Source organism: Leptodactylus fuscus, chromosome 4, assembly GCF_031893055.1.
Source record: "Leptodactylus fuscus isolate aLepFus1 chromosome 4, aLepFus1.hap2, whole genome shotgun sequence".
NCBI lineage: Eukaryota > Metazoa > Chordata > Amphibia > Anura > Leptodactylidae > Leptodactylus > Leptodactylus fuscus.
This window is the reverse complement of record NC_134268.1, coordinates 150,704,062-150,776,150: the sequence shown is the minus strand read 5'-3', so window position 1 is coordinate 150,776,150 and position 72,089 is coordinate 150,704,062. Positions and strand designations below refer to the sequence as shown.

Sequence of the window (72,089 nt, the reverse complement as noted above, 5' to 3'; positions counted from 1 at the left end):
TTGTAGCAAAAACTGCTATGTTTTACAATACCTGCAAAGTGGATTAGATTTTGGTTAATGTTCATACATTGCAGAAAAATATTCATAGGGGAATGCTGCGATGTTATGTTTTTGCAAATCGCTGTCTGTCAATTATACCTATGGAAATGCTGCCATTTTCTGTATGGGTGTAATAGGGAGAGTAAATCCGCTGAGGAAAACTCTGTGAAGAGTAAACAAACACAATGTGTTTCCGTGGTGGTCTTTTCCACAGCACATTTTGGCTGTGGCTCATTACGTGGGGCCTTACAGTTTGGCCCCCAGTTTAGAGTTTGTACATAGCTCAGATAGCTTTCATGTGATAGACTGAGAATATGTCCTTGCCAGGATCCGCCTCATACAAGAGCTTCAAATCTGTCTTGATTGGTAAATAGAGCAGAAAACTGTATCTGTTGCTTTGGAGAAGTGAAAACACAAGGAAGGAGATGACAAGGAAATAGAGATTGAATATGACAAGCATCTGAGCAGACAACATTTGTATAGGTCTTTGTAGCTGAGAAGGTTAAGTCTGTGAAATGCCGTCTTATTCACTCCAGATATTGCCCTTGTTCTCTTAAATGCAATGACCTTAATTGCATCAAAGCTGTAAGTTACAGAAATCACTTATTTATAGAAAAAATATTCACACTGATCTCTTATGGCATGTCTATCATTCCAGAATAAGCCATTGTGAGTGATAACAGTACTTCTGACCACAATGTCACCTGTACTGTACAATGCAGTTTTCAGCAGTTTATTTTTTTTCGCTACAGGCTGATACTTTTTTCCCGGAGCTCAGCTTCAAGAAGGCAAAGCACTGCCTCGTATGATGTTTCCCCACACTCAATTCTGTTCCAGCTTCTAAAACAACATAGTCTCAGGTATTTGCATGCTCTATATACCTTTTATTTATCTCTTATATATATAAAATTTAATTTCTGTCTGTCTGTTCTTTATGTGCGACCAAATGACTGGACTGATCTTCACCAAATTTGGCACACAGATACATTAGGTGTCGGATGTACTGTTCCTAAGATACAGTATTCCCAAAACAATGACCTGCATTAGATAATACAAACATGCAAGTCATTCACTCATATTCTAACTGCCAAACACACGGTCACTCCACAGTATTACTCCAGGTGTATCAAACACTGATATCCAACCAGCAGACGATTAAATACATGGTCCAGCATATAGTATCACTCGTTGGAGGATTAGATACACAGCTCAGCACACAATATCACACGTCGGAGGATTAGATACACAGCTCAGCGCACAATATCACACGTCGGAGAATTAGATACAGAGCTCAGCGCACAATATAACAAAAATACTGGAAGAGCTGTTTGTCTTGTTTATGGAAGTATGTTTATTATTTTAAAAGGGTTTTTTCCCATCAAAACAAGTTATCCACTTTCCATAGGATACTACTGCTCATACCCCACTGATCAGATGGAACAGTGATCAAACAGCATGCATACCACTCCATTCATTGCAATAGGAGCTGAAGTACAGCAGCTATCCCTGGCACCCTCATTGAAATTATAACTTGCTGTCATGGGAAAACCCCTTTAAAGCTCTGTGCCTCCTTACCTATTCACCTAAAAAATAGGCGCTGTATGGGCTCCCATTGAAATGGAGCAGTGCACTAGCTATCTTACCACTACTCAATTCAGAACGGATGAGGAAATCCCCCATTCACCTGATCGGGGCAACTCAGATGTCCTACCCCCACTGATCTGCAAGTTAATCCCTTTTTTCACACTGTCTCACAGTCAACATAAAAAACTTGCAACATGTTGTAATGTACTTACAATGCTAATTCTGGCTCTAGTGTGTCAATGGTACCCGCCTGCGCCTAGTCCTTTTTCTTTTCCATTTATACATAAGGATGTGATGTTGATGCTCGGCCATTTCCCATGATCACAGCAGCTGTGAGGGGCTGCTATTATGATGTGGCCTTCATTCTGATGTTATAGCATATGGCAGTGATAGGCTGCTGTGATCATGAATAGTGATGTCTCATGGATGTCTTATCATTTAGATGGTAAAATGAAAAGACCGGGGACAAATGGGCACTGTTGGCAGGGGAACAGACCAGAAATACAGAGAAATACATATTATAATTTCGTTATTTTTGAGTTTTAGCCATATTAAAACCTACTTAGTTTGGTGGTTTTAGCTAACAATACTTTACTGTAATATAAATGAAAATTTTTACTTTTTAATATAGTTTATAGTTGTAGATATTATTCTGCTGTGTGTGTGAATGAGGACAGAAGTGGAGAAATAGATCGGGGCAGCACGGTGGCTCAGTGGTTAGCACTGCAGCCTTGCAGAGCTGGAGTCCTGGGTTTGAATCCTGCTAGGAACAATATATGCAAGGAGTTTGTATGTTCTCCCTGAGTTTGCGTGGATTTCCTCCCATTCTGAAAAGATAGGGGAAAAATACATTGTGATCCCTATGCTCACAATCTACAAAAAAAAAAAAAAAAAAAAAGTGGAGAAGTAGATTGCATCAAGTCTAGGCAATGCTCTGCTACCTCAGGCTATGTTCATATCTGCATGAACATAGCATAAATATTTCAGCTGTACAGATCTTTCTGCTAGTTTGCGGATTCGCAATTGTGGATAAACGTATGGACTAGAGATGAGCGAGTAGTGTTCGGATCAGCCGATCCGAACAGCACGCTCGCATAGAAATGAATGGACGTAGCCGGCACGCGGGGGGTTAAGCGGCCGGCGTCAAAGTGGAAGTACCAGGTGCATTCATTCATTTCTATGGAGCGTGCTGTTCGGATCAGCACGGCCGGCCTCCGGCAAAGACTCCGTGCTTGCCGCTTCCATTCATTCCTATGGGTGTGTGCTATTTGAAACGGCCATTTCGAATAGTCCTCACTCATCTCTAATCCTTACCAAAGAACAAGTCTGCAAATTATGAAGCCTGTCCTATTTTTGTCTGCATTTACGGTGCAGATGATTTATTAAACTTCATACATGGGTACATGCATAGTGCGGAGAAGCTGCAGGTGCACATCCATGGCGTCTCTGTAGTTGAGGCTGAAGTTGTTAGACAACACGGGGAAAGTTGGCCGTGTTGGTGGCAATGTCACAGGCTGTCCTGTGTGTGTCAGGACTTTATTACCCTACAGCTAAAGGCCAGAGAAGTTTTTGAGCACCTCATCACATTAATTCAGGTATGTGGCCGACTACAGACCACACCCCCTTGTAGCCCCCATAGTAAAATATACACCTCATATGCTCCCCAGAGTATATGGCTGCCAGCATGAGGGATCAACAATGTGTAAACCCTGCATATAGCCCCCACAGCAAACTGTGCCCTCCTATTGTTGCCCCTGCATTGTTATGAACCCACCAGTATGGCCCTCACAGTATGAAATATACTTCATGTTCTCCACACAGTATATGGCCCTTATATGAAGGATGAACAGTGGGTAACCCCTCCATGTAGCCTCTACAGTATAATGTACTCACCTCATGTGGCCCCCACAATGTTATGTACTCATTAGTGTGGCTTTCACAGAATAAAATATACCTCATGTTCTCCACACAGTATATGGCCCCTATATGAAGGATGAACAGTGGGTAACCCCTGCATTTAGCCTCCACAGTATACTGTACCCTACTCTTGTGGCCAGGGCTGGCTCCAGGTTTGTGTAGGCCCTTTGGTGACAGAGCCCCATTGGGTCCCTTTTGGAGTAACTCATGCACACCACATCAAAAAACACTCAAAATTGGGTGTTTTTTTGCTGAGGTAGACCTACTGCAGTGGACTGCAATACAGGCTATACCATACAAGTAGCTACAACCTGTTCAGACATCAGAAAGTAAAGAGGAATTTGAGGCCAATATTTCCCCCGGAATTCTTCTTTATTTTCTCATGGTGCAGAGTATCAGTATTCTGTTACAGTTTTCCACCATTCATTAGGCCCAAATGAATGAGTCTAACCAGTGGGGAGTCTCAAGTCGCGGCCTCTGAGTCAGCTGCAGAATCTATGGCAAGATCCAGCAATCCTCCAATTAGTTTCAATAGGAGGCAGAATGAGGGAGGAATCTTCTGCTGATTTAGGTGCGAAATCCACAGCAAAATCAGTGCCAGATTCCACCATGTGAACAGGTCCTAATACTGTTAACTGTGCCACTCCACAGTAGCTCCCACACAGTATCATATGCTCTGCAGTGGCTTCCACATCGCATTATATGCTCCACAGTGACCCCCATACAGCATTATATGCTCCATAGTGGCCCCCATACAGCATTATATGCTCCACAGTGACCCCCATACAGCATTATATGCTCCATAGTGGCCCCCATACAGCATTATATGCTCCGCAATGGCACCCACACAGCAGTATATGCTCCATAGCGGCCCCCACAAAGCATTATATGCTCTGCAGTGGCCCCACTTAGCATTATATGCTCTTCAGTAGCCCCCACACCCCATTATAAGCTCCACAGTGGCCCCCACATAACATTATATTCTCTGTATTGGCCCCCATTCAGTATTATATGCTCTGCAGTGACCCCCACACAGTATTATATACTCCACAGTGACCCCCACACAGTATTATATGCTGTACAATTACCCTGCACAGTATTATATGTTGTACAGTGCCCCTCACACAGCATTATAAGCTCATTGGTAGCCCCCACACAGTATTATAGGCTCTGCAGTGGCTTCCACACAGTACTATAGGCTCCATAGTGGCCTCCACTCAGTATTATAAGCTCCGTAGAGACCCCCCATACAGTATTATAGGCTCTTTAGTGGCCCCCATACAGTATTATAGTCCGGAGTGATCCCCACACAGTATTATAGGCTCTGCAGTGGCCACCACACAGTATTATATGTTGCACAGTGACCTCACACAGTATTATATATTTCACATTCACAGTGGCAACCCACACAGTGTTATTTGCTGCACAATGGCCCCTACATAGAATTATATACTCCACAATGGCCCACACACAGTATTATATGCTCTCAAGAGCCCCCTTCCCCCATCCCCGGAGCCAGTGCTATTATGATATTCTGGGGACACCTCAGACCCCAGAAACACTTATACTCACCTTATGTCACCTCTACTGGGTATCCATGCTCCTTCCTCAGTCCTCTTCTCCTTTGTGGATGAAGTTCAGCTCCCCAGATGTCACTGATAGCGTCTGTGATTGAGCCTCAGCATTCCCGTGGGGTGTAATGACATCATGACCACTGGGGCCCAATCACAGGCTCCATTACTGAGGCCTGGGTAGCAAGACCTCAGTCAGCGGCTGGAAGAGTGGAGTCCAGGACAGGTAAGTATAAGTATTTTTTTTAATTTTGTGTCACCTCCCCTGGGCTGAGAACTATTGGAAAGGAGCCAGGTGATCGCTAGGCCCTTTTCCATTAGCAGTATGTATATTGGTTGGGGAACCACGTTTGCCCGACCGCTATCATGGTGGTTCCAGCCATTTCCAGTCGGCCAGTCAAAGAAATCAATACACGCTGGTACGCCTGCCAGGACCAGTTCTGTCAGGAACTGAGAGAGAAGGCTGAGAGTAGAGATGGGTGAGATAGAAAATAGCCATATATGTATACACAGCAGCTAATGTTTTTGACATATATGATGGAATTCAGGTCATAAGTAGATTTGTTAAATTTGGTTGTGCTGACACACAAGAGCACTATAGCGCCATTGAGTTCCAGTGGAGCCGCCTTGATGGTCCTCTTGCACATTCTTTGGGCCCACCACCTCCTAGAGCTTAGCCCTTATTTACACATGGTCAAAGTGTGCAAAACAGCATAACACACAGCACAACTTACAGTTTCAGTATCAAAAAAGCACTGTCTTGCTGAGGTTCCCGATGCAGGGACAAAGGACCTTATTAACAGAAGGTGAAAGGATATCCTTGAATTTTCATAGCGTCCAGTAACCAAATTAATCAGGTATTCAATAAAACGTGACTTTTAATGATGGACATCCTGAAAACTATTTAAAAAACATTGAGAAAAATTCCCATCCCATGCAGGATACTAGACACTGGCTAACCGTTCATTAAAAGTTACGTTTTATTGAATATCTGAGTGATCTGGTTGCTGGACGCTATGAAAATTCAAGGATCTTCTTTACACATGTCTACCCTCAGGAACATTATTCTGCCCATTTTCCCTCTGGCTCCACATCTGGACCTACCTGCATGTCTCTTTCTCTGTACCCTACCCAAAAATGAAAAATGCTGTTTGCTATTGTAAGTATTGTGCCTATGTTCATGATTTACCATTACCATAAAGGTATACATTTACAATATATCTTATGCCAGCTTTAATGTAAATTCCATGCATATTTAATAATCTCACCATTTCAGACTGCTTGATCTTCTCCATTATAATAATTACTTACCAGAAGAGCATTGAGCATGATGTAAGTAAATCATCAATAGTTAACAGTTCACAGTGCTATGGATAAAGAATTACCACTGTACTAGAGATGAGTAAAGTGATTCAGCATGAATTGATATTGTTACAAATTTTCCAAAAGTTTACTATGAACTTATTAGTAATGAATTGGTCTCAACCTGAATTTTCCAAAAGTTTCGGTATTTGGTATTGAAATGAAAACTTTTGCAATTAATCTTTGGCAAACTAAAATGGCCATTGTGACATGTAACACACAGTAAAAATACAGAAGATAAGGATGATCACATAGTCTCAGTGACTAAGATGAATTTCTTGTGTCACTTGATAGCCCATCATGAGTGGTAGGTGGAGAGGTTATAGTGCTGATGTAACAGCAGAATATAGGATGATGAAAAACTTTTTTTTCTCGTTCACACGTCGGAATAGCCTTAAGAAAGGCTATTCTTCTCCTACCTTTAGAAGTCGTCTCCGCCCCACCGTTCGGTTAAAATCCCGTTTTTTGTCGGTATGCAAACGAGTTCTCTCACAGCACTGGGGGCGGGCCTCAGCACTCAAACAGGCGTCGAAGTGTGACCCCACACATAGATACATGATAATACACAGTAATATAATACAGACGTAGGCACACATATGCTGAGAAGAGAAGATATACTAGGAGTCCATAGCAACTAAGGAAGAGAAGAAAGTAAGAAGGAAGACTTCAGGATCATTTAATTCTCTGTGTGGAGTAATCTTTGCTTGGTCTGATGTAGATTGTACAGCATGATCGCGGTTGGAAGGAAGCATTTGTGACAGCGCTCCTTCTCATACTTGAGGTGAAGCAGACGGTCACTTACAGTGCTGCCAAGTGCCTTCAAGGTCTCATACATGGGGTGGGATTTGTTCTCCTGCATGGAACTCACCATGGACAGTATCCTTATGTCACCCACCACCCGTACTTGGTCCAGGGGGCTCCCCAGGACAAAGCTGGCCCTTCTGATCAGCCTGTCAATTTATTTCTGTACCTGGTTGATATACTGCTCCCCCAGCAGGCTACACTGAAAAAAAATGGCAAAAGCAAACACAGAGTTGAAAAAGGCCCTAAGAAGTGATCCCTTGTCTCCAATAGCCCTCAGCCACCTAAGTAGGTAGAGTCTGCTGTGACCCTTTGGGTCCATTCACATGGAGTAAATGCACGCTCATTTTGGCAGAATATGCATGTAAAGAATACACGTGTAAAAATAAGACTCCCATTGACTTCAATGACATTTTTTACAAATGTAAAAAATGCGTCATAAAACGCGTCGTGTTTTCTGGCGCGTTTTTTACACATGTAAAAATGTCATTGAAGTCAATGGGAGTGTTATTTTTACACCTGTATTCTTTACACGTGTATTGTGCCAAAAAGAGCGCGCGTTTACTCCATGTGAGTGGACCCAAAGGGTCACAGCAGACTCTACCTACTTAGGTGGTGAATGGACCCTTAGACTCATATTGTACATGTGCGTAATGTGCGGTCTCCGCACATTTTAAGAACTCTTGCGCTTATCCCATCGGGTCCTCTGGCCTTGTCTGCTTTAAACCTCTTGATTTCCCTACACACTTGAGACTCATTGAGAATTAGCTAGCCAGGTGCAATTGACTGTAAGTCGGTGGGGGTGGGGTCTTGGTGTGTGAGGGGAGGGGGGTTGAATTACATGCTGGTGAAGGGAAAGTTGGGGTGGAGTCGAATCTATTGAAGAATAGATTAAGTTCGTTAAGCAGCTTCCTGCCACCGTCTATCTGGAGACCTGTCCTCTGCTTGTGGCCAGATATTGCCTTAAGGCTATTCCATAATTTGGTGACCCTTCCTTCCTTCATCTGTAGTTCAATCTCCCACCTGTAGTTTCCTTTCCCCTCTCTGATAAGCTATCTTAACTGTTTTTGCACCAACCTCATGCCATTTTTTTCACCAGACCTAAAGACCCTTTTTTCTCCTTGAGAAGAACTTTATTCTCAGAGTTGATCCATGATTTGTTATTGGAGAAACACCTCACCTTTCTAGTTAGTACCGTGCTGTCCACACAGAAATTAATGTAGTCTGTTATGCAGTGTGTAAGTCCCTCAATGTCACCCGGAAATGAGTCTTGAAACGCTTCCCACAATGTTATATTAAAACAGTCCCTCAGAGTCTCGACACCTTCCACTGACCAAATTTTCACTGTACGGGTAACAGCTGGTTCTCTGCGCACCAGCGGAGTGTATGTGGATCGCAGGTGTACAGGTTGTGGTCCGATCTGCCTAGGGGCGATAGGGCAGATGAGTTATATGCATCCCTTTCATTGGCAAAGAGCAAGTCCAGTGTTTTGTTGTCCCTTGTGTGGCAGGTTACATACTGTGTGAAACCTGGTAGAGTGGATGCTGGAGAGACATGGTTGAAGTCTCCAGACACCAGGAGGAGGGCATGGGGGTGAGATGATTGCAGCCTGCTCACCACAGCATGGAGGACTTCACAAGCAGAGTCAGCTTTAGCAGAGGGGGGTGGGGGGGGGGAGACATATGCAGCTAACACAATAACATGTGATAGTTCCCTTGGTAATAAGGTCTCATGCTCACAGCTAGTAGTTCAATATCCTTTTCACACAATTGTTTCTTAACTACAATATGTCCTGGATTACACCATCTCTCATTCACAAATATTGCAAGCCCTCCTCCCTTGCACTAACCGCTCTCCAGCTTCCTGTCCACACTAAGAAGTTTGAAGCCCACCAAGGAGGCAAGTGTGTCCGGCATGATTTCAGTAAGCCAAGTCTCTGTAAACAGCATCATACTGCTCTCATGAAACTCCTGTTGATGCCTGGTTAGTGCTGTCAGTTCATCCATCCATAGGTAACAAAAATATTACCTACAATACCTTATCCCTATGCTAGTTATAATATCACCTCATTATTTAAGCTACAGCATGCCCTCACTATGCTAGTCACAGTGCCCGCTCACTATGCTAGTCATGTGTCCCCTGACATTGTCCACAATAGTGCCTCATCCATACTCAAAGGGGCCCTTTCATATTGTCAGAAATATTTAGGAAAGCCTTGTAATACACCTCCATTGACCCTTCCAGTAGCAATGCAAGAGTTTGGATAATACACTTAGCAATGAAGCACACAACAGTAAACCAGAAGGCTCCACAGGGATTTTGGTTTCCATTTCTCAGATAGAATGCAACTGTATCTTTACTTGTGCAGGGTTTTCTGAATATGAAATGGTTAATGCAGTTGGAAAATAACTTGTTTTGATGTTTCCCCCTTCTGAATGCTTAAGCTTGAAACATTAAGTGAACTAGTTCTTCTCTCGGGAGACTAAGTTCATTAATATTCATTAATAAGCAGCGCAGGGAACACATAAGTGACTTGTTCTATTTTCAAGTCACTGAATGCTTTACTATGTAACCACTGACTGGTCCTGGTAAGAAACTAGCAGTAAAATCAAAGAATAGTGATTGACATAAACAGGAAAGCATGACTGAGCAAGATGAAGTACATTACACTACCCATAATGTATCACTTGAAGTTTCTGGGCTCCTCGGTTTTTAACATGGCCTCCTATTTGTAAGATGGATCTGCTCATATATAAATGAAGGCCTTTTTGGGGCCCCCAGGCTCAAGGTCCTTGATGTTACTCTAGCCGCTGCACCCTTCCATCTTTATCTAAACCCCTAAATATCTTCCCTTTATGTAAAGTATGGTTTCAAATTTACAACATTAAGTCTGTATTTATGTACTTCTTGACAGGACAGAGACAGCGAAACCTCTTCAGAAGAGAATACCACCACATTGGGGGCAACATGATGGCTCATGATGGCACTGCAGTGCTGGAGTCCTGGGTTTAAATCCTGCCAAGAACAACATCTGCGAGGAGTTTGTATGTTCTACCCGTGTTTGCATGCATTTCCTCCCATATTCCAATACGGAAAAAAATGCACATTATGAGCCCCCAGTGGTTTTCTGTGCCCATTTTCCTCCCCATTATGGTGTATGGCAGGACAACCCCATTCAGATCAAAGACCACTTTTTTCACCAGATTTCTCATTTGAAGCCCATTTGAAAAGAACACAGACTGGACTCTTAAGGGTTATGGGTGCTGTATTATGATCAGTAGGAGACCTGTATGGGACAGGAAGGGAAGGGAGAAGTTATCAGCACTGCTTTTCATCACTGGAGCAGAGAGGTCTTACAGAAGGAGCAGGGGTGTAGCCCATGTGGAAAAACCCCTGTGCAATTGATAAAGAAGCAGAAAAGGAAACCTGGAAGGAGAATCAATCTGGGGTACACCGATGAAAGGGGAGCTCTTCTGGACACAAGGGGAGGGGAGCCATGAACATTGGTTGAAAGCCTTCTGTTTGATTCACTCCACTTCTAAGTGCAGCTCCCACACTAAAACAGCAGATAAAACTAGGCTGAGATGGTATCTCTCACCAGATGCTTCCCCAGTCCTTCCCTGTGTGCTGGAGTGGATGTGGTGAAATTTATACACTGCCACCCATTGTATGGTCTTGTCCAGGAATTACTCTTTGTTGAGTTGACTTGTAATAAAGTGGTAGAGGAGTGGAAGAGGATTCCAGTGGTAACTTGCGAACGCCTTGCCCAAAAGGGTTATAGCAGTGTGTGACCACACAAAATATTGACACTTGGGGCACGATTTGTCCATTTTCATTTAGGGGTGTACTCATTTTTGTTGCATGGGGTTTAGACATTATTGGCTGTGTGTTGAGTGATTTTGATGAAACAACAAATTTACATTGTTATACAAGCTGTACACTGACTACTTTATATAGTATTAAAGCGTCATATCTTCAGTGTTGTCCTATGAAAATATGTAATGAAATAGCTACAAAAATGTGATGGGTGTTCTCACTTTTGAGTCGTTTATACATCTTTTAATATACTTTATGAGCAGGGACAGCTCTCAATAGAAGAACAAATGAAAGAGTGAAAAATGCAGGATTTCACAGAAAGGAGCCAAAATTTATTAATGACACAAATGCTGCCAGAAATCAAAAGTTGTCCTTGACCTCAAAAAGGTCTTTGACTATAGATTATTGTCACAGACCTGGTTATGCCATAGAGTTAATGTACAGCCAATGCAATTACAAAAAAATGAGAGAACAAGCAAGTGAAGCATTGCTTCCTGCTGATACGTAACTGGGAATTCTAGCAAGGAAATCTGCCTTTCATCAAGCGGAATAATTAGATCTGGGACTAAAGTACACAATAGGAAGATGAAGCTTTATTGTTGGAGCATTGAACTAACTAATTTCTGTGTACAATGTTACCAAATATTTAAAGGGAGTTTGTCACCTGGAAACCCTATATTATAGGAACATTATACTGAGCACCACTTCATAGATGGATCCTTTTTCTGAAAAATATTCATAGCAATATTAATTGATATTCAGATGAAGTTCAACAGTAATGGGGGGTGTTAAATCCTCAGTTTTTTAACTGAGCCGCGACTGTCAAACTGTCTTCCCGCGTCAAAATCAGGACCAAAATACGCTATTCCATGCCTGTGTGAACTAGGCCTAAGGAGTTGACCAGTTGATAAAATTTATTTGGAAAAGGTTTAGAATAGTGTAAAATAAGAAATCACACTCGGCTCACTTATACTCTGCCATTTCTATTCTGACACTTCCTGATCCCTCTCATCACATGGGAAATGACCCTTTAGCCACTCACTATCCACAGAGGTGACCCGCATCAGTCCGTCATTAGTGGAGTAGACATTTTTTTGGTAAATCCTTTTAAATGAAAATGCATAAATAAACTTACTCTTCTTAGGATCTGGAAAGAAAACAAAAGGTATGAGTTTCAATGTTATATCTTTAGCGAATGATCAAATTTGAATCAATCTGCACATCATAAACATAATAATATTTATTACATTATATAGATTATAGCAAGTGTGTGTTATTTCTGATTTTTTAATTGCTTCACTTTCATTTATGATTTTTTTTAAATTATTTGTTTATCCACAGCTGCCATCTAGTGGTCATTTGTGATAAAATAATTCTTCATGCATTTTTATATAGCATAAACAGTATAATAATTTAATGTACAGTACTTTAGAAACTACACTTACAGCAACACATGAAAATAGCTTTATTGAACAAGTCAGAATTTGCTATATTTCTTGAAGGGTTGATAGTCAACATGGTATAGCCATAATCATACAGGCATTGTACACTGTCTACCAATAAGTACTTGGACACCTGTGGTAGAATAGACAAACAACATTTATTCATATACAATAGTTGGTAGAACCCAGCAGATGTTTCCTTACAGATAGTAGTGATGGACACAATACTCCCGGATGCCTGTTGTAACTCCTGGTGTATGTGAGCCATCGGTTGGGTGCGGTTTCTCTGGCCAGCACTCGTCGGTCTCTATCTCCCAGTTTCAGGGGTCTGCCAACCCAGGGCACATTCAATCACCGTTCACCTTCCACTTTGCAATCACATAGGCCACTGTCGATTTTGGGTAATTCAGTTCGTTTGCTATGTCCCTTAAGGATTGATCATTTCTCTGGTACCCCACAGTTACCCCCTTCTCGAAATTAGACAACTCTGCACTTTGTGGCATCTTGCATGCGACTACTGCCAATGCTGTTTTCTGTTTAATGGCGGAAGATGTGGCGTACATCAAAACCACAGATATCTTCATTTGCATGGGTGTCCAAATACTTATTGGTTAGACAGTGTATAGTCATATAAAACACCGTAATTGGGGAAACGTGCATTAATAAACACAACTGGATACTTGAATAGTATAATTGGCATCCGGATTGGCGTAACTAGATTGCAAAGGGCTGCAGAGCAAATTTAAGGCTGAGTCCCCCCCTCCCTCCCGCCAAAAAATAAAAATAATAATCTGCCTCCCTTTTCTTATTCCTGATCCCCTTGCAGGCAGACTATGTGGGACAGCAAATTAAACAGCCTGATCAAGATGTCAACAGCTATATTACTATACTTTAGCTCAGTCATATATGCTTCTTTCTGGCCAGCTAGCATACTTTTATATAATAACCCTCCTAGCACTATGTGAGAACACATATAGAGGGGTCCTACCTTACATCACATACACACATTTACAGTACGTTTGGAAACTCATGTTTTATACCTTTGTATCACTGTACTGTACATCTGAAGACCTAGGGTTAGGGACCAAGTGCAGTATCCAGCAACAGGCTCATGCACTAGGCATCAGCAGCTGATGTTTAATGTAGGAGCCTGCCAATAGGCTTATTTGTGGAGTCCTTTGGAGAAAAGCACAGTATGAGATGTAAGGTGCTCTGTCAGCGATTGATAGCTTTACAGAGCAAAGTAACTGTGTACAGTAGTTACTGCTGGCTACAATGGCATATGCCATGCTGTAGTAATGTGAGCACCCTTTCACATCTGGGTTCGGTCCCAGTCAAACAGTCTCCGATCCCGATCATTACACCCCCTAGATATCCTGCCACAACAATCACTGCACATTATATTGAGTCAATACTTCAAAACATTCTGTAAACTTCTTCAGATTATTAAACGTAGCTAACAAAAAAAATACTTTTCCATATTTACTAATAGGCAGTCTGACAGATATGACGGATTTATCACAATGGCTGATGCAGATTAATAAATATGCTGCATTTGTATTGGTTTACTTTGTGCTAGAATTTTTCACCCAAATTTTGTTGCACATTGTTGCATTTCAAGCCACTCCTCCTCGTACAGCCAATAAAATATGAATAAATGGCCTAGATGTACCTATTTTAGGTCAGAACTCACTTACCACTGACCATTGAGAATTCCCCCTATTGTACACTAAGGCCAAGTTCAAACTTACATCATTCAATACATCAAAAGGAAAAGGGAATTTATACTCAGCCCATTCACAGTCCAACGCTTGACACTTCCACTCCTGCATATAAATATCTTCTGTCAGCCTTGCTTGGATACAAACTCCCACGTCCTGGACATATATCTTTGTGACACGTTGTGATGATGGAATACTTTTTATCTGGAACCATGTACTAAAATAAAGAGGAAGATTTTATTACGAACACGGCTGTGCTGGATACTCCTTTTATCTTTGGATATATTACATCATTCAAGTCCGTTGTTCAAATCCATCAGGGGATCAGAACAAGAGACTGAAAAGCCTATAGAATAATTGATGCAGACAGAAGATCCTCCATTTGCATCCAATGTTAGAAAATACAAAACATTTTCTTGCAGAGGTGATCTAGTTGTATAGTGATTATGATTCTTCCACTGTTTTTGGTCTTAAAGGGAAAAAGTCGCCATTTCTTTTTCAATTGATAGTGATAGATAGTGAAATCTATCATTTTTTTTATAATGTGTTTTTTATTTTCAGATTGTAGATTCTATTTCTATTATGTCAGTATTGGGGCAGCCACCTTGCTTGAGGTTCTCTGAGGTTGATCTGAATTATCTGTGGACAAAGCAAATGAGTTTTGTAAATAGACTTCCAGTGGTCGGCTATCTGGCCCAGAGGTCTTTCCCCTGGCAATGGAGGACAAACTATCCATGAGTTCATCAAGAGCAAAAGAGTTGTCTAGCATTTTCATTTGCTAGTCAAACATGATGGGAAATTGAATAGTATTTAAATACTCCATCAGGACTCCCTGATCATAATCGCCATGGGATGTATAGAAAACCTGACAGAAGCCGAGTCAAGATATCTTGTGGAGATGACACCAACCCACCCCAAATAGTGGCAATACACAAGAGAAGAGGAAAGGATGAGTCCTGCATAACAACATGGGCTAGCAGTTTACTGAATTGGTTGCCCAGTTCAAAGTAAGATTGGCTTGTGAAGAACAATCTGCACACTTGCTTTTCTTTCAGTTCTAGGGACATTCAGAACGATGGTTCCTGGAGAGCCATTCACATGACTCCAAAGCTTTCAATTTCTCAGCAGCCATTCAGATTCTGGAAGACAACCAGCAGCCCCCGCATAGCTTTCAAGAAAAGTTGGTGAGTGATCAGAGACCAGTAGGGCAAGCTCAGGTAAAGAGAAAACTAGCTAGTTATAAAATGGACTTGGGCACCCTCTACTGCCAAAAATAGATAATGCGGTTAATCCTCAAGGAAGCTGTAACTGCCAGTGCCATATAGGAGAGGAAGAAGTTCACAGGAGTGATACAGAATATACAAGCAGTCAAATCCACAGGTGGTATTACAATGCCGAGAGGACTCAGAGGCTCACTGGGGGAGATACAGGGGCAGCTCCCACACAAACTGCCAGGTTAGGTAGGGTTCACACTACCATTGGTGTCCTCTCAGAAGATGTCCGTTTAAAAACAAAACAAAAAAAAAAACGGACGGCTATCATAACGGACACAAACGGACAGTAACTGATGGCTGTCACTGTCCGTTATATGTCTGTTGCCTATAGAGTTCAATGTTAGAAGAAAATAACGGACACTTTATGTTTTTTCAAATGGACAGAAAAGTCCTGGATATAGGATTTTTTGTCTGCTTGAAAAAACAGACATGGTGGTAAACGGACACAAGATAAAATTGCATTAAATGAATGGAAATTGCAAACAGACCAGCTAGTGTCCGTTGCTAAAATCTTGTACGGACAATAGCCACCGACACTACTGAGCGGACACCAATGGTAGTGTGAACACCCCCTTAGAGAGCAGTCAGAGAGAGGATCCAGGATGCGGGGTGTGCAATCTGGCACAAATATGAAGAACTGCACTTTAGGATCTCTTGCAGCAGGGCAGTGCTGAATTGGAAAAGGACTTCACTGTATCTAGCCAGAGGACAACAGTCACTGTCACAATGTGGCAGCAGATGCCTGAGAGGCAAAGTAGACCCCAAGTGGAACAGAACTGTAACCAGGAAGAAATTCAAGATGCCCGTAGTCAGAACCAGAGGCTAAGGAAATACAAGTCAGCATACAGACAGTTAGTTATGAGGTCTCCACTGCATTAACCCCACTGATGCTGAAAGTAAATGCTGATCAAGGTGCCATTTTGGAGTAGATCGTAAGCCTCCTGAAACAAGATCGAGGGCTGGCAATCCATTGCCATAACAGCCCATTGAAGGCTTCCAGGCTTGTCTGGCATGGACTTTTATTAAAGGCTGCTCTATTGCGATGCATTGTATTAGTGATCAGACCCCCTGCGGTTCAAGACCCCTAAGAGGTCTAAAAATTACAATACAGTAAAAAGCAATAACAATTAAAATTATCCCTCTTTCCCTAGAACACATAAAAATAAAATGAAACACATTCGCACTAGGTATTCCTGTATACAAAAATACCTGGTCTACAAAATCATAAAAATATATCTCTTCACTGGTGAACGCCATAGTGGGATAAAAAAAAACAAAAACAAAAAAAAAGAGCTGTTCCACCATTTTTTCACCGCCCACAAAAATTGGGATAAAAAGCAATCGATACTCCACAAATTGGTTTAAATAAAAAGTACTTCAGGCCCTGCAAAAGAAAAACCCAGATATCTTATGCATACTCATAAACATACTTTTGTGTCGCAGATTTTGCTGCATTTTGTTGAACCAAGGTCAGGAGTGGCTTGAAAAGGAATGAAAAATTTAAAGAGAGCACTTAGAGGTTTCCCTTCTTTTATATCCACTTCTGACCTTTGCTAAAAAAAAAAAAAAAAAAAAAAAAAAAACGCAGCAAAATCTACAACACAAATACGCAGTGTTTCCACAACGTGGGGCTTTAGCATATGGTCTTTTTTTTTTTTTTTTTTTTTAAATGTAGATTGTGAGCTCCATATAGGGATCACAATGTACATTTTTTTTTGTGTGTGTCCTATCAGTATGTCTTTGTAGAATGGAAGGAAATCCACGCAAACACGGGGAGAACATACAAACTCCTTGAAGATATTGTTCCTGGTAGGATTCGAACCCAGGACTCCAGCGCTGAAAGACTGCAGTGCTAACCACTGAGCCACCGTGTTGCCCCAGCATATGGTCTTTTTGTGGTGTCGTCTGCTGTAGTTATGGCCTATGGTATGTAAGAGATTTATACTGATGGCTTTTTACTAATAGTTCATCCTGCTAATATTATAGACAAAATATATGCAAAAAGAGAAAAAATGGGGGCACTCACCAAGGCACTTTTTCATAAGAGTTTCTTTATTCCACATTCTTTTAAAAACATAGGGAGAGAATGACGTTACACCAAGGTGAAGAAAAAAGGCAAACAACCGTTTTGCGCAAGCAGCGCTTTTTCAAGCCATGTAGATGTCATGATGAACATCTACATGGCTTGAAAAAGCGCTGCTTGCGCAAAAGGACTGTTGCCTTTTTTTCTTCGCCTTGGTGTAACGTCATTCTCTCCCTATGTTTTTAAAAGAATGTGGAATAAAGAAACTCTTTTATGAAAAAGCGCCTTGGTGAGTGCCCCCATTTTTTCTCTTTTTGCATATATTTTGTCTTAGAAGTGTATTTTGGGTGCGAGCACCTCCTAGAGACGGCACAGACAGGTATATCCTGTGTTTTCTTTCACAACACACACCTAGTTCTGAATAAGTGAGGTTATATTGAGTCATTCTTGAAACATTTTTATTTTAAGGCTTTACTGCAGTGCCACCGCTATTTCTTCTTCACTGTAACGATGGACTACTATAAATGTGAAAGTTTGTATGTTTGTTCCTCAATCATGCCAAAACAGCTGAACGGATTTGTCTGAAATTTCATACATACCTAGATGGTCACCTGGAAGGAAACATAGGCTACTCACTATGCCCAGTATTCCCGACTGCTTGCGCCGAACGTATGCACAGTTACGCTTGAGGACCCAAGATGACGTCATCCAAGGTCCTTCAGCCGGTGTCCGATAGGTTCCCGGCATTGTGTGGGCCTCCCTAGGGACAGTGTGCAAGCTTGAGAAAATTACGGCTACTTGCAGCTCCAGCAAGGCACTGACATGTGGCCTGGCTGTGCGGGCCACGACATGTCTATCTGGTGTACGTGGTGTCAGGTCAGTGAGTATCCTGCGCGAACTGTAGGGTTTGGGTGTGGGTGCTCGCCTGGGGGTGTGCTGCGGGAGAGAGTTTTCAGTGGGCTGTAGAGTCACCTGGGTACGCGCAGCAGGGGGACGCAGGAGAGGAGGAATTTGTGGGGGGGGGGGGGGGGGAAGAGGTCCATCCTGGCGGTGGGTCCGCGCACATGTACAGCTATGTACCACAGCCGAGACGTGGCCACTGGCGCACCATCGTCAACAACGACACGTGGACAAAGTCCCGGGCAAATGCTAGTACATCATAAATTGAAAAGTCACCACCACTTAATTATTCGAGTCGCAATATAATGGAGGATGGGTATGCAGCAGTTTCTATTACTGTGGTACTCTGCTCAAAAGCATCCTTAGAAATCCATGTATTGATATTAGAAAAACAAGAAGTCGGAAGAAGCATGTAGGCGAAAATAGTGATTCCCCACTGGCTGTAACTGCATGAAAAGTCCTTTCTATGAGCAAATAAAGGAAAGAAGGTTTTTGTACAAAACATGAGTGCCACATTCCTGTCGATTGTTCTAATATCAATACATGGCTTCTTACGAATAGTGATGTATACATGGTTATATCTTATGTAGACTATTAGTGTAATTTGTATAGATTACTGTATGGATGCATGAGCCGCTATCATATGTTTATCTGTTATTTATATTATATAGTTAGATTAACCCATTAACTGCCATGATTTGCAATTGGGGATCGGGCACTTTAACCCACCTACGAACGCCATATGTCATTGAGCAATAGAAACAGGACATTCACGTGCTCCAGCAGCATGTCTCCCATGATAGGAAACCTAAACTCATCACATACATGCATTGCCTTGTGCACGCGAGGTCATTTTCTTTGTGCAGTTCCCATATTATTGAAAAAAAAAAACCTGGCAGTTAATGAGTTAATATTCTTAATTTATTTGACTACAGCCATAGGATTTTGGATGATGCAGATGAAATGATCTGTTTATCATATTATATTACTACACGGGGGCTTCCCTATATATCCATAATAGAGGGAGTCCGGTACCCAGGGTGGGTTTTTTTTCACATGTAACTGATTTTGTATACATAATACTACTATATTGAAAAGTCACTAACACAATAATATTATATTTATGATGAGAGTGTCTCCATAGATTTTGTTGGATTGTACTTATGTTCATTTTTGGGGTTCCGCTAGTAAGATCTGTTTGAGGAAGTTTTTTTGGTTGGATATTTACTACATTATAAATGGTTGCTATAAAATGAAACCTAAAATGCGATTGGTTGTGCTCTACAAGGGTAAATTTCATTTTTTTCCTCTTTGATGACTTAGAATGTGCTAAGGGGGAAGGCTACAAGGTTGCTGCAAAAATGCAGCAGAAGAAAAAAAATGCTGAATTTTATAGTCCCAGCCGAGTGAATGAGATTGTGTTTACCCCCTTCTCACACATTGCTGGAAAAAAATTCAGCTGCATTTCCATTGCTGTTTTTTCAGGCAGCTTTTTAAAGATGCGTTACTCTGCTTGTGGCCTAAGCCGAAAGGTACTATTACACATCTGCATTTTAATTGTCCTTTCTGAAACTACACAAGGGTTTTGCATTTTGAATCAGTTATTTTCATTGATGTTACTGCACATATATTAACACTAATAAAATACAGATGTGCAATAGCATCCCAAAGTCATTTCCTGATGACAAATCGCTTTTAAAACGGTTTTCCCAAAAGGGACAATTATGGATGATAAAGATCTGATTGTTGGGACACCAACAATAACTACAGTAGAGGTTTCGGGCGCTATACAAACAATATCAGGAGGAGTATATTGGTCTCAATTTTTTGCCACAAGACCTTATGCACACATCAGTGTTACGGTCGGCAGGCTTACTTAAAAAAATTAAATAAAAGCCTGCAGAGTCCAACTGGACTCTGAACCGCAGGGCATCCTGGTGTGAACAAGCCCCGACCGTTAGTGTCACTGCTGGGCTACCCCACCAACTGAGTGCTCCCTGTTACTTTACAGGGAAGCTGCCTCTTGCAGCACAGAGCAGCCGCAAATGAAGTCTAAGTCTTGCAGTTATTCCACTGCAAGACAAACACAAACAAACTTAGACCGTATGCTCCCAATAACCTCCTGGGCCGCACCCACTACAGCCACCTGCTGTAAAAGCACTACAGATAGGAGTTCCCTGGGCAATTACTAAGGAACAATTCTAAGCAGGGAACAATTTTAACCAAAGGCAACTCACTGCCAAACTAATGTCTGCACTGACGTGCACAATTCAGGATTTAGGCTAAGGCACCGGGCGAACAGCCCTGCCTCCTTAAATAGAGGGAAGGCGGGTCTAAACAGCAAGCCCCAGGTGCCCACACCAGGTGCTCATAGGTTAGCACCTCTGTCAGTCAGAAGACCGACCACGCCTATCAGCTGCAAGGGAATTAACCCCATGCATACTGGACTGAGCAGTAACAGCGGAACAGGCTGCAACCCTGATCCCCTGGATGCACCTGCCGCACAGTCCTAACAATCAGTGTTTGTAAACCAAAACTAGAAGAAAAAATACAACAAAAAAAATCTAAATTAGAAACTTTTTTTTTTTTTTTTATCACTCCTGATTTTGGCTTACAATCAATTACGCATAACAATGACCTAAGAATAAACAATATCGAAACACTATATTGAATGCCTTTGCTTCAAGACATCAATTTTTGGTAATTGTCTTCTGTTGGCACTTTGGATACTTCTTATAAAATCAAAACCTGAAGTGCTTTGTACCTTAGTATTAAATAATGTCACCAGACTACAGATCTACAAAACAGTCACTGAGTTTAATACAGGTATCATTAAAGATCGAATATTCCCACAATAGGTAAATTGAATGCATGACATAGCCAGATTTGAGGAATGGGCAACCAAAGTCTAACGGCACACTGTCCAGTTAATTTTGAAAGCGTTTATGACATTGCAAAGTGAAAAGACATATTTTAATAGGAGAACCAAGATGGGCGTTTTCGTTTTCGCTCTATAATCCGCTTTCCCTCGTCTTCAGGATGTGGCTTTTCACCTTCATAGAGAACTACTGTTTCGACAGTGGGGGCCTTGAAAGGCCCCCCTTCCATGATTTGTATTTCCTTCCTGATGAGATGCGTTTCATTGCGAACTTTCTCATAGCAGTATCCGCACAGCACATGTTTCAGTTTCAGATGCCCACATTCCGGACATGTATCAATGTTATTCTGAAAAAAAGGACAAAGTTACTGCTATCCAGAGGAAGAGGAAGAGGGGTAAAAACAAACAGGATACTAAACTGATATATTGACAAGATCTAGCAAAAACTCAAGGCCGTGAATATGCTATAAATTGTACCTAAGAGGTATCTGGATAGAAAGCTCCTGTGTATTTTGAAAAGTTATACACATAGAAACAGATGCAAGTGTATGACTTTTAGGGCTAGTTCACACGTGGGCAAAGGGGAGGTTTTTGACAGCGGAATTCGCTTCAAAAACCTCTCCTTTAACATGGTGGTCTATGTAGACCACTAGCTTTTTTTTTCCTCCTAGCGTTTTCCGCCTGAAGAAGCGACATGACCTTTCTTCAGGCGGAAAACGCCTGAAGAATTGCATAGAAGTGAATGGGAGGCGAAAACCGCGCGGTAAAAAACCGCGCGGTTTTTTGCACACAAAACCGCGCGGTTTTTTGCAAAAAAACGCGCGGTTTTCGCCTGCAGTTTCTATAGCACATATAGGAAAAAAAACCCTAGCGAAAACCGCTAGCGAAAACCGCGTCAAAAACCTCGTCAAAAACCGCGCGGAATGCAAAAAACAGCGTCAAAAAAACTCCTCGAGGTTTTTTACCTCGCACAAATAAGCTAGGCGGTTTTCACGTGTGAACTGACCCTTAGGCTGAGTCCCCACATGGCTTATATCAAACCGTAGCATTTTACAGTCCCTGCAAAGTGGATGGGATTCTTGCGAATCTCATCCACTGGTTGCAGAAAAATATGCGCAACAGAATTGCTGCGATTTCCAAAACAGTTATGATTTTGACAGTCGCAGCATGTCAATTATAACTATAGAAACGCCAGCAGCTTCCCTATAGGTATAATTGAAGCAGAAATTCTGCAGAGAAAAACTCTGCGGACCTTCTATTAAAGAGCACTGCGGGAAAAAACGTGATGTGTTTTTTTCTGAGGCTCTCTACATGGGGGCCTTAACCTTATACTCATGACTAGCATTCAACGCATTCAGAGTGTGAGAAAATGGGAGATACCATGGATGTGAATGATAATATGTAAAGTTGTCATAAACATTAGATTTAGGATTAGCTATCTGATTGATGATCCAATCATCAACAGTGACAACTAAACTGTCCAATCAGATTGTTTTGGTATTAATAAAAAAAAAAAAAAAAAAAAAGAAACACAAAATGAGTCTGTACAAATTGGGGAATGATCAGCCAAAACCAGCCGATTGTGCCAAGCACTGATATTTTCGGTTAACAGCATTTACATACCCAGCCATTCCAGCTCATGAAATACTAATGTATATGGCTAGCTTTACTACATGTTTTTCTCATTTATTTATTTATTTATTTTTTTAACTAAAGCAGTGGTTCTTTGATTGAACCCTAGGCCCTATGTACGGTTCATTTTGTGTACCAGTAAAAAAACATATACCTATGTCTTGAATTTGGAAAAAAAAATCATATTTGATTTATCACTAAAGAAGGGTTCGGTGTATATGCATATGAACCACTGAACTAAAGGAAGAGGAATTTTAAAAAAAAGGAGCACGACAACCTACAACCCCAAAGCGCCAAAAAAGCATCCATAGCTACTAGGCATTTCCCAGTTTATAACCCTCTTTACATTCTACTGTCACAGTCTGCATAGCAACACCATAAGAACATATTTGTAGACATATATACTGTTGAAAAAAACTTTTACTTTAATACCTTCTCTTTTAAAAGCTTATTAGGATTTCTTCTTCGGCAACGATTGACTTCAATAGTTCTTCTAGATTTAGGTGCAGCCATCCAAAAGATGCTATCCAGAAAACTAGGGACATTATCAGAAGTATCTTCACTGGGCTCCTCAGATGGACAGGCCAATGGAGCCTGGAGAGCAAAAGCTGAAAAAGTAATCAAAAATAAGATACAACACACATATGGATGTGATCTTTTATACAGTGAAAAAGTGACTGTTTTGTTACAATAATTAAATAAAAGCGTCTCACATATTATATACTGACAACATGATATGTATACTGTGTTGTAAAAAATGCTGACTCCCAACAAAATAAATTAAATATATATAAAAAAAATACAAAAGAAAAAAGAAATCGAGCTCACGCCAAAATAAGTTTATTATCCAAGAGAGATAGTCACAGTAGAAGGACACATAGGTAAGCATAAATCAAACAGCACTGGAGGCGTCCCCAGTGCTGCGAGAGAACTCATTTGCATACCAAAGAAAACCAGGTTTTCTACCGAACGGCGGGGCAGAGAAGACATCTAAAGGTAGGAGACGAATAGCCTTTCTTAGGGTGCATTCACACTGAGTAAACGCTAGCTTATTCTGAACGTAAAACACGTTCAGAATAAGCGGCGTCTAAAGCAGCTCCATTCATTTCTATGGGAGCGGGGATACGAGCGCTCCCCATAGAAATGAATGGGCTGCTTCTTTCACTCCGTGCAGTCCCATTGAAGTGAATGGGGAGTGCCGGCGTGTACGCTCCGGCATGAGCAGAGCTTGCCGTATACGCCGGCACTCCCCATTCACTTCAATGGGACTGCACGGAGTGAAAGAAGCAGCTCATTCATTTCTATGGGGAGCGCTCGTATCCCCGCTCCCATAGAAATGAATGGAGCTGCTTTAGACGCCGCTTATTCTGAACGTGTTTTACGTTCAGAATAAGCTAGCGTTTACTCAGTGTGAATGCACCCTTAAGGCTATTCCGACGTATTATCGAGGGAAAAAAAAGGGTATCCAATGATAGGATCCCTTTAAAGGGAGTTTATCATTGATGTCAGTGGTTTTGAGATAAAGACATTCCTGGATAGCCTTTAAAAAGACTATTCTACTACTACCCTGTTTCCCCGAAAATAAGACACCCCCCCCCCCTTCACCTTCTGGATCACATACAACCGGAGCCGCTAATTGTTCCCCGGCTTCGTTTGCCGATTGATCCCCGCTCCAGCAGCTGCATAAAACATCCCCCGAAAATAAGAAAGGTCATATATTTCGTTAGCTAATTAATTATAAGAACATGTTTTATTTTCGGGGAAACAGGGTACCTTCTTTTTTTCAATTCTCTCTGTCGTTCCGTTGTAATCCTGGTTAATTACTTTATGCAAATGAGCCCACAGAGCACCCTGGGCATTCCCCAGGGCCTCCGAGCACCCCCACGTCATACCTTTATTCACACCCCTCCATTGCTCGTGCTCTGTCTGACTCTCCACATCCCTGGATGTTTTTCCAGTATGCTGTTCTATAGCGAGCTACACCAAAATGGCACTCGGACATGCACAGTACTGCGCGTCAGAACGCCAGCATACTGAGCAATATGCTGAGTTCTATAGCGAACTACAATAAATGGCGCTTGGACATGCGCAGTACCGCTCTGAATGGAACGAAACTGCGCATGCAAAAGGATTCAAATGCAGCAGCGTGATCTGGCCGGAAGAACATCCAGGTAGAAGAAGGGTCAGACGGAGCACAAGCAATGGAGGAGCGGGGCCACACGGTGGCTCAGTGGTTAGCACTGCAGCCTTGCAGCGCTGGAGTCCTGGTGTTCAAATCCCGCCAAGGGCAGAAAACCATCTGCAAGGAGTTTGTATGTTCTCCCCGTGTTTGCATGGATTTCCATCCCATATTCCAAAAAGACATACTGATAGGGAAAAAATGTACATTGTGAGCTCTATGTAGGGCTCACAATCTACATTTAATAAAAAAAAAAAAAAAGCAATGGAGGGGCATGAATAAAGGTATGACGTGGGGGGTGCTCGGAGGCCCTGGGGAACGCCCAGGGTGCTCGGTGGGCTTATTTACATAAAGTAATTAACCAGGATTACAATGGAATGGTGGGAAGAATCGAAAAAAAGAATGTAGTAGTAGAATAGGCTTTTTAAAGACTGTCCAGGAATGTCTTTATATCAAAACCAGTGACACCAATGATAGAATCCCTTTAAAGATTACCAGTCACCAGGTCTGAAAATTCCAACTTCATTGAATAAACAGTGTCATCTTGAGTATTTTGGTGTTTTCTTTATCCAAAGCCATTGATCCATTCCAAAGGTATAAGTAGTTTTAGTGTTAATACAAATTAGGGTATATTAGCCAAGTGGTTTCTCTGGGATGTGGGGTCTCCATGTGCTGTATGTCATGCAGTGTTACCGCCCACTTGGCTTGTATACCCTAATTTACATCATCACTAACAGGGATTAAATCTTTAAAATGGCTGGACAGATTTGGGTAAGAAAAACACAAACATTCCCAGGGGTACAGCACCTATCACTGACAGCACCTATCATTGGGCTTTTCAGACTTGGTGACAATCTCTGTTTACAAGGAGTCTGTCAGCAAGAACATCAGTAATAAGCTAAATACACAGAAGGGTAGGACAGCTCAGAGATTCCAATGCCGAGAAATTCTGCTTTTTATAAATATGCAAATAAGTCTCCTACTAGAGCCCTACAAATTGACAACTAGGCATTTCTACTTCGACCAATGTCAGTGCAGTGACAGTCCCATTAGTGCTGTCAGACTGTGTAGGGACACACCCTTTCACCATAAAATGTCAATTTATTCATATATTTCTAAGAGGAATAACAGGAATGGCACAATACAGTGAGGCTTCCTGCAGTGGCAGGAGTAGGACGATGTGCGGGTCCTGTGCTTGGAGGAGAGGGTGTCTCAGCGAACCCATTAAGACATCCGCCGTGCTATTACAGAGGATTCTAGTTCTTGTAAAGATGATGGCGGCTGCTCTGCTGCCAATTGGGAGCCATAGCTACTGGGGCTCCGCTGTACCACTGACTGCAGCATTACTACCTGTAAACCCCTCTGGAAAGTATTAACTATCTTGTACTAATGTACAGGATCTCCCATAGACTGCAATACAGTTGTATAGCAGTCTATGGCACTTGCAATCAAATGATTGCAGGTTTAAGCCCCCTAAGGGTTCATGCACACGGAGTAAAGTGGCGCTGATACTGGCACGATAACTCGTGCAAGAATCAGTGCTAAAAACAGACTCCCATTGACTTCAATGAGTTCCGTTTTCCGCAAGGTACACAATGAAATCAATGGGACACTTTTTTTCACCCATTGATATCAATGTGTTCTGCGCAGAAGACGGAACCCACTCAACGGAAGTCTTTTTATCAGCGCTGATTCTGCCATGAGCTATCGTGCCAGAATCAGCGCCACTTTACTCCGTGTTAATGGATCCTAAAGGGGATAATAAAATAGTAAAAAAAAAGTTTAAAAATTATATATATAAAATTTTTTTCAAAAATCACCCCCTTTCCCTAGAATACATATAAAAATAGAAAATTACTGTGACATACACATTAGGTATTCCTGTATCTGAAAATGCTTGATCTACAAACTTATAAAAATGTTTTTCCTATAGGGTGAATGTCATAGCGGGGGAAAAAAAAAAAAAAAATCAAAAGTGCCAAACCACCGTATTTTTTGGCTGTTTCGTCTCTGACTTGAATAAAAAGTGATCTAAGCAATAAACATTCCCCAAAATAGTATAACAAAAACGTACCCTATGCAACCCCGTACAACTGCAGGGACACCTATTAATGCGGCCCTGCAGCCGTTGCCAGACTAAAACTCCTGTATGTTATTAAATATTTTACCATTTTTTGCTTCAATATTTTTTCCACTATTTTCCTCCTCTAAAACCTGGGTGCGTCTTATGGTTCAGTGCTTCTTAGGGTAAGTTCACACAGGCTTTTTTGGTCAGGATTTTGAGGCCGCATCCGCCTCAAAATCCTGACCAAAAAGACAGCTCCCATTCAAATCAATGGGAGCTGGTCAGTTCTTTTTTCCAGGAGCAGCAAAGAAAGAAGCGAGTTGCTCATTCTTCAGACTGAGTCGCCTCGCAATTCGGCCTGAAGACACTCCCTCCTCCGGACTAGGCCCATTCATTGGGCCTAATCCAGAGCGGAGTGCGCGGCTAGATGCTGGTGCAGTGCACTGGCATTCAGTTGCGGCTACCTATTTTTTGGTCCTGAACCTGAAGCAGCCTCCGCCTCAGGTTCTGGACCAAAAAACCCTGTGTGAACTTATCCTTATAGTTCAAAAAATACGGTAGGTGTATTATCTGCGGGCACTTGGCTGTTTTTGTGTCCATCCTTGAATTCAATGAAGAGAGCCACCAGATACTTTAGAGAAAAGACAAACAAAAATGATTGAATAGATCGGTAATGCACCCAGGGGTATACAAAACAAATAAAGAAAAAAAGTGCACTAAAATTTAACTTGTATTAATGTTCATTAAAAGCTAGCTATCCATATGATAAAAATGGTAGAAAAAGGGCTAAACTGCATGTGTGCCAAACAAGCTGCTATACTAAATTAGTGGTTTAGGAAATATCTTTTTTCTTTATTTACATTAGAGAAAAGAGTCTAACATTGCTGTGTGATATTGGCCATGTGATTACTAATTCATTCACATCTAAGGGAGTGATGGAGGGCTGTACTGATCTATTTCCATTTGAGCCATTTAATGGAGTGGTGGTTACTTATTCACATTACTTACATACAGGGCTTGGGGACCACTTTTCTGCAGTCCTGCTCTCATTCACCTAATAACATGGCTTCTAGTGGCCACATCAGCTGATTGGTTTGGATATCGGACTCTGAGCAATCCGGTACTGATAACCTATCCTGTGTATAGGTCATCTGTATCAAATGTCCAGCTCCTAAACAGCCACTTTAAACTGCAGATAAGTGATGGTGTGTTTCATTAGATTACCCTTTTTAATGAGCATAAGCCTTGGTGGTTATAGCAAAATAAACACTCTTGTTAAAAAGGACCTTCCACCTCCACAAACTCCAATTCTAGGTGCTGCACTTCTGAATATATTCATTCTGGTTTGGTGCTGAAGCTTTTTTCCTTTTTCAATGGTTTGTCGAATTGTGCTTCCGAATTTATGGCAGTTATTTTTTGCTCTTGCAATAAGGGTAGTTACTTTCAGCAACAATATGCTAATTTGTTTATGTATTAAGTGGGAGGCCCTGCACTGGATCAGACAGTCTGGAACCGCCCACTTGACACTAGATAGCATAATTGTGCTGAAACAAATAGCAATGATTGCTCAAGAACAGCAGGGTCGAGAGGAAATATTCTAATGGCAATGTAGGGCGCAAAGAGTTGGAGTTAGCGAAAGGTCCTATTTGTTGGAAAGAAAAGCCTTGGCACAAATAATACAACACAGTGGCCGAGTGTTTGGGTGCTTTTCATGCCATGCTCCAAGGATGTAGTGATAAGGAATTTAGATTGTGAGCAATCCTTAGGACAGTGAGCAATGATGTCTGGAAAGCCACGCAGAATATATTGGCGCTATATAAGCAAGCTAAACAAATGCCATAACCTCAGAATCCCACACTATGGCTGCAGCAATGTGTTATCTAAAGCAAAGTTACATATATGCATTAGTCAAAGCCTCTAGGTCTTGATCTACTTGTATACCGATAGTACATGCCCTACACATGCCCCTCACACGCTACATGCCACCTTTCAGTCATACAGCACACGTGAGCAGTCAGTAACCCCTCTGCTAATATGGCCGTCGGTACCTGGATGGACAGGCTGCACTCCTAGAGCCCGCAGGAGACTCTGTTCTGCTCGCAGGCAATATCTTAGCAGCAAACTGAACACTCCTCCAGCCGGTCCACCGGACAGCGCCATCTTTTCAGTGACCTCCTATCTGTCACCCTGAACTATGTTTCGCGCATGGGCAAAAGAAAAGGCACGTGACATTGCTAACCATAATATGGCGACTGTTGACAATGCCTCTACGTTACGCGGACGTAGACTACGTTGGTGTGCTTTGTAGCACGCTCCTATGAGTTCTGCTAGTAAATAATGACTACTTTGTGTACCGCGTCTATTAAATGTATATAAGTAAATCTCTCCGAGGCTAATGTATTTCATTTGACGCGGGACATGAAGTGTGACTTCAGCAAAAGATATATGAAACTATATGAAATCCATTCTGAATGTGCAGCGCGAGCATGAGGTGCGGGCCGCGCACTCTTATTATACTATTCTCTTGATAAAACTACACTTCCCATGAGGCACTGCGCGCTGGGGTGGGACGGGCAGAATGTGACGGAGGTGACGTATGACGCGTGCGCCGTGCTGCTCTCATAGAGGAGGAGCGGAGTGAAGATGGCGGAGCGCGGCTACAGTTTTTCTCTGACCACTTTCAGGTGAGTGGGATGCTGTAGCATGGCCGGCCTGCTGTGTGACAGAGCCCGCCTTCTCGGTGCTGTCAGCCGGCAATGTCACCCTCGTTAGCAGTGTCTCTGGGCCCAGCATCCCTTTGTGTGATCGCTCGGCCGGTACTTTGCAGAGTCACCCTGCCAGATACCGGCCTCTGGCTGTGAGATGCGCCGGCTGAGAGGGCCTCTGTGTGTGGCGGCGCCAAATGGAGGCCAAACCACTGCCCTGACGGCTGATGTCTGCCTGCGGGGGCGGTTGTAAGGAAGCGGGCAATCAGCGGTGCCCTGCCGGCGGCACGTCCCACTCCATTCTCCATCACATGGCTATGGATTACTGCTGCTCACAATGCTAAGCTATAATGGGCCCTGATCTCGGTGTATAGGGAGAAACCAGAGGCGATCAGCAATGACCGAGTCCTCCTGAACAATGAGGCTGATAACTGTGAGGAATAGATTAGCCAATCGTATAGGAAAGGATTACTGTGAGGGAAAGATAATGTGGCTGTCTACCTGCCCTTATGTCTGACCATCACATTTAGTTTTCTTTTTTTTTTTTTCTGAATTCAGATGTGTTTTATTACACTCTGGTATAATCATGGCATGCTGGTACTTGTAGTTTCCTTAGAGGTTGGAAATTGCTGCTGTAATCTGCACTATTCTGACCTTAAACAGAAATTGGTCTCCGATGTAAACAATTTAAGTATAAATTCACACTAATGTCATTTATAACAGAAGCTTGCTCCGCCAGATCCATTGTGTGACTGATGCCACTGGCTTAACAGGGCCTAGAAACTTGTAATGGATTCCATGGGATATGGCTGTGCTCACTGTCATTCTCATGGGAAAAAGGCCATGCCTGCAGAGCGTTGTGTCCCCTACATATGTGGATCCTGGTGTCAGAGACTGCCTAGACCAGCAGTGCTGGACACCTATTATGATACTGGTGACCTGTACTTAGGTTAAACTCCCAGCCCTGAAAACCAGGTCATCAGACAATTGGCACAGTCAGAATCTGCAATAAGCAAATCTGATGTGGATGTTAAAGATATGTTTCATAAACTTGGATTTCTGTCCCGTCTGCACGGCTTCTGTCTATTGTAATGCTGCTGAAGTACAATGTAATATTTCAGTGTTGAAAAACCAACATGCTGACTATCTTCTGAAGCCTGTGAATGGGGTATACAGAACTCCACTCAGACTTTGGTGCCCAAGCTCTGGTCTTTGGCGTCAATCTCCAAGGATCTCTCATTTTGGAATACAACCAAACTCCCTTCATCTCTGGAATTACCCGAGGAGGAATGACACAGCTCTTTAGCTTTCACTTTCAGTCTGTCCAGCAGGGCGGAGGCTGGGTACACTGTAGTCTGTGCTGGAAAGGAAAAGCAGGCCTTTATAGACATTAAGAACATTCTGACACTTGTCACAACCTTGTTTTTAGAGATGTACAAACTGATACAAGTTTTTAACGTTTTCTGAACATAAATTAGTTTTATAAGGTTAGGTTCATGTTTCCTCTATTTAGTTCCTTGTTACTCATGTCCCTTGTGCTTGGGCACTGGTCTTCTTCAGGACTCCTGAATGACATCAGGGGACCTCTGAGGCCAAATCACAAGTCCCTGACCTCATTCAGGAGGCCTCAAGAGGACAAATACTTGCATCAGAGCCCAGGTGAGATGAATATTTATTTTTTTTATTTGCTCACCTTTCATGGCCCTCCACTGATTATACTTTAGGGTCTGAAGAAACCCCAGAGTATAATCGTTTTGATTCAGACTTAGTCCGATTGATGGACGTTTTTGGTCATTTTTCAACTAATTGGCCAGCCCTATCAATCCCACATTGTAATTAGGGCCTCACAGGTCATGTGACCAGATCTATGGCTATGTATAGTACATGCTGATTTACACCAGTACTGGATCCCATTCATTCTCAGGTTCAGTGGCGGCAAACTCCACCGATAATAAGATGTGGTTTAATGTTACACATTGTTACTGACCATGAGCGGAGTGCCACTAAAGTTTAAGCCTTAAGTAAAATGTCCTAGGTAAATCCGGTATTAGATACTATGCGGTTTAGACACCTTTTGTGCCTTTACTGTTTCCAAAATTTTGTTTAAAAGGGATTGGTTAAAGGGGTGCGCCCATCTCAGTCGGTCCTCATGCCCTTGTGTCAGATTATGATAAAATTGATGCAATTTGTTCAGTTTTTTACGGTCTTGCAAACTGAGAAATCCTAGACGACTATTGATAAATCTGAGGTAAAATTCAGTGAATACATTGTACTTCTTTTGTTTGCAGTTTATACTGCACTGTTTCTGTAATGCCCATAAAAGTTAAAGGAGCTTTCTAGGTAATAAAAATATAGTGAGTAGGGCTAATCACAGGGGTCCTAACATCACAAAATAATCCTCACCTGTCTCTAGGTTGCCCAGGTTCTTGCTTTTCTCCACTTCCTGGGGTCCAACGCTCAGGACACTTAGAAGTTCCTGGTCAGCCAATCACTTATCTGGATAAGTCAGTATTCTGGTCAGTGATTGGCTGAGAACACATCTCTAGTGGTTTCCTGTGCGTTGGAGGATAGCAGGAAGTGTAGGGATGGTTGGAGCGAGGCAGCATTAGCACCCAAATATTAGGGAACAGGGGAAGAATGAGTAGCATTTTGTTATGTTGGGGCCCACACATTTTAACCTTTAAGTATATTTCTATGTAAATGGTAAGACCCCTTAAAGGGAGTCTGTCACCAGGGTGAAGCATATTAAACTAGCAACACTGATAGGTCAGATATAGAAAAGAGTTAAACCAACTCAAGCTCATTGTTTTAGGAGACCTGAAGGGGTGCACGACCTTATTCCTTCTGGACCAGGAAGGCAAGTTTCTTCAATGGAAAAAGACAGCTCTATTCAGCAAAAGTCTTTTTCCATTGATAGGTCAGGCTCATGTGCACTTCTGACAGTGGGCTGAGATCGGTTCCAAAATTAACGGCACCATTATCTCCAGCATTGGGGCAAATAACAGGAAAGCGGACAGTGTGCTGAATTCAGCACATGGTTGGCTTTCTAACGGTATATAAAACCGTATGTCTCTGAGGACATAAGTCCTCTTTATATGTGAGCTAGGGCTCGGTGATTATGACTTAAATCAAAATGTGGATTAATTGGGCATTTTTCCTCTATTACAATAAATGGCAATTTAGGTAACACCTCTTTTAAAATACTTATTAGGCAAACTTCACATGGCACTTTAGTTCGGACTGATCATGTCCAAAACGGAAGTGCTATTGTACTCTAGGGCACGGGTCAGCAACCATGGGCATTTGTTATATCTACCTAGTATATGGCTCTCTTTAGGGGAAGGTACTAGAGGGCATGAGCTGGCCTTGATAAAGGGCAATTATTGTTTTTAAACCTTGAGGTGCAAAACTGAAATATGAGCCAGCTAGTTGGTTGGTCATATGGATTGTATTGTATGATGATCATGTAGGACAAGTTGTCAAAATGCCCTCAAGCCTTTGGGCAACATTTTCTGTGTACTTAGGACTTTTTTTAAAAAAACTTTTTGTAAAAACAACCATTTCTTTCCTTAGTCCTTCAGGTAAACTTGTACAGATTGAATATGCGTTGGCTGCGGTAGCTGCAGGAGCACCCTCTGTTGGAATTAAAGGTATGTCATGTAATACTAGTCATCTAGTGTGCAGTTTAGGATACACAAATCTACTCGCTGTAGTTGTAGAAGAATCCCAAATATTCTTCAATATACAGACTGCCCACATCACAGGTTCCAGCCCTAACCACACACAACTTCACCATACGTTAAAAAAAAAAATAAAAAAATAAAATGTTCCTGATAGGGGAAACGTATAAAAAAAAATTTAGAAATCGTATTGTGTGCTATTAAAATTTGAAAAATGACGCCCCCCCCCCTCCTTATTTTCTACATTTATGTGGATATTTAAAAATAAAACCCTAAAAAATGAAAATAAATTGCAAATAAGACCCTATATGCATCACCCAAAATTACTTTCTTACAATATTGTGGCTAGGTTATCTGTATGAAAATTTTATTCAGGGACTGAAAATCCCTCTTAGGGTGCATTCACACTACGGATACGCTGACTGATTCTGAACGTTAAAACACGTTGAGAATCAGCGCGTATAAAGCAGATCCCATTAATTTCAATGGGAGCTGGCATACGAGCGCTCCCCATTGAAATGAATGGGCTGCTTTTTTCTCTACGAGCGCTCCCATTGAAGTGAATGGGAAGCGTTCGCGTGTACAGCTTGTGTATGGGCCCCTTCACATAGCGTAAGCGCTCGGCCCTTTTCCGAGCCGTACACGCGAGCGCTTCCCATTCATTTCAATGGGGAGCGCTCGTATGCCGGCTCCCATTGAAATGAATGGGATCTGCTTTATACGCGCTGATTCTGAACGTGTTTTTAACGTTCAGAATCAGTCAGCGTATCTGTAGTGTGAATGCACCCTTAGGCTAAGGCCCAATATAGATGGCCACAGCAAAAAAGTGCTGCTGGAGAAACCACAGCAGCAACACATCACTGTTTTTCCCACAGTGCTTTTCATAGTCTGCAGAAGTTTCCTCTGTGGACTTAGTGTTTCTATTATACCTATAGTGAAACTGCCGACTTTTCTGTAGATATAATTGACATGCTGCAATTTCTAAAACCGTAATGCAGATTTTTCCGCAATGTGTGGAACTTTGTACTATGTTGTTTTGGCAACCTTTCAATTCCCTGCTTTTTTTTGTTTGTTTGTTTGTTTAAAGCTACAAATGGCGTCGTTTTGGCAACTGAGAAAAAACAGAAATCCATATTGTATGATGAGCAAAGTGTACATAAAGTGGAACCAATCACCAAACACATAGGCATGGTGTACAGTGGCATGGGCCCGGATTACAGGTAACATTGTTTGGTTCACAACTATCACTGATTTTCTAAGAAAAAAAAAAAAAAAAATACATGTGCATGGCATGATCCATTTACTTATGTCTTGTTCTACTTTTTTTTTTTTTTTTTTTTTTTTTTTTACTTTTTTTAAATTCACCTTCTTAGAGTTCTTATTCAGAGGGCCCGGAAACTTGCCCAGCAATATTACCTTGTGTATCACGAACCTATTCCAACGGCACAGCTAGTACAGCGAGTGGCTTCTGTAATGCAGGAATATACACAGTCTGGGTAAGCTCCATCTTTTACTTTTTACATTTCTCAAACATCGTCATGTGACAGTGTTTGAACAGTGTTTGAAACTGGGCACTTGTTTGTAACGTTGGGTTCACACCAGCACTGAAACTCCATTTGAAGATTTCGTTCCCCTTTTCACTTGCAAAATTCAGAGAGAAAAGTGCTGCAAGCATTTGGACGAAAACCCGGCAGACCCCATTATAATCTATGAGGTCTGTGGGTTTCCACAGGAACCATTTTTTTAAGTGAAATAGGTTTCTGTTCGGGGATCCCCAATTGCAGGTGTGAACCTAGTGTAAGTTTGTGTTGTCCACAGTGGGCCAGACATCGCAGACCTCGTGGTTTTCCAGATACAAAAGACTTAAGAAAATCTTAAGATAGGTTAGCCATTGATATGCTAGAATTAAGGATGCAAAAGACTTTCTGTGAGAAGACCACCCATGATGTTTTTTTTTTTTTCCCTACTGATGTTCAGTTTCTTTTATCTTTATAATTCCTTTTGCTTGAGTGCCACTTATCTAGAAGATCATTGTCACTGCAATTTGGGATCTAGCAATGTCTTTTCCATCATAGGTTTCGCTATACTACATTTTCTAAACCTAAAAACGAAAATACACACACATAATTTATATATACAGTGTGTATATATGTGTGTGTATATATATATATATATATATATATATATATATATATATTCACAAACATCAAGTACAACAAGAGCTTGTACTCTCAAACACATGGATACAGAAGACAAGATTTTTATTCACCAATATGTTTAAAAATCTATTCTGCACATAGCAAACTGTGACTAAACTGCATGCTGAAACAGTCCATCTGCAAACAAAATGTTAAGACTGATTAGCCATTGATATGCCAAAATAAAGACAGTAGAGCTTGTCAATCTACTCAGTGAAGAGGCCACAGCTCTTACCCAAATACTGCGGGCTCCTCAAACAGCTGAGCTGTCTGTCCTGATATTGATGGCCTATCTGAAAAATAGGAAATCAATACTACAATCCCAGAAAATCCCTTTGACCCCTGACAGACACCTGCCGTAATAGTAGCAGCAGTATTAAAGAATAAAAATAGAAGCTGGAAAGCCCCTTTAAAGGTGAGACTGCTAGAGCGTTAGTAATGTCCAGAATTGTGTTTGTAGGCACACAGTGGTATTATATGTGACATCCTAACTTCAGCACACACCATGTACCAAGAGTACAGTTGGTTGTAAAGTAACTTGCTCTTCCTTTTAACCCTTAGTGGTGTACGCCCATTTGGAGTCTCATTATTAATTGCTGGTTGGGATGAAGAACGACCATATTTATTCCAGTCTGATCCTTCTGTAAGTAATATCAATGGATATTGGCTTGTGTTTTATACTCCTTTCATCCATGTCCTAAATTGCTAAAGGGGGAAATGTGTACTTTGCTGTATCCCATTGAAAACAATGGGAGGGGGCTCCCAGTAGTGTTTCCACTGCAGGCAAATTGCGGCGTTTTACAGTCAGTGTAAAGCGAATCCCATGCCCACTTTGCAGTAAAAACACTGGTGCGGACATGCAGCGATTTCCTAAACCGGCACAGTTTTGGAAATGACAGCATGCCAGTTGTACCTGCGGAAACACTGAATGTTTCCCTATAGGTATAATTGAAACAAAGGTCTGCAGAGGAAACCTCTGCAAACTTTGTTTAAAGCGCTGCAGGAAGAACTGTGATTCGTTGCTGCTGCTGTTTTTCCCACAGCACTTTTTTTTTTTTTTCTGCGGGATGCCATGTAGGGCCTTAGCCTCAAAATCAACTGCAGTTTCAGTTGTGTGAAGCTAGCCTATGGGAATGGCTCCTTTTCAAGCAGACTTAAGCTGTCCTTGAGTTACATGCACAACTATACTTTTTCTTCAGTATGTCCATGCGTGATCTATAAGTACACCGTAGGACTATGATGGCAAACCGATGGCACGCATGCCAGAGGGGGCACTCAGAACCCTTTCTTTTGGCATGCACGCCATCTCCCCATCCAAGCTCTCTGATCGCTCACTAATGGGGAATCTGGTACAGGATTCCTCTTTTGAGTGAATGCTTCATTCAGCTGTATGTGCAAATGCATTTACAGCTGAAAACTCAGCGTAGGCCGCAGGACCTGAAAGGTTCATCACTGGCTATTTCTGAGTGTCTACTCTTTTCTGTAACTATTGCATGTAGTTATGATGAGTATGCAACTAACTTTTCCATTAAATTAATAATTTCTTCTTTTTCAGGGGGCATATTTTGCATGGAAGGCTACAGCAATGGGAAAAAATTATGTAAATGGAAAAACTTTCCTTGAAAAAAGGTACAAATGTTTCTTCATCATGATGCTTTTTTTTTTTTTTCATAGCAAGTTGAACTTTGCATACTTAAAGGAAATGATAGGACAGAGGAAGGGCTATTGTTTTTTTTTTCACAGAGCTCTATTAGGGTTCATTTATTTTGCTAGATAAACTACTTCATAATAGTACTAACATTTTTTAAATACCTTTACAAAAATTAAAAACTTTGAGAACATTTCTTGGATTACTATATTGTGGCCCAAGGAGCTTTAATATATGATCACTAGCAGGAGGACCTGGCTTCGCACGGGTATATTTCATTTTTTGTTTGTGTAGTGGCCCTCTAAAAATTGCCCAGTTTTGCACTCGTGTATTTTGTATGTCGTTTGTGTCTCTGCCTGCAACTTCGTCTGTGTGTTGTTGGCGTAGATGATTCGCCTGCTCCGACGTTTCGGCAGCTGTTAAGCTGGCCTGCCGCTGAACTCATTCCTCGTGCTTTGCCCGTGGTTGTTCCTGCAGCTCGCTGGGACGCCATATAATGAGCGTGTTTTTGGCGCCGATGATCCCCATCAGCTCCATAGCTGTTGTTGTTTTAGAATTTTGCAACAAATTAGATTTTCTTTCTCCCCCATGTCATTGTGTCAGCATGTTGCCTAGAGCAGATCAGATAACAAGCAAATGCATGTACAGAATTAACTGAGGATTAGCTGAGTGTTTACATAGCTTCTGATAAAGCCAGGTCTGTTATCTCTCTGAGATAAGCTGCTGGCAAGAGCAGTGTAACATAGTATGTGAACATAAATTCATAACAGTCGTGAAGCCATGTCAAAACCCGCCTGCCGCGACCATCGCGGCCGCGGCTTTCCCCTCCGCTGTTGGCTCAAGTGAATGAGCCGACATAGGAGGGAGCTGCCGGGGGCGGAAGCCTGAAGATAGGGCAGGTCGTTTCTTTTCTCCGCTAGCGGCAGCCCGCCGCTAGCGGAAAAAAAAAGCCTGGCGGTCTACATAGACCACCATTGTAAAGGGGCGGATTTTGAAGCAAAATCCGCTGTCAAAATCCGCCCCTTTGCCCACGTGTGAACTAGCCCTTATGGTAGGCCTAGCATACCATGCATTGGGACGAAATGTTTGTGATCTCATTGTGTAAGGACCGTGACGCTCCATTGACAAGGAGGAGACAAGAGGGAACCTTTGGTCCTCTTAACCTCCAATACTCAAGTCTTCACCCCCCTCCCTCACACACATCGCTGGAACGCCCAGCAGTTAGACCCCAGGCGATGTAATACTTTTTTCCTTATCTTGTGCATAGAGCAGAAGTCTCCTTAAGTTTCTGCAGTCACTGCAAAACAGCAGACTATGCATATATGGCCCAACCCAGCTTCTTAATGGGTGCCATGTTTAAATACCTGTCATTCACCATTCATGTACAGTGGATGTCAGGAAGGGGTTTAAGGGGATTGTCACGCTCTTAAATATCCATGGCATCTCATGTTCAGTCACTCTACCCCATTTGTCTGCATAGTGATCCTGTATTTAATGCAGAACAGCCAATAGAAATATAATGATGTTCTGAACTCTCTCGGAGGCTCTGAGAAAGACAGTGAAGTAAAAATGAAGAGATGATTTTATATATTAGAACCGCTGCACAATACTTTTACAAAAATATTATTTACAGCATTTCTGGTTTGGAGTTTTCATGGGGGAAAAACCCTTTAAAAAGGTCTCCTGGGATATCGATCTATAGAAGTAATAGTTGGTATTTCTTACGGCTAGCATTTTATTACTTGGTTGAGGAATATCTGGCAGACTCCATACAAACATAACCATATATTTACAAGCATACCTCTAAACTGGAAATGCACTTTGCTACTGCGATAAATATTTTAGTCTCTAAATATGGAATGCAATTGTTTTTCTTGTAGATATAATGAAGATCTTGAACTGGAAGATGCCATTCACACAGCAATTTTAACACTGAAGGTATTGTACTACAAAAGTAAGAGATGTGTTTATGCCATGAATGCAGTAGCGTATTATAATACTACTTCTATGTAATCCAACAGGAAAGCTTTGAGGGCCAGATGACAGAAGACAATATTGAAGTTGGTATCTGCAATGAAAGTGGATTTAAGCGACTTACTCCTGCTGAAGTCAAGGATTACCTGGCAGCTATAGCATAAATGGCTTCCAGTTAGGGTGGTCGGTTGATGTAGTTTTTTTTCTGCCACTAAAGGATTCAAAATGGTTTTCTTTGCAGATTTTTTTGCATACTTTCTTATTTCTACCTGTCCAACAGATCTTTTTAAAAATGATTATGGATCTAACCACAATAAACAACATGAAACAGAAGCTTTCATATGCTGCCTTTTCTTGCTGACTGGTAAACACTTGTATGTGACACTAAGTTAAAGGCATTGTTCCATGAAAACGGCATACAAGGACCTTTCATGTGTTCCAAGTTCAGCTTAATGTGGGTGGGATTAGTGACTGTCAGCACTCCCGTTCACCTCAATGGGGATGTCGGGGATAGCGGCGTGCCATATTTCAGCTATCTTGAGTGCTCCCATTTGAGTGAATGGGAGCGATGAGCTTCTCCACTACTTGCCCATATTCTGCCTGGCTGTGGTCAGGTTGAATGTTGAGCGTGCAAAAGGTCCTTCTCCGTTTTAAGGACTCAGGATAAATAATCCTTACCAAAAAGGGGTCAGCTTTCTTTTTATCCCACAGCGATACGGCTGTCCAGTTGTTGCTGTTCCACTTTTAATTTAGGCTAAGTCCGCACATTGCAGAAACGCAGCTATTTTATTTTTATTTTTTTTTAAAGCCAATAATGGCTGCAAAAGAAATGGAAAATATCCAGGAAGTTCTCGTATGTCTGCCCTCTGCTCAATCCACTCCTGGCTTTGTCTCAAAAAGGCAACAAAAAAAGCTGCTTTTCCGTAAAATGCTAAAGCCCCAGGTTGAGTAAGCTTTTCTTTTTTTTTTTTTTTTTTTATTGCAGATTTTGTGCGATCTTTTGAGCCAAAACCAAGAGTGGATTGAGCAAAAGGTAGAAGTGTAAGAAGGTTTCTATATATTTTCCATTCCTTTTGCAGTCATTATTGACTTGGCTCAAAAATCCCACAACAAAAATTGGAACAAAAAATGCTGCATTTCCGCAATGTGGGGCCTCAGCCTTAAAGTGGCTTTCCCATCTAAGGATCTCCTGTCTCCCTTCCCTCTCCACTTCCTGGTTTTCAGCTTAGCCCAGCGATGTACTCAATAGGCACTGCTCAGGGCACCATTCTATCGCTTATTAGGGCTCAGCAGATGAGCATATTGTACAAAGAGAAAATGTATGTGGCTGGGAACAGGGACTGAATCATCAGCCCGACCAGAGAGGTGGTCTGTAACCTAGGCAACAAGCTGTAAACTCTGCGGTGGCACAGTGAACAGTATCTGGCAAACAGAATACAACATATAAAGTATTGCCTTCACTTGTCTTAATCTATACAAGTTTGAATATGATCAAGGAGATGGGAATACCCCTTAAAAGTGTTTCTGTGAGAGAGAGATTGGGAGCTGAGTTTTCATCTGTTCTGTTAGTTGTGCTACTGGGACACATTGGTGGGGGTGTTTACTTGTGAACATCTGCATATATACTTTATGGGGTCAGCAACCTTTGGTAACTGCTGTGGAACTACAGCTGAAGGTGTACATTCACATTTGGAGTTCTTAAGGTGTTGCTGATTTTGTGTGTTTTATTATTTGAAGTATATTCCAAATATAAGCAGTACTCTGGATTAGTATTTGGAGCCATATTAGACAGTCATGTTTTTGCTGGGGAAAAGTCTGTATATTTACTCACAGAACTGCTTGGGCTTAACTGAACTAGGCAGATCAGTTCAGCTGTCTGAAATAAAGGCCTCATGTACCTCTATGGCAGTCCCATCATGGCTCCATACAGGGGCTATAATATGGTTCTTGTACAAAGCTCTTAACTCAAGTGTGTGTGTTTATTTCAGTGGGGAGAAAGAAATAAGTCTATAAACAAATGTCTCCAGTCAAACTGTACATAAGGCCATGGCCACACAGTATAGAAAAAGCTGAGAAATAACTACTGCAAAAGATAAGGACACACAAGACCGAATAGACTTGCTGTTTTTAGTCTGAGGTTTTAACATGAGTCAAAACTAAAACAGAAAAGCAACTTTTCCAGAGACTTAATTTAAGAAAAAAAAGTACCATTGGATATTTTCTGCAGTGTTTTCTGCAATCTCAATCACTTTGTGATCAATTTTCACACTTGCATTTCTCAAATGGGCCACATGCACTATTGCAAAAAGGCCCCACTAGGCAGAAACACAGAGTTTTTGGGCACTGGGGAAACGCAGTGGAAAAAAAACGCTGCGTTTTACAGTACCAGCATAGTGAATGCACTTTTGTCTAATCCTAGCAGCTGCGTTTTTGAAAAACGCAGCGTGTCACTTATAGTTGCGGAAATGCTGAGTTTCTCCTCCATAGATTTCTATGGAGAGTGTGAAAACCGCAGCATGATAAATGTGTTGTGGAAACTCTGTGGAAAAGCATCAAAATCCGCAGACAAAAACTCACTGTTTTGCTTGGTTGAGGCTAAAGCTAACTCGAGCAAAAACGCGATGAAAAATTTCAACAGAAAACTTATGAATTTCTACAGCACAAAACTGAGATCCGCAGATGCATGCACGTTTTTTCCTGCAGCTTAAAACGCAGCGTTTTCTCTGCGTTTTTTTTTCCGCTGTGGTTTTTTGCTGCGTTTCCGCCCAGTGGGGCCTTAGTCTTAAGACCCGTTCACACGGAGATTACGGGTGCGCAATCTGGCACGTATACACGTGTCATAGTTTGCGCGCTGAAATCAGATTCCAATCATTTCAATGTCTGGTTACGGGCGTATAATGCGCGTAATTTTGTGTGCGTAGTTTTGCGGCCGCAAAATTATGCGCGTTACAGGTCCGTAACCCGACATTGAAATGAATGGAATCTGATTTCAGCGTGCTAACTCTGACACATGTATACGTGCTAGATTGCGCCCCTGTAATCTCTGTGTGAACGGGCCCTTATACTGTGACCCATTTGGAGGCTGTATCAGCTCTGTAGGGGGTGTAGTCTTTATGTAAGTGTAAGCAGCCACAAGAAAATGTCCACAGACCAGCACCAGAAGAAGATGCAGGGAAAGGTGTTCTTGAAGAACAGGCCGGCGCTGGAGATTTTTCAAGCAGCATTGGGGACGCCCCAGTGCTGCAAGAAAAATCATTTGCATACAGAAGAAAACTGGGAATATCTACTGAACAGCGGTGCGGGGAAGACTTAAAGGTCGGAGAAGAATAGCCTTTCTTAAGGGTATTCCTATGTGTTAATATTTAAAAAATGGGATTCAAATGATCGAATCCCTTTAAGTGAGCTGGGGCTTCCAGGCAATAGCCCACTCCCCTTGTTCGCTTCAAAGAGCCATCACAGAGCTGGCTTGTTCATGAACGACCCATGGTTCTTACTTGTGCAGAGATCCTATAGACACACCATGTGTAAGTATATAGTGCCCCAATAATATGCCACATGAAGTCTACCTGCATGAGTACAGAATTTGTGAGGGGGCCTACAAGTATAAAATTGGGATATCAAATGTGTAGCAAACCTGAAAGGTTAGCAACTCTGCTTCCTATTAGCAGCCTCTATGGTAGCAGGTCCTATCATTGATCTACATATTTCTATGACAAGAACACAATAATGAAAATCTCCCGCTCTTTCCATGTTTCTCATACCTGTGTACCACATGAGGCCGCCAGGGGGCGCACTGCTACACATCACAGAATTCCTATACGAGCACCTCGGGAATGAACTCCGCCCAACTGATAACACTCCCGTCAGGCAGAGCGTCAGTGACAGCGCATGCGCAGTTCTCAGGACGCCTGTCGTGTGGACCCGGTTACTCCTGTGCTGCTGTCTATATGTGTGGTGGCAGCAAAGGTGAGGAAACCCATAATACCGGGGCCGGTAATTCTACAGACAGCGGTGACATGACGGTGTGGGAGTAGTTATTTCCTGCCTTCACTGGGGCAGTGTCCGGGGCCTGACCGCGCAGCCGCCCAGTATATGATATGGACTGTGCTGTATCATCCACTAAACAGTATACATGTGTATTGTACGTCACTGTACATGGGGCTTACCGGGGTGTGGGGTGAAGGTAAACCCCATTAGGTCACTGCTAGAATGACAGGACTCTGCTATTCTGGTGTAGAGACTGTCAGCTCTGCTACATCGCTGTGGTATTAATTTATAGGCAACCATTAATTGTGCTGGTCATGATTCTATCAATTCCATGGTGCTGTACATTATATTAATAATAATAACGATTACTGCAATATATTTATATTGGTTTAATTATGTTTTACCACGTTTATAAATAAAGTCTGGGTTTTTGTTTTTTTTTTAAAATAGAGATGAGCGAACAGTGAAATATTCGAGATTCGATATTCGTTTCGAATAGCCCCTCAATATTCGACTACTCAAACGAATATCGAACCCCGTTATAGTCTATGGGAGAAAATGCTCGTTTCAGGGGAAAGCACTATTCGACTAAAGGAGAGTCACCAAGTCCACGAGTAGCAGGAGGAGAGTGTTTAGGAGGAGCGCTGTGTAGTTAAAGCGCACGGACCCCGTTATAGTCAATGGAGTCCGTGCGCTTTAACTGCACAGCGCTTGCAGTTGCGCTGATAAAGAGTCAGCTCCCTCGTAACCGCAAGCTGCCAGCTCTCCCAACTAGCAAGACGAGCCTGTGGCAAATCAACGCTGGTTCTGCCGCGGGCTCGTCCTTGCTAGTCGGAAGGGAGAGCTGGCAGCTTGCTGTTACGAGGGAGCTGACTCTCTTTCTCATAGGAATGCATTGACCAGCGTTGATTGGCCAGTGTACAGCATTCGGCCAATCAACGCTGGTTCTGAATCGAATATTTACTGCAAATAGCTATTAGTATTCGATCGATTACGAATATTTCGAATACTACTCGCTCATCTCTAAAAATTAACAATTTTCCCGTAGTCACTGTATTGTGATGCCTATATCTTTTAACGCTACGTTCACACTAGTGTTCAGCTCTCTGTCACCATGAGGACCTGAAAGACAGAGAGCCTGTCCGCTTAAAGGGGTTGTCCAGGCAAAAATGGTCAACCCTTTTAAAGAGGACCTTTCACAATTTGGGATACATGCGGTTTAATACACCGCTAGAAAGCTGACAGTGCGCTGAATTCAGCTTTCTGTGCCCCCGGTGTAGAGCTATCGGTGCCGGTATCGTAGCTCTTCACTGTCAGAAGGGCATTTCTAACAGTCAGTCATGAGTGCCCTTCCTCACAGCAGCGTCTATAGCCCTGTACTGTGAGAGAGGGCGTTCGTTACCACCCAGCGATGACGCTGAGCAGTGAGGAATGCCACCTCCCCCAGTACTTGTCTATGGACGAGCACTGTGAGGAGAGGGAGGGAGACGTTCCTCACTGCTCTCACAGTACAGCGCTATAGACGCTAATTTAAGGAAGGGAATTCCTGACTAACTGTCAGAAACCCCCTTCTGACAGTGAAGAGCTACAGTACCGGCACCAACTTCACCAAGTACTCTTCACTTGGGGCACAGAAAGGGAAAGCCTTCTAGCAGTGTATTAAACCACATGTGCCCCAAATGGTGAAAGGTCCTCTTTAACTTTCAAATCAGCAGAGGGCATCGATAAATTAAAAAAAACAAAACTTGGCTGTCCCCTCCCGGGTTTCTTCTGGAGTTCGAACCATTGATTGGCCTCAGCAGGCCTCAAAACTCTTTGCAGATCTATTTGGAAAACACTAAAAGAAGTCTACCCACATCCATGTATTCATAGAATTAATCCTTACATATCATGAATATTGTAATCTAATATTTAACAAAGACCCGGATGTCACCAGAACCCATTGGCATCCACAGGATTGCATTGGAGGGCTGCAGTACAATTGTCAAACCCCTTAGTTGCTGTGGTCACTACAGACTGACTGTAGCATCTGATGGGTTAACAATGGTTATTTCTTGTTTCATCCTGGTCACCTGCCTGTTGCTATACCTAAGAGAGGACCAGCACTGCCATTACAATCCTGGAGGCACTTGCACTGCGTTTTTTTTTTTTGTCAGGGTGTAAAAACACGGAGCAGTGACAGGAAGTAGTGACTAACCTAGCCTAGCCTTAGCCGAGGATCACTGACACAGAGGCTGTGCAGAAAAGCTACATCACTCAGCTCTCAAAACAGCTTGGGCACTGGTTGGGACTTCAGGATAAGGTTCAAAGGCATTTTACAGAGGAGGTGGCTTCTCTAGGTTATCATGGGGTACAATGGTAAAATAGTTTTTTTTTTTTCTCCACTTGCTGAATACTATGCTGATATTGTACTGATGTTCAATATGATGTACCCATGAATTTATTATTTGCAGTCTTTATTTATCTGTTTCTTTACTTTTTAGGAATGATGCTGCCATCATGTCTGTGGATTCTATGCTCTGTGATCGGATAGGAATTGCCAAAGAACTAATAAAGAGAGCAGAGGTCCTCTCAAAGTCTCGAGCTGGAGGTGTTGAAGGTGGAGCAAAACTATGCAGCAAACTAAGGGCAGAACTCAAATTCTTACAAAAAGTGGAGGCTGGGAAAGTAGCCATTAAAGAGTCTCACTTAAAAAGCACTAATCTCACTCACCTACAAGCCATTATCGAGTCAGCCGAGAGTCTTGAAGATGTGGTCAGTGTTCTCCATGTCTTCAGTTACAGTGATCAGTTTAGCGAGAAGCAGACACTTGTGGTTGATGTAGTTGCCAATGGTGGCCACACATGGGTGAAAGCCATAGGTAGGAAGGCTGAAGCTCTCCATAATATATGGATTGGACGTGGCCAATATGGTGACAAAAGCATAATTGAGCAAGCGGAAGATTACCTGCAAGCAAGCCGCCAGCAACCCGTGCAGTATAGCAGCCCTCATATCATATTTGCCTTTTATAACAGTGTCTCTAAGCCTATGGCAGAGAAGCTGAAAGAGATGGGAATATCTGTGCGGGGAGATATTGTTGCTGTCAATTCATCTGCAGAGATTGCTCAAGAAGAAAATGATCTGAGCTGTAGTGACTCAGATGAGGATGATGATGATGACTTAGAGCTTCTGCATATCGGCAAAGTAGACAGGGATAATATAGTTGCCAGCGTGGCTTTTCCTAGAGAGATTAAGGTGGAAGTCTGCAACCGGGTAAACTTGGACATCACAACATTAATTACTTATGTATCTGCCCTCAGTCATGGGGGCTGCCATTTTATCTTTAAGGAGAAGGTTTTGACAGAGCAGGCAGCGCAAGAAAGGCAAGAGAAGGTATTACCTTTGCTGGACTCCTTTATGGATGGCAAGGAGCTCTTTGCCTCTGAATGTGCTGTGCGGGATTTCCAGTCCATATTGGAGACATTAGGAGGAAGAAATGAGAGAGAACGCGCGGCATCACTTATTCAGAGAATTAATGTAGTACCCGATCAACCTTCTGAGCGTGCCTTAAAACTTACTGCCAGCTCCAAAATTAACAGTCGTTCAGTCTCCATATTTGGCACTGGGGATTCTTTAAGGGCAATCACAATGACTGCTAATAGTGGCTTTGTAAGAGCAGCCAACAATCAGGGGGTTAAATTCAGTGTGTTTATTCACCAACCTCGAGCGCTTACCGAGAGCAAAGAGTCTTCCGCAACTCCTATACCAAAGAATCCTATGGCTTCTGACCTGCTCTGACCTCAGGCATGTTTCTATGACAGGATCTCTTCAGCCTGATTGTCTTATATGTTCTGTTATCTAATCCCATTATGTGGCTTCATAAACGTATCATGTGCAGAAACATGTTCAATAAAAAGTTGAAGCTATGCACTTTAGCTTATTTGGTTTTGTAGTGCTTTATGTATCTAGAAAGTAATTCTGTGAAAAACGCTGCCGAAAAAAACGTGATGCATTTCTGCCGTTTTTTTTTTTTTGGGGGGGGGGGAGTTGCCATGTTTCGATACTTAGGGCCTCAGTCTTAATGTTTTTTTCCCACTGTGTTTTTTTTTCAAATTCTTTTAAAGCATAATATTTCAGGCATTAGAGTATGAAAATGCCAAAGTGTGTTATTATTGTTATATGTGAATGGGGCGATTGACTTTTTTTTTTTTTAAATTTTATAATACATTAAAAAAAGTCAATGCTTTTGTCCCACTCCAAGGGGTCTTGTAGCAGCAATCATTAGCTTGCTTGTTCTATATACCACAATACTACTGTAGTAGTCTTTAGCAGTATACAGGTAGATTATTGTGGCAGGTCTAAGAACATTCAGAAGGCTCCTGGCTGTGTTGGTAACCTAATGGCTTCCTTGATCTCCCTGAGCATTAAAAGGAAAATGAAAGTAACCAAACCATTGTCTGACCATGGCACCTGATAAATGTGTGTGTGGTCAGAATCAGCCCTGATCATGGGCACTGCTGCCAGGTTCCTACTGGATAAAACAGCAGAGACTCAGTGGCCATATTCAAAACTTTCAACATAATACGGTGGATGTTGTGATGGGATTAAAGTGAGCCTGTCACTGACTACTTGTGCACTAAACCATCCACAAGTTCTTTTGTGCCTTAGGATTAGTGTCCCACTTAGCCCTATCTAAATGCTTTCTGGGAATGCACCTGAAGAGGACCCGTCCCCAGGTCTGAAATGCCCAATTCCCTAAGCATTTTGGTGTTTTGTTTATCCATATATGTTCCAAAGATATAATCCCTTTAGTTGTTGATGCAGTTTAGGGCATACTAGCCAGGTGGACAGTATATCATTGACATAAAGTTAGCACTTGGCTTCTTTTTTCCGGTAGTGGATTTTTTCCGCAAGCGGTAAATAAATTTTTTTTTAAAAAAAGCAGGTTACATAGGCCTTTATGGTGAGGTGTTTTTTGGAGGAGGATTTTGAGGTGGATTCCTGACCAAAAAACTCCTTGTGAACTCAGCCTTAGGGCTAGTTCACCCGGGTTTCCACGTGTGCACATTCCGTTGCGGCTTTCCGCTCTGGATTAGGCCAAAACGAATGGGGCTAGTCCAGAGGGTGGTATTGCGAGGCGGACGTCCGTGGCTGAATCAGCCGCGGAATCCACCTGAGAAATGACCGGCTCCCATTGATTTCAATTGGAGTCGCTTTTTTTTTAGCAAGATTTTGACACGGATTCCCCTAGCAAAATCCTGACCATTTTGCCCTGTGTTAACTAGCCCATAGAGATCAGAGTGTGGAGAGGGAGGAACATTCCAGATATAGGATACACACAGCAGTCATGGGGTCGGTGGGGGAAGAATGCTAGTACGGTTTTTATCTGTGTTAGCACAAGTCCTGCTTTTTCTACACCAATGAACATGACTAACACTGATCAAAAATGCGAGATGTGTGGGTTCCAAATACACGTGTTAACATGAGTAAAAATGCAGATATCATAACAGTTCCCTTACATATAAAAATCTTTCTTCGTGCTAGGTGTGTTCAAAGTCTTGGAAGGGATTGTCTACTTTCTGATAAAATTTGGTGGTAAACTGCAGTGTACTTCTGTGTGATGCTCTAAAATGGCTCATTCCATACCCCAGCACACATGTATAAAGCCCCTCTGTTGCCCATGGGGTTTTTAGTTCTGCTTTCATAGCACCCAAGCTGGCCATGGCCATGTAATTTAACGCTGTGACTGTCTTCCTTGTGCCCTCGTCCTCTGTGCTGGTGCTGAAAATGTTTAGCACTTGCACATATATAGACATGTATGTTGCCTACATTGTACAGTTGCTGAATGGTTTCAGTGCAGGTAGCGAGGGGATTGTAGCTGAAAAGGGAGTCACGTGAGTGAATAAGAAGAGCAAAATGTACTGAAAAGCAGATCCATCACAATGATCAACATCATTTATGCCCTACTGGAAGGTCTGTTATTACACCGCATGCTATGATGAAATCTGTAAGAGAAGCTTCAATTCACGTGTATATTTAACCCCAATGGTCATTATGAAAACTACAGAATCCCATTCCGTGACTTTTAATGAACTTAGTGGAAGTTTTTCCATTATATTTTGTGTTGAGCCATACCAGTTTTTTTTTTTTATAACCACAACCTTGTCAGACTCGGCACCCATGGAAAAAAATCCTAATGGCATACCTACAAAATATTTTTTGCCAAAACACCACATGTCCTAAGGATGCAGATAACATTGCATGAAGGTATGTGGTCATCTTCCCAACCAGGGTGTCATGGCCCCATGTAGGGTTTCCAAGGCACCCTGGGCTATACAAGTTGAAGAGGCTCTTTATGGTAAAAGGAGTCAAGAAGTTTATTAACTCACCCCCTTCCCCATACCTTGGTGTAACTGTATGATAAGGTGGTGAGGTAGGTCAGACACCAAAACAGTAAAAAGGGTTCTGTTGGAAAATAAAAAATAACAGCATTAGTAATAGCGTTAAATGCAATGGATAAGCAGTCCCTCGGAGGCCCAACTACAGAGTACAGGGGGGGATTTCTGCAAGTCTGTCTACTCAGTTTTCTGTGTTGATGACGTACTTATCATCGCTGTACTCTATATTCAGAGAACAAAAGTTGAGCAGAGTTGAAAACCATTCACATTGCGATTTTTACATGTTTAGCTGATCGATTTAATACATGCAAAACAGAAGTAAAAGGCCATCTGTTTTGGATGTTTCTGTGTTTTGGGTTTTTTTTGGACACTAAATTCCATATATACATACAAAAACAATTGTACAGAGCAGCAGAAAAAGACCTGACCCGGTCAGTGGGTGCAAGTTCCAAGTGATCAGGCATATGATCGAATGTAGATAATAAAAACGGAACAGCACTCCAAAAATAGATAAAATAAACAGGATTTATTCCATAGCATGGAATATGGAATAAATCCTCTCCTTTTTTTTTTTTTTTTTTTTTTTATACATTTTTGGATTGCTATTCGTTTGTTGTATTATCAAAATATATACCGTATTTTTCGGACTATAAGACACACTTTTTTTCCTCAAAATTTTTGGGGAAAAGAAGGGTGCGTCTTATAGTCTGAAGGTGGCGCCTGGCATCTGCTGTAATAGAGAGGCGGAAGCCGGCAAGTGATAGACGCCATTACAGGTGCCGGGGCCTGCAACATCGCTGCGCTCCTCTGCCATGCATGAAGCCAGCAGCGGCAGGGGCTCCTCCGTCCCCCCGCTGCTGGCTTCATGAAGGGCAGAGGATCGTAGCGATGTCTCAGGCCCCGGCGTCTATCCCTCCCCGGCATCCGCCTCTCTAGTACAGCGGATGCCGGGTCAGTATCCGTGGCCCCTTCTCCCCCGGGGCCGGTCCCCACCGGCCCCATACCTGTAAAGTTGCAGGCCGGCTCCTGCGCGGCGATATCACAGGAGCCGACCTGTCCGGGTGACAGCCGGGAGCCTAATGAGGCTCCCTGGCCTGTCACGGCTATATTAGTATTGCGGCTGGTCTCTATGACCAGCCGTAATACTAATAGACAGAATGTCCCATAGACGGCAATACAGTTGTATTGCCGTCTATGGGACTTGCGATCAAGTGACCGCAGGTTCAAGCCCCCGGTGGGGAATAAAATAGTAAAAAAAAAGCTTTAAAAATATGAAATAAATAAAAGTTCTAAATCACCTCCTGTTTTTTTTTCAATACATAGCAATAGATATCCCCCAAAATGGTATAACTAAAAAGTACAGCTGGCCCCTCAAAAAAACCCGCTCTATGCATCCCCGTACAGCTGCAGGGTCACCTGTCAATGTGGCCTTGCAGCTGTTGCAAAACTACAACTCCCATATATTAAATATTTTACCAGTTTTTGCTTCAAATTTTTTTTCCCTATTTTCCTCCTCTAAAACCTGCGTCTTAGGGTGAATTCACACTGAGTAAACGCTAGCTTATTCTGAACGTAAAACACGTTCAGAATAAGCGGCGTCTAAAGCAGCTCCATTCATTTCTATGGGAGCGGGGATACGAGCACTCCCCATAGAAATGAATGGGCTGCTTCTTTCACTCCGTGCAGTCCCATTGAAGTGAATGGGGAGTGCCGGCGTATACGGCAAGCTCTGCTCATGCCGGAGCGTACACGCCGGCACTCCCCATTCACTTCAATGGGACTGCACGGAGTGAAAGAAGCAGCCCATTCATTTCTATGGGGAGCGCTCGTATCCCCGCTCCCATAGAAATGAATGGAGCTGCTTTAGACGCCGCTTATTCTGAACGTGTTTTACGTTCAGAATAAGCTAGCGTTTACTCAGTGTGAATGCACCCTTATAGTCCGAAAAATACGGTAAATACTAGCATGTGCCGTGACTTTGTCTGCGGCTTTGTGTTTTACGCTGAACCGCGTATAGTTAGCTAAGTGCTGGTGTGTATGATCCGTGGCATGCACCCCCTTGCCGTCCCCCTGCGCATTCCCGCCCCCCCTTACCCCTCCGCTTGCTACCTTTGCACCCCTACCTACCACTTGCACCCGGCCTCCCCTGCCCCTAGGCCCCCATGCCACAGCCCTCCCTTGCCTCTGCACCTTACTGCGCCCCTGGCCCCCTGTGCCCATTCCCCCATGCCGCTTCCGCCCCGGTCCCCCAAACCCCCCTCTTGTTTGCATGCCCCTGGGCTCCTCCCCTGTGCCCTGCACCCCCTCATCGCGACCCCCCCCTCCTTGGCCCCCCCGTGCGCATCGTGTACATGTGGGCCATGGTAGACATACTGTGACGTGCTACAGCGGTGTGCCTGCTCGGCTACATCACGGAATGTGCCTATCTACCGCTACTGGTTGTGGCTGAAATGTGGAAAGGTATGCAGCCGAACTTTGCCCCAGTTTCCCCCAGCTCCGGCATAGTCACTGAAACTGTTCATCCAACCGACGCGTCGTACCTGCAATAGCAAGGCTGCATGTGTGCTTCTCTCCGGCTTGCACATGAGAAACATGTTATTCAGTTCGCTTGGTGCCCGGCTTCTCCCTCTATATCTACGCCCACATTATACCGCGACCCTATCGGACAACGGTTCAAGGACCTGAGATGACGTAATCTCAGGTCCTTCAGCCTACACTGAACCTAATTTCGGTGCAGGCGGTCGGGATGCCCAGTCCTTTACGGGGATTTTAACCAGCCTATGTTCTAATCCAGGTGCCATTGCAGGTATGTGTGAAATTTCAGCCAAATCGGTTTGGTCGTTTTGGCGTGACACAAACTTTCACATTTATAATATTAGTAGGATAGGATTAGTAGGATATATTTATTACAGACAATGTATGAAAAGCAGGCATTCTATAGAATGCCCAGCGTTTTTAGACAATGTATGAAATGGGAGAATTGTTACGTACTTTGCCTAGGCATTCTATAGAATTCCGAATGCTATTTAGGCAAAGTATGAAAGCCCCAAACGAGCTCTGAAGTGCATGAAATGAAATAACTCGGAGTCCGTGACGTAATACTGGATAGTAATGACGCCTTCTTTAACAGGATAAATGAGTTTACTATTGTTTCCTACAATCATCACATCGTAGAGATTCAGCAACCAATAGTCCCTGGGTTCCTTCTTAGTAGTCATTTTGGCTTTTTGGACGTCATTGATTAAAGGGGTTGTCCCATCACAAGGATCTTATCTATACTGCTTGTTAATGTGGATGTAAGACTTTTCCTAAATACACTGCTTCAGCAAAACTGTTTTGTTTGTCCACTAACTTACTTTATTCATTTCTTTGTTCATACAACCCTTGACTTATCTGGTCAAAAGTCTAGTGATGTATCTGCCTGCTCTCAGGGGGGAGGGAGGAGGGGCTAAGTGCACGGGAGCGAGACTGGAGGGGGGGGGGGGTAGTTTATACTTTGGGGGAAGGGGCCGCCAATGCAGACCCGGCATCCACCTCTCTATTGCTTTGTTGCGTCATTGGTGGGCAGGATTACATATGCAAAGCCAGTGGCAAGATGCCGCTGGCCCTGCGTGCGCGCTAATAGATGGTGAGACCAGTCAGTTCTCCAGCCTTCACAATGCAATACACACCCGGCATCCGCTGTAATAGAGAGGCGGATGCCGGGTAGTGTTAGACGCCGACACGGGTGCCTGCGACATCGCTATGCTTCTGCCCTGCATGAATGCTGGCTTCATGCAGGGCAGGAGCGTAGCAATGTCGCAGGCACCCGTGTCGGCGTCTAACACTACCCGGCAACCGCCTCTCTATTACAGCGGATGCCGGGTCTGTATTGCATTGTGAAGGCTGGAGAACTGACTGGTCTCACCATCTATTAGTGCGCACGCAGGGCCAGCGGCATCTTGCCACTGGCTTTGCATATGTAATCCTGCCCACCAATGACGCAACAAAGCAGGAAGAAAGAAGAATTTACAGCATCGAAGACTGGTGAGTATGCGACGTGGGAATATCCCTTTAACTTCTGGTAAGTAGTTTGGCTTAAACAAATACTGTTTTTGGCAGCGTTCCCTCAAATTGTGGACAGTTCCTCGTTGAATCGTTGTTTCATGTCCTTCTCCAATACTCCAGCTTGCTCCTCCTCCCCTTCCCACATTTTTTATGGACATTCATTCACGAACAAAACCAAACTAAGTCGAATTTCAAACGCCTAAGGCAACGGCAGAGAAGACTGTCGGGTTCATGCTAGAAGCGAAGCGAGCGCGATCATCAGAGATGCTGCTGAGCTAAGTGTAAGCCTGAGGCAACGGCAGAGAGAGACCGTTGTATCGTGCATGCGCGGCGGCTTCATGCTAGAAGCGAAGCGCGCAATAATCGGAGATGATGATCATGCTGCTGCTGCTAGTAGTGCCTTGCCGAGAAGCCGAAGAAGCGAAGCGAGAACGAAGGTCACCTATTATTTCATACTTTGCCGCTTTCTTGTTCTGCATTGTATAGAATACCTAGGCAATGTGTGAAATTACGAATCGTATCATACATTGACGGCTAGTTTTAGGCATTTTATAGAATGCCGGATTTCATACATTGCCGGTAATATATTATGACTCCTTCATGAGAGTAACTAAATGACCCTATCTACTATACTGTAATCCCCATATAATGTAGCCAGAGAACATATAAAAGATATACAGACCACAGGAAGAAAGGTGGTGCCTAAGGGCCCCTTCGCACGGAGTAAACGTGCGTGTATTTTGGCAAAATACACGTGTAAAAATACACGTGTAAAAATCAGACTCCCATTGACTTCAATGGCATTTTTTTTTTACATGTAAAAAGCACGTCAAAATACACGTGTAAAATGTCATTGAAGTCAATGGGAGTCTCATTATTACACGTGTATTTTTACACGTGTATTTTGCCAAAATACACGCGCGTTTACTCCATGTGAAGGGGCCCTTAATGTGCATTTAACCCAACCTGAACAATAAAGTTAATGTGTTATTCGAGCTGTGTGGTAAACACGTTGTAAATTTTTGCCAAAAGACTTCAATCTGATTTTTTTTTTCTCCAAACAATCCTAAAAAATTAAATTAAAAATGGTACCACTCAAGACTACATCTCATACTGCAAAAATGCAAGCAGCCATGTGGGTGAATTGATTGAAAAATAAAGTTGTGGCTCTTAGAAGTGAGAGAAAAAGATTGTATTTATTGAAGGCTGAGTTCAGACAGGGTTTTTTGGTCCGGAATTTGACACAGAGGCCGCCTCAGATTCCGGAACAAAAAACGGGTAGCCACAATTGGATTCCGGTGCAGTGCACCAGCATTCAGTCACGGCACTCCGCTCCGGATTAGGCCCAAATGAATGGGAGTGTCTTCAGGTCTGGCCCCGGAATCCACTGAAGAAAAAGTATATCGCTTCTTTTTTTCTGGGAGCAGCAACAAACCGCTCGCCAAAAAAGGAACCCACTGATTTCAATGGGAGGCGGTTTTATGAGCCGGAATCTGATGCGGATTCCACATCAAAATCCGGCCCAAAAATCCCTGTGTGAACTCAGCCTTAAGGTCTAGTTCACACGGGGACATGGAGGCTGATTTTGACAGCTGATTTCGCTTCAAAATCAGCCTCCATAAAATGTAGCCCTATGTGAATCACTCGCTTTTTTTTTCTGCTAGCTTGCTAGCAGAAAAAGAAGCGACATGACCTTTCTTCAGGCGTTTAATGCCTGAAAAAATGAATTGGAGTCTATGGGGCGCTGAAAAAACCGCTAGCGGTTTTTGGTCGCTTATTTTTGCAGCTGTTTTGGCAAAAACAGCGACCGAAACCGCTAGCGGTTTTTTATCATGTACTTTTTTGTAGTGCAAAAAAAAGCTTCAAAAAAACAGCGACCGAAACAGCGTAAAAAACAGTGTCAAAAACATCGTCCAATGCAAAAAACAGTGTCCAAAAAAGCGACGCTGAAAAATCAGTGCCAAAATCAGCTAGGCTTTTTTTACGTGTGAACTCAGCCGTGTTAGGGTAAGTCCACACGCTGTAGGTTTGCAGTAGGTTAGCCACAACGTAATTGCTGGTGGTCAACCCACTGCAAAGTACAGTACAAATGCAGTGGATCAAATTTAAATAAACCCTATAAACACAGTGCCGAAAAAAACTTCACAAAGTAAAGTAAAGCTCCTCTAATTCACAAAAAAACATAGATTTTCTATGAAAGTAAATATGCAATAATACATGCAGCTAATTAAAGAGGACTTTTAATGTTCCCAGGCATATGCGGTTTTATACACCACTAGAAAGCTGACAGTGCTCTGAATTCAGTACTGTCCGAGGGGACATTCCTTACCGCCAGCCATGATGCTAAGCCAAACCTGGGCAATGTACGGCCCGTGGCCACATCCGGCCCTCTGACTGCTTCTATCTGGCCCGCATAGCTAGTTGACGTTTTTTCAAGGACCTGTGATGATGTCATCACAGCCTATCACCAAGATAGGCTATGACTCGTTAGTGGGTGGAGCCACATGGGACTGTGTGCTTCTGCAAGCTGCCGGCAATGGAGGCTGCTGTACAGAGAAGAGACAGCATGTGAGAGCAAGAGTGGGGGAACTAGGGGCAGATGTAGGGGGGCAGTTAAACTGAATGCACATGGAGAGGGGACATTAAACTAGGGGGCAAATGGAGGGTGACATTAAACTGGGGCAGCTGGAGGAGGATATTAAACCATGGGGGGTAGCTGGAGGGGGACATGTCTGCCTCTAGTTGCCCCCAGTTTAATGTCCCCCTCCAGCTGCCCCAGTTTAATGTCCCCTCTAGTTTCTGCTAGTTTATACTGGGGCACCAGGAGAGGGACTTAATACTGTGGGACATTTGGAGGGAAACATTATAATGTGGGGGTGTATAATGTTAGGGTGACTGTAGGAGGATTTTACTTTGTGGGGCACATGGAAAAATAATTGAGAATGGGTGGAGTCAGCTGAGAAGTGGGTGGAGCTAAATTTGCCACTGTGCGCATGGCCCTCTAGAACCGTTACAATTTCTCATGTGGCCCCATGGGAAAATTAATTGCCCACCCCTGTGCTAAGCTGTGAAGAACTCCCCCCAGTACAAGTCTAAGGACGAGCACAGTTGGGGGGGAGGCATTGCTCACAGCTTAGCATCATCGCTGGGCGGTGAGGAACGCCTCCTCTAAGTACAGGGCTATCGATGAGTACTTCCAGGAGGGGCACTGCTTACAGCCCAGCTAGACTGTACGGAGCGCCCTTCTGACAGTGGGCAGAGATCGGTGCCATTATAACAGCAAGGATATCTTCAGCCCTGGGGCATATAACAGGAAAACCAACAGTGCGCTGTATTCAGCCAACTGTCGTCTTTCTGGCGCTATATAAAATCACATGGGACATGTGACTCCTCTTTAATTACACAATATCAATAATTTTAGAATACGATTTAAAATAATAATTTTGCTTTGCAGCTGGAGTCAGTAACTTTTTTCTGTCTCCAACTTTTGTTGCAGTTTGCTAAGCAGGGCCTTAACCTTAATGCCACGTCAATTCCTACCATTGTATGTACTATAGTTCTGGCCTTATATATCGCACAGTTATAGAGAAACTACTGAGATTTTATTTCAAGTAAGAACATGGTCATACTATTTACAGAAATGTCATATTGGTAAAAATTAGGATTTCTGAAACTGATTCATATCTTTAATACAGGTTTTTAAATAGACTAAATTGTTAACAAATCATTTATAATATTTAATTGTAAATGTATAAATTTGATATGATTTGGGTTTTTGTGTATTTTAGTACACAGCCAGCAGGTGGCGCATATACGACATTCTCTATATTTATGTGAAAGATATTCATGCATACAAGCTGCAATGTCTTATATAAAGCATAGCTGAAGCTAAGAGCAAAAAATCTAATTAATCTAGTTTTCAAAATAGTTTTTTTTAAGTTGTTTTATATCAAAAGTGAGAGAAAAAAAAGATTGCTCTATAATAAAGCAAATCTGAATAGATTATACTGTGATCACAATAGTGGTGGAAGCCTCAGATGCTAAACAACTCCTGCATTTGAGATATATATATATATATATATATATATATATATATATATATATTTTGTAAGCCGATGGCTGGTCAGGTAATGGAGGGGGCGTACATCTCACCCAGACTACTAAAGTGGGCAAGATGAGAAAGCTCAGAAAGAATGGTTCTCAGCAGATAACTATTGTCTGCCGAGGGTTATTCCAAAGTTCCGGTTACTGGGCTGGATTTTTAGGAATGATAGGTAGGTTGGTAGTGGGACCTGTCATTCCACCCCCCTCCAGTCCACACTTTGGGGATGTTCCGGCAGCGACTCAGCTGCAGAGAGTTTCCTCGTCAAGGAGGCTTAAGAAGCCCGCTCCAGCAGCAACACTTTGGCAGAGCTTGGCTGGAGAGCCACAGAGAGAAGTCATATTTTTGGAGCTGTGTCCTGAGTGATTCAACTGGCTTTTGATTTCTGTTATTCTAAGTGAGGTAACCTATTCTATGTTTAGTTAAAGCAGGGGTCGGCAACCCCTGGCACGCGTGCCAAGATTGGCACACGAGGCATATTTTGCTGGCACGGCAGGCAGCCTGCAACTTTCATGCATTAAATTAAGAGAAAGAGAGAGCGTCCCTTCAGTGCTCTGCTAGAGCTGAGGTGTAGGACACGCCCCCTTCTCTCACTGCCCACCAATCAGAGGTGAGCCTCTCACTGTACAGGATAAGGGCTCCCTGGACCTGCTGTTACACGTGAGGAGGAGCTCCTGCCGTCTGCAGCTCTGAGGAGGAGAGGAAGCTCCGGGGAGCAAAGTGAAAGCAAATACAACACCAGGTACATGTGTGTTACTGACTATTCTTATTAATGTCAGGAATTTGGGGTTATTACTTTAGTTTTAGTAACGCCATGTGTCTCACATTAATAGCAGTTAACCCCATCATGCCCCTCACATTAACCCCTGTGTACCTCATATAAGTGTTAATAACATGTGAGACATATGGGTACTATATAATGAAGATATTTACTTAATTATTATCTCCATATGTCTCACATATTAGTATCCCTTATGTAAAGCACACAGGGGGTTAATGTGAGGGACATGATAGGGCTAACTGCTATTAATATGAGGTACATGGAGTTGCTAAACTGTGACACACATGACCAGACTTTTTATCTACAACTATGGATATAAGTACAGACCTATACATTTCTATGGACCCATATATACAGCCATTCTTTTTGTGGCTGTGTATCTGGGCCAAATTGAAGAGCTGAAAATTATAGAGTAGGTCCTATATCTGTCCTATACATACCCTATATCTGTCCTATACATACCCTATATCTGTCCTATATGTCCCCTATATCTGCACTATACATACCCTATATCTGTCCTATACATCCCCTATATCTGTCTACATTTGTGGCCCTGTCAATTCATTTTTAATGTATATGTCAGTGAAAACCACATCCATGCCATTTGTGTGCAGGAGGCCTAAGGCTGAGGTCCCATGTTGCAGAAATGCAGAGTTTTTGTTGCAGATTTTGCTGTGGTTTATTTCAATCAAAGCTAAAAATGGCTACAGAAGGAATGGGAAATATATAGGAAGCTTCTTATACGTCTCCCTTCTGAACAATCCACTCCTGGCTTAGGCTCAGAAAAACACAGCAAAATATGCATCAAAAAAGCTGTGTTTCCACAACGTGGGGGCCTCAGCCTTAGGCTAAAGCCCCACATTGCAGAAGCAAAGCTTTTTTTTGTTGCAGTTTTTTTTAATTTTTTTAGCCAAAGCCAGGAATGGATTGAGCAGAAAATAGAAGTATAAGAACTTCCTATACATTTCCTATTTCCCATTCGTTTTGTAGTCATTTTTGCCTTTGATGGGAAAAAAAAGCAGCGTTTTTGCAACATGGGGCATCATCCTTAGTGGGAGTCTATTGGGTGGTAACACTGTGTACCCAGGTGCAACTAAAGCAAAATCCAGTTTCTGGGCACCAGTCACTTTTGGGGTAACTGTGACATTGATTAATTCCTGGCTGGGGTTTTGCTATTACTGCACTGCCAGGAATTAAAAGAGACTGAATTTAATTTACATTTCACTGAGTACGGGTTCACATCTGCGCCCGGTCTCCTCTTTGCAGGTTTCCGTTTCCTGCCCGAGAAACTGGACAGGAGACAGAAACCGGCAGTCAGTTTTCAAACCCATTTACTTGAATGGGTTTGCAAAGTGTCCGCCCGTGAGCGTCTTCTTCCTCTCTGCAGCAATTTTTTTTTTTTTTTTTTTTACTGGACACAAAGTCGGACATGCAGGACTTTGTGATCGGTTAAAAAAAAACAAAAAAAACCACTTTCGCTGCAGAGACCAGAAGATGCTCATGGGTGGACACTAACTGCCGTGCTTCTGTCTCCTGTCCAGTTTCTCAGGCAGAAGACGGAAACCCATAAAGCTGGGACTGGACGCAGGTGTGAACCCGCCCTTACAGAAAACTGAAGTTACTGACAGCTGGGGACTAGATGCAGCACCCATCGAACATTGTGTGTCTCCCCCTACAGGTGTTACCTCACTCTGTTCCCAGTCACATACATTATCACTAATTTTGGGTTACACATGAACTCATATTGCTTTTAATGGAAAAGCACATGTGTATCCAGGCAAATAGCTGTAAGTGCATGTGGCTGAGAGCGCAGTATGACAGCACCCCTATGTTTGTGTTATATGACTTTAGTTCGGTGTCGTCAGCCTTCCAATTATTGCCCGGCACTCCGAGGACCTCATCTTTGATTTTTTTAATTTAAATCGGCACGCTGAACAAAAAAGGTTGCCTACCCCTGCTCTACACATTACTCCATTTGATACTGTTTTTAATTTCTTTAACAGTTGTGCTGTGGTTTTCACAGGTGACCACAGTATGCCCTTCAGGTTATAAGCAGACCCCTACCACACCTGTATTTCAGCATCCTGCTTTCCTGCAAGGAATGGCTATTGAGGTTAAGTGCAGTGACACTTTAGGGTGCTTTCACACAGAGTTTACGCTCCGCTCATTCAGACACTTAAACACGTGTCAAAGTGACCGCAGTAAAACAGATCCCGTAGACGTCAATGTGTGACGGTCTTTTAAACCCATTGATTTCAATGTGTAGCTTGTGTAAGATGGCACACATTGAAGTTTATGGGATCTGTTTTACAGCGGTCACTTTGACACGTTTACGTGTCTGAATGAGCGGAGCGTAAACTCCGTGTGAAACCACCCTTACTTAACTTTATCTTTAGCATGGCAATATAGTGATGTGACCACAGTGTGGCAGTGTTTCATAAAGATGACTTCGGTTTCTGTTAAAAAATCTAGTCTATCATTCATTATCTACTCTAGAAACGGTCTAATAGACTGGAATTACCCTTACTAACAAAAGGCCAGTCTTAAATTGGGTTAGGGTGCCTGCCAGATCACATTTATATTGTGCACATACACTACATGGTTAACCTTTTATCTGAACAATTTCACTTTTATGGTCAAAATAGCAATCGTGAATTAGAATTCCATTGACAGAAGTGATAAGGAACCCTTAGAAATGCAGAAAGTTAGAAATTGCAGCTTGAAGGATGTGAACAATTTATTTTAATCATGTTGGTATATTCAGAATGTAAAGGGTCATAGACGGGGTTATGTTCGTATGGTCGTATGCATCAGGCCATACTTGCACATAACAGTAAAATAAAAGTAATTAAAACCACATTTTTATAGAATATTTTCTTGGAAATTCTTTTAAAACAACTTCTGCTGAAAGCCACATGTGCATTACTGCATGGTTTTCCACATGTGGCTGTTAATACGTTTTTTTGGTGTTGGTGGTGTACACCCATAGATCTTTTAAGTGATGGAAAAAATTAATCTATACTTTATTTTTTTTTCTTTTACAGTTTATTAAATTTTTTTAAAAACTTTATTTGTCCCTCTAGGAAATTTTTACTTCTACAAATACGTATGGAGGAATACCTATATAGGATCTTAACAGTGTCATGGTGATAGCAGCTTTAAGGTTGCTGGCCAACCAGCGCCGCACCTCTAAGTGAGGTGACCACCTCGGGCGGCACTCTGGGGGCGGGACGGCTTTTTTTCCCCCTGAACTAACACAGTAGAGCTTCCGCTCTCCTGTGCTGGATCAGACGCCTACACGCCGCTTAAGCTGAGATGCACACGACTTATTGCCGGGAGAAGAGGAAGCAGTAGTGGGAGCAGCAGTGAGGTCGGTAAGTAAAATAACTTTTTTTTGTCCTATAATAGGCCGCTACCTGCTGGAGTCTCCCCCAGCAGGTAGCGGCCTATTTACCAACCTCCTCGGACCTGTTCACTGCCGACTCCGCTTCCCCTACTACTATAGGCCACGGCAGGCGGTAGTGAATAGGCTCGGGCCAGGCCGTGATCCCACTACCGCTATTATTATACTCAGGGGTCTTTTTGGACCACTGAGTATATTAATCAGAGCCCCGGGGAGGTGAGGAAACACAATAAACAATGTTACTTACCTCTCCAGGATCCGATGTTAATTCTAGCAGACTTCGGGCCTATATGGTAATGTGTCAAATGTCGTGGTCTGGGATATTACCATTCAGGCCCAAAGCCTGTGCTAGCAGTATCATATAGGCCCGAAGCCTGTGCTAGAAGTAATAGCCTGTTACTGCTAGCACAGGCTTTGAGCCTGTATGGCAACAGGATGGTTGGATAAGATTCTGGCTAATCCCATCCACACATTGCAGAAAATATCCACAGCGGACACGCTGCAGTTCCAAAAATTGTTGCGTTTTTGTAAATCGCAGCATGTCAATTATACCTCTGGAAACGCTGTAATTTTCCATAAATGTAATTCAAGCAAAATGTCCGAGGAGGAAAACCCTGCAAAATATCTGCAAAAAACTCTGTGGCAGAAACCGTGATGCATTTCTGCCATGGGTTTTCCTGCAACTCTTTTTTGCTGCAGCTCAATACGTGGGCCCTTAGCCTTAGAATATTTTATACCTGGATTCACATGGCCATAGAAGATATGTATGCATACCTCCCAACTTTTGAAGAACCGAAAGAGGGACAAAAAGTCAAATTTAGCCCCGCCCACTTTTGTGTTGACTCCGCCCACTCGTTAATTTTTCATGTACCTGCACGCAGTATAATCCTCCTACAGTCACCCGTAAATTATATGTCCCCCCTCTATCTCTCCCCCAGCTTCATATACACCCTTCATCTGCCCCCAGTTTCATGTCCCCCTTCCATCTCTGCCCCCAGATTCATGTCCCCACATCTCTGCCCCCAGTTTCATGTCCCCTCCATCTCTGTCCCCAGATTCATGTCCCTCCATCTCTGTCCCCAGATTCATGTCCCTCCATCTCTGTCCCCAGATTCATGTCCCCCATCTCTGCCCCCAGATTCATGTCCCCCATCTCTGCCCCCAGATTCATGTCCCTCCATCTCTGCCCCCAGATTCATGTCCCCCATCTCTGCCCCCAGATTCATGTCCTCTCCCTCTCTGCCCCCAGTTTCATGTCCCCCTTCCATCTCTGCCCCCAGATTCATGTCCCCACATCTCTGCCCCCAGTTTCATGTCCCCTCCATCTCTGTCCCCAGATTCATGTCCCTCCATCTCTGTCCCCAGATTCATGTCCCTCCATCTCTGTCCCCAGATTCATGTCCCCCATCTCTGCCCCCAGATTCATGTCCCCCATCTCTGCCCCCAGATTCATGTCCCTCCATCTCTGCCCCCAGATTCATGTCCCCCATCTCTGCCCCCAGATTCATGTCCTCTCCCTCTCTGCCCCCAGTTTCATGTCCCCCTTCCATCTCTGCCCCCAGATTCATGTCCCCACATGTCTGCCCCCAGTTTCATGTCCCCTCCATCTCTGTCCCCAGATTCATGTCCCCCCATCTCTGCCCCCAGATTCATGTCCCCCCTCCATCTCTGCCCCCAGATTCATGTCCCCCATCTCTGCCCCCAGATTCATGTCCCCCATCTCTGCCCTCAGATTCATGTCCCCCCATCTCTGCCCCCAGATTCATGTCCCCTCCATCTCTGCCCCCAGATTCATGTCCCTCCATCTCTGCCCCCAGATTCATGTCCCCCATCTCTGCCCCCAGATTCATGTCCCCCATCTCTGCCCCCAGATTCATGTCCCTCATCTCTGCCCCCAGATTCATGTCTCCACATCTCTGCCCCCAGATTCATGTCCTCTCCATCTCTGCCCCCAGATTCATGTCCCCACATCTCTGCCCCCAGTGTCATGCCGTCCTCTCCATCTCTGCCCCCAGTGTCATGCCGTCCCCTCCTTCATCTGCCCCCAGTGTCATGCCGTCCTTTCCATCTCTGCCCCTAGTGTCATGTCGTCCTCTCCATCTCTGCCCCCAGTGTCATGCCGTCCCCTCCTTCATTTGCCCCGTGTCATGCCGTCCTCTCCATCTCTGCCCCCAGTGTCATGCCGTCCTCCCCTTCATCTGCCCCTAGTTTCACGTTCCACCTCCACATTACACTTACCTTCTCCTCCGCTCCCTCGCAGCTCTCTGCGCGCCTCTCTCGCTGACACATATGCGGCTGAAGCAAGGAGCTGACACAGGTCAGCTCCTCGCTTCGCCGCTGCGCGCCTCTCTCGCTGACACATATGCGGCTGAAGCGAGGAGCTGACCTGTGTCAGCTCCTCGCTTCGCCGCTGCCACCGGCTACTGGCTTGTGGACGCGATCATCACATCGCGTCTACAAGCCAGTAGCTGGCGGCAGCAGCAAAGCGAGGAGCTGACACAGGTCAGCTCCTCGCTTCAGCCGCATATGTGTCAGTGAGAGAGGCGCGCAGCGGCGAAGCGAGAGGCTGACCTGTGTCAGCTCCTTGCTTCAGCCGCATTTGTGTTCAACTCAGATCTGCGTCCTCTGGACGCAGATCTGAGTTGAATTTGGGACATACCTCCCTCCAACCGGGACCGCGGGACATGTCACCCAAATTGTGAATGTCTCGCGGAAATCGGGACGATTGGGAGGTATGTGTATGTATATGGACAGTATTAGAGTTGCCAAAACAATCTGACCTGTGAGTCTGTCCCCTCCCCCAAGCATATTTCACTGACACCACTGTGTTACAGACCACATTACAGGGATAAAATCCATACCTTTGTTAGGTACGTCAGTTTAATAGATTTGGAGAAAAACAAGCATGAAGTCTTAAGCAAATTAGGGAGTGGGTGCACTGGGGGCAGGACTTCAGTCCTGGAGCACTGCTCTTGCTACTCAAGTTGGATGGGTGATGTCATAGCAGTGGGAGGAGCAACTCTCATTGCACAAGTAAGTGCAAGCAGGAGATGGTAGGGATCTCAGAGTCAAAAGTAGTAACCGCAGAAGACGCTCACAAGCTTTCACTTTGCAAATCCATTCAAGTGAATGGGTTTGAAAACTAACCGCCAGATTTCCGTCTCCTGTCCAGTTTCTCTCGGCAGAAGACGGAAACCCAAAAGCGGAGACCGGGCGCAGATGTGAACCCGCCCTAAGTTGTATTGAGACTTTTGCAACAAGACAACATAAGGTATGTTTCTGGAATCAGTGCCACTTTTGCCCATGGGTTCTGTCTGGTATGGCAGCTTATTTGGATGGTGTTCACACATAAGAAGAGCATCAACATGTTTTATTAAGAGCATCAACATTTTCTTATCAGCTTGGATGTGATCTGAATTGCAATATTTTTTTTTTCTAAACTTATGAAAACTTATTGATGTGAGAAAAAAGAGAAATTTTCAGCAGTCCATAAATCAGTAACTGTGAAATGTTCCAGTGACAAATAAATGCATATTTTTCATGTTAAAAAGTTTCTAAAACTTGCGAAATAAATACCAGCATATCTGAAAAAAACAGTTCTATGTGAAAACATTTAATATTGTGTCCTCTAAGTAAGAGTATTTTATCACCACGTGATAAATCCGGAGCTATATTTTACTCTGGATCCTTTCCAAATACAATAATCTTGCCGTTAGGTCAATACTAATTTAAAAAATGTGGTCCTGTTTACTTCTATTAAACCTGCCTCTAATATTAATGGTATTTTCATTTAACACCACACCCTACTCTGGTTCTTGTCACACTATAGTTATGATGTGCTAACAAATGTGTAGATACAGGTGATAAAACACTACGTTTCTTACTCTTACCCATGTTAACTCCTTGGTGCACAAAGCAATCTAGAGATCTAGAAATTTGTTATATCCGATAGATAGATAGATAGATAGATAGATAGATAGATAGATAGATAGATAGAGAACCACAACTATTTGGAACCCCATATATATATAGAATTTTTAAAAAAAATTTTAGCGTAGGGGCCACTCTGGGACATTATACAGTGTGGAGCACTGCAGTGGATATTATACTGTATGGTGGCCACTATAAGACATTATATTGCATAAGGCCATTATGGGACATTATACTGTTTGGGCCCACTATCGAATATTATACTCTACTATTAAATATTGTACTGTATGGATGGGTTACTATGGGAAATTATACTGGCTGGAGGGCCACTATGGGACATATTTTGTCACAGGGATCTTTGGCATGAATGGAGGAGGTGCGTGTCATGATTTCTGAACATCATAAAGTTGCATGAATAATAAAGTAATCTGCCCTGGTGGTAAGGAATGAATACATCTTACCACTTTGAACATCACTGAATGTGGGGTCATTATATTACATGTGGAGCACTGTGGGGGTAGTGTGGGCGCCATTGTGCTACACATAGGGACATTGTGAGGGCATTATATTACATGTGGGGCCAGTGGCATAACTAGCAAAGACTGGGCCCCCATCAAACTTTTGACTTGTACCCCCTCCCCCCACACAGCCTAGCACACCCTTTTCTGGCCGCAAAACAGTATAATGCCCCATTTACACACACTATAATGCCCCAAACTGGCCTCCAGACAGTATAATTTTCTATAATGGCCCCTCCACATGCTGTAATATCTCATATCGACCTCTCCACATGGTGTAATGTCTCTAATGTAGCAGACCCTACTCACACTATTGTGGCCCCTGTACACACACTATTATGCCCCACACTGGCCCCTGGACACAGTATTATTCCCCATAGGGCCCTGCAAACACAGTATATGCTCCATGGTGGCCCCTGCACACAGCATTATGCCCCATAGTGGTCCCTGCACACAGTGTTATGCCCCATAGTGGCTCACCCATGAACAATTCTTAAACTCTGGGGGGTTTTCAGATCCCGGGGTATAATGATCGAAGACCCAGGAGAGAATACAAACATAAAAAACAATGTTACTTCCCTCTCCTGGGCTCCAGTGGATGCCCCTCTGCTTTCAGATCTCCTCAATGATGGTACAGACGTCACGTGAGCCAGACACAACACAAAATGATGCCAGCCCTGCCCACACGACGTCTGAGACGTCACCAAATAGGCCCGTAGACTGCCAGAGCACAGGAGAGGTAGGTAACAGTGTTTTTTATGTTCCCTCCCCTCCCTTGTTCTAGCGATCATTATACTCCCAGGTCTGAAAAGACTGCGGAGTATAATAATAGCAGTGTTTGTTGGGGTTCGCGGGCCTGCGGCCTCACTTACCAATCCCCGCTCCTGCTCACTACCACCTCCGCTTCCCGTGAGCAGGAACAGGGATCAGTAAATAAATAGAGCCTGTTACCTGCTCAGGTTGCTCCAGTACATAACGGTTTATTTATTTTTTAAAAAGCATCAGGGGCCTGCTAGGCCCCGTAAGGTCCCAGGCCTTGTGGCAGCCTGTTCTGCTGCTAGCCCTGTATTTACGCCACTAAATTGGCCATTCTATCAATGGTGAGGGCTATTATACTACATGTGAGGCATCAACAGGACCATTATACTACATGTGGGGGCACTGAGGAGGACACTGTACCAAGTGTGGGAGTCCTTATACTACATATTACAAAACTGTTGATGAAGTCTTCAAACTAAGCATTATTTTCTTGGTAAAAAATATGCAAATCTATTCTCCAGGATGTAATTAGGAGAACAGTGCCTCTGTATGCTGCCCTCTAGGGACAGCCCCCTTAACATCATGCATGACTCAGTTAATAAGCCTACTGACATGATGCAGGGTTTATTGCCAAATTAGTATTTCTATTCCAAAAGGAACAGATTCCCAGCTATGGACAGTGCTGTTTTGGTCTTTTGGACCTCCTCAGCATAGCGTAGGGATACTGATTTGGCAGAGTGAGAGACTATAGACCAGGGTCAGGGGATAATCATACATGTTAGGGAGAGTGTGTGCCTACATAGGCAGTACGGAGACTTACAAGTCATTCCTGCTCCGCTAGGGATTCTGGGTAAAAAATATGCAAATCTATTCTCCAGGATGTAATTAGGAGACAGTGCCTCTGTATGCTGCCCTCTAGGGACAGCCCCCTTAACATCATGCATGACTCAGTTACATAGCCTACTGACATGATGCCGGGTTTATTGCCAAATTAGTATTTCTATTCCAAAAGGAACAGATTCCCAGCCATCGTTACTTTGGGGATACTCCAGTGCCGCACCTCCCATGAGGCGACCTGAAGCGAGCGCTTCAGGCGGCGCTATGCCAGGGCCTCAGGGAGGGCGGCATTTTTGCTAACCTAAGCCAGTCCAGGACAAGCTGTCCTGGACTGGCTTAGCACCGAGCAGTGGTTTGGGGAGGCCACTGGAGCAGCGCTGCTCCAGCAGCCTCCCCCCACGCTCAGGCAGAGAGCAGGCAGTCTCCGGGCCTACTCTCTGCCGGCGAACGGGGCTAAGCCCCGCCCCCTTCACACGGCCACGCCCCGATCAGCCCGGCCACGCCCCCGATCCGCCGGCCACGCCCCCGATCCGTCCCCTCCTCCCGGCAGGGGGGGGGGGCGGCTTTCTGCAGTTAGCGAAAGGAGCAGGCTCACCCCTGGGATACTCAGTTGTAACGTTTTCTCATTAGAGGTATTTTGTTTGAAGCGGTTGAGAAACACTGGTAGTGGTTTCTGTGTATGCGGTGCAAATGGCTGCCCAACGCCTTATCATCTGCCACTGCTTCAAAAAATTGTTTTCCAGTCAGCATTTGTCCATTTGTCTATATATTTATGCGTGTGTATTTCAGGGTGAGGAAAGAATCTGCTAGATTATACATATATCAGGCTTTTGATGAAGGTACCCATGCAGCAAAGTTTCTCAAATTCCATAGGTGGAGAGACCTTAGTAGTAGAGTATGAAATGTCATACTCATTGGTTGTGAAGACTCTACACACCTTGGTTTAGCAGGTGCAAATTGTATTTAAGATCATTTACTTCCAGTTCAAGTCCAACTGTATCTACTTTATTTGCAGTATATGTGGCACTATATAACAGTAGGTTTTTGACATAATATTATTATTATTATTATTAATAATAATAATACCTTTTATGTCTATAGTACCAACATAAAATACAGACAAAATAAGACATTACTGAGTATCACAATGGCACTGATGGCGCTGCTCACAAGAGCTTACAATCTATTACATATACCCATTTATATGATCCTGGCTAAACAAAGGGGCAAATATTTAAAAATTGCCTAAGGCTGAAGCCCCAGACTGTAAAAACACATAGATTTTGCCGCTGTGGCAATGCTGAGGGTAATAACGCTGCACTTTACAGTACTCGCAAATTGAATAAGATTCTGGCTAGGGTTGAGCGATCATGTTCGGAAAAGATCGGATTCTGATCGGCGATCGAGAAAATTTCTCGATCGTGATCGGAATTCCGAACATGATCTTTTTAGGTGGGATCGAGATCGGTGATCTTTTCCCACAATGCTTTGCTTAGCCTTCACACTGAGTGTACGCTGTGTATATATATATATATATATATATATATATATATATATATATATGCTGTGAAGGCTCTGCTGCAGGTCCATAGGAATGAATGGAAGCAGCCAACACACAGCCTTAACCCCCTGCATGCTGGCAGCCTCCATTCATTCTAATGGGAGACTAAACTAAACATCTGTAGTAGCTACTTACCTTCAGAGATGGCTGGTCCAGTGCCCGGTGTGTTCTCCTTCTGCCTCTTGCTGCCGCTCCACGCTGGTCTTCTCGCTGCCCCGCCTCCTTAGTGTTTAAAGAGCTAGGAAGGCGGGGCTTGTGGCTTAGGAGAGTGTGGGCAGGTACGGGGCGGGGAGACGTGACGTCTCCCCTCCCAGTACCCGCCCACACTCTCCTAACCCGCCCACACTCTCCTAACCTGGCAGGGAGGGGGCAGGGAGCAGCGTGGAGCGGCAGCGAAGCAAAGAAGAAATAAGGACCGGGCACCGGACCAGCCATCTCAGGAGGTAAGTGGACACCAGAGGGGACTAAGTAGCCAGAGGATTAAAAAAAAATCCTCTGGCTACTTTAGTGATTCACTACACAGCGTGGATTCTAACAATTGTTAGATTCCATGCTGTATAGTGAATAGGATTGCTTTTAAAATCCAATCTCCGATTAATTAAAAAATCCCATTGACTTGCATTGGGATTGGAATTGGGATCGAGATCGGGTTTGAATGAAAAATGATCGGAAATCGTATTTTAAAAATGAGCCTGAAAAGTCAAGATCGGCTCAACCCTAATTCTGGCTAATCCCATGTACACATTGCAGAAAAAAATCCACTGCAGAAAATCTGCATTTTTCAGAAATGCCCGCGTTTTTGAAAATTGGAGTAAGGCTAAGACCCCATGGGCCGGAACCACCGTGCTAAAGCGCTGTGGAAACAATCGCAGCTTGAACGTATTGCGGTTCTTCATGCAGCACTTTGAACAGAAAGTTCAAGGAGTTTTCCTCCGCGGACTTTCTGTTACAATTATATTTATGGGAAAGCCGCGTTTCCATAGATATAATTGACATGCTGCAATTTTCAAAACAGCAACAGTTTGGGATTCTGCGCTGCGATTTTTTTCTGCAAAGTGTGCATGGGATTTATATTTAAAATGCCGCGATTTTTCCCACGGCGTTTCTGCCACGGCCAAATCACGGTGTTTCCGGCCCGTGGGGCCTAAGTCAGTTATACCTGCAGAAACACTGGCATTTTCCCTATAAGCATAATAAGGGCAGACAGTTTGCAGAGAAAAACTCAGCAGAAATACTAAATGCTGCAAAAAATGTGAGGTGTTTCTGCTGCATTTTTTTTTTTTTTTTTTTATGTAGATTGTGAGCCCCACATAGAGCTCACAATGTACATTTTTTTTCCCTATCAGTATGTCTTTGGAATATGGGATGGAAATCCATGCAAACACGGGGAGAACATACAAACTCCTTGCAGATGTTTTGGTTTTTTTTTGCCCTTGGTGGGATTTGAACACCAGGACTCCAGCGCTGCAGGGCTGCAGTGCTAACCACTGAGCCACTGTGTGGCCCCCCTGCTGTGTTTTTTTCCTTAGTATTTTTTTTGGAGTGTTCTGCTATGTTCGGCCTTAGCCTAGAAGAAATATAATCTTTTATTGGTCTTAGAAACCGGTCATACTAAAGCTTTTATTCAAGCAGAACAATTAAGGAAAATAAAGCTACGCTGTGCTTGGTTGCTATGGTCAACAAAGAGTTTTTCTTTTAGGTTAAGGCCCCACGTTACAGAAACGCAGCTTTTTTTGTTGCAGATTTTGCTGCATTTGGTTGAGCCAAAGCCAGGAGTGTATTGAGCAGAATGGCGAAGTATAAGAACTTCCTATATATTTCCTATTCGTTTTGTAGCCATTTTTGGCTTTGGCACAGAAATCCGCAGCAAGATCTGTAACAAAAAAGGCTGCGTTTCTGCAACGTGGGACCTTAGCATTAGACAGAGTTCAGAAATTTGGCCCAATGACTTTATACATGACTTTTCCTGGTAGTGGAAGAACAAACAGAAATCTAGCATCTGCAGTGCCATAAATGTTTGCTTGATGGTCACCTACATAGCACTGCATTGAAACCATTGAAGCTCTGATCGGTAAAGCTCGCAGCTTAGCTTATACTAATGATGATGATTCAGATACATAGAGAACATTCACAGCACAAATCAAGATCAACACGAAAACCTCATCTCCGTTCAGAAGCATGGTAGAGGGCATAATCTTTGAGGAAACAACGCATCGAAGTTGTATCTATGCACGAATATAGAAACATTCTATCCTTCCTTGAATGTATAACCTGTATAGGCCAGGAGAAGCCATTAACAGACAAGCTTTGTGGGGACAGAAGAGCAATTACTACAGACACATAGAAGTAGTTTTATACTCCCAAAATAAAAGCCTTAC

General features: G+C 43.1%; 3 protein-coding genes across 3 annotated transcripts; 2 read left to right on the top strand and 1 right to left on the bottom strand.

The window, feature by feature from the left end:
- Positions 1 to 21,154: 21,154 nt before the first annotated feature.
- MRPL32 (mitochondrial ribosomal protein L32) lies at positions 21,155 to 29,404 on the bottom strand. The gene is made up of 3 exons (XM_075271230.1): positions 29,253 to 29,404; positions 23,393 to 23,568; positions 21,155 to 21,675 (listed from the first exon to the last, which is right to left on the bottom strand). Exons 1-3 carry the CDS (start codon positions 29,362 to 29,364, stop codon positions 21,424 to 21,426), a joined length of 540 nt encoding a protein of 179 aa, XP_075127331.1. The 5' UTR covers positions 29,365 to 29,404; the 3' UTR covers positions 21,155 to 21,423.
- Positions 29,405 to 29,792: 388 nt separating this feature from the next.
- PSMA2 (proteasome 20S subunit alpha 2) lies at positions 29,793 to 39,742 on the top strand. Its single transcript, XM_075272225.1, has 8 exons — positions 29,793 to 29,888; positions 33,483 to 33,559; positions 34,677 to 34,809; positions 34,963 to 35,085; positions 36,349 to 36,430; positions 37,343 to 37,416; positions 39,316 to 39,373; positions 39,457 to 39,742. The coding sequence occupies exons 1-8, from the start codon at positions 29,848 to 29,850 to the stop codon at positions 39,571 to 39,573; spliced, it is 705 nt and encodes a 234-aa protein (XP_075128326.1). The 5' UTR covers positions 29,793 to 29,847; the 3' UTR covers positions 39,574 to 39,742.
- A 3,557-nt stretch (positions 39,743 to 43,299) lies between these two features.
- On the top strand, positions 43,300 to 47,266 carry C4H7orf25 (chromosome 4 C7orf25 homolog). The gene is made up of 2 exons (XM_075271218.1): positions 43,300 to 43,375; positions 45,880 to 47,266. The coding sequence occupies exon 2, from the start codon at positions 45,896 to 45,898 to the stop codon at positions 47,171 to 47,173; it is 1,278 nt and encodes a 425-aa protein (XP_075127319.1). The 5' UTR covers positions 43,300 to 43,375; positions 45,880 to 45,895; the 3' UTR covers positions 47,174 to 47,266.
- The last annotated feature ends 24,823 nt before the right edge of the window (positions 47,267 to 72,089 follow it).

What these genes read in the sequence shown, in the direction of transcription:
- PSMA2 (XM_075272225.1), top strand. Translation starts at nt 29,848, where the DNA reads ATGGCGGAGCGCGGCTACAGTTTTTCTCTGACCACTTTCAG. An exon ending in ACCCTCTGTTGGAATTAAAG is followed by an intron (nt 33,560 to 34,676) that starts GTATGTCATGTA and finishes GTTTGTTTAAAG; the next exon opens with CTACAAATGGCGTCGTTTTG. An exon ending in TATTCCAGTCTGATCCTTCT is followed by an intron (nt 36,431 to 37,342) that starts GTAAGTAATATC and finishes CTTCTTTTTCAG; the next exon opens with GGGGCATATTTTGCATGGAA.
- MRPL32 (XM_075271230.1), bottom strand. Translation starts at nt 29,364, where the DNA reads ATGGCGCTGTCCGGTGGACCGGCTGGAGGAGTGTTCAGTTTGCTGCTA. An exon ending in AGTGCAGCCTGTCCATCCAG is followed by an intron (nt 23,569 to 29,252) that starts GTACCGACGGCC and finishes TTACTTTTTCAG; the next exon opens with CTTTTGCTCTCCAGGCTCCA. An exon ending in ATAAGCTTTTAAAAGAGAAG is followed by an intron (nt 21,676 to 23,392) that starts GTATTAAAGTAA and finishes CCTTTTTTTCAG; the next exon opens with AATAACATTGATACATGTCC.
- C4H7orf25 (XM_075271218.1), top strand. Translation starts at nt 45,896, where the DNA reads ATGTCTGTGGATTCTATGCTCTGTGATCGGATAGGAATTGCCAAAGAA.